Raw genomic sequence first — 72,089 nt, 5'->3', positions numbered from 1 at the left:
TCTGAAGTAATTGGTGCTGTCAGGAGTAGATGTGTCTCATTATTCATGAAAGTCTAAGTTTTTAAAACATTTTAAATGCCATATTCTGTAGGTATTTGAAGTGTTTGAAGATTACCTACCTAATTGAATTATATCTATGTATACCTAGAAAACTTAACGTGACTATAAGTTTGATTATCATAGATGACTAATTATTAAACTATATTTCTTATTTATCATTAAAATTTAAGTGACTTACATAAATATAATACCTTAAACAAGAGTAGAAATATATACATATATATATAACAAAATCAACTCTAATTTTTTTTTTTTTGAGACAGGGTTTCTCTGTGTAGCTTTGCGCCTTTTCTGGAACTCATTTGGTAGCCCAAGCTGGCCTCAAACTCACAGAGATCTGCCTGGCTCTGCCTCCCAAGTGCTGGGATTAAAGGCGTGCACCACCACCGCCCGGCCCAACTCTAAATTTGTATCAATAAACTGAAATCCATAGCAATGTGAAACATTTTTAAACAAGTTATTGCTCTTTAAAAGTAGGTTCATTAATCTACCCTTTCATTCTATCATATCTGTACAATGCCATTATCTTCTTTAGAAAGAAATTGCATTTATAATCAACCTGCTTTAAATAAAAATAAACATTCATAAACAATATTTTTGGATTTTGGGAGTAGCTTCTCATACCACTTCCTGCTGGATGATGGCACTGGCCATCTAATGGAGATTCTGAGAAAATTAAAATTATGGTCACATCCTGATTGGAGTAATCTGTGAGGCTTCATTGTCTGAGCCAGTAGCCTTGAAACCATTCTGGACGTTGGATGATCTGGGCCATGGTGTCATTGGAGACCTTTCAGGGGTATTGGCTGGTCAAACCTGATGTATCTTAATCTGAAACAAATCCATAGCCTCCTGTGGAAACAAAGCAGAGCCTCCTCTCCAAAGCAACCTATCCTTAGATCCAAATTTTGAAGTCAGGATACCTTTAAAATATATATATAGGCTTAATTTAGCAGCTTTTAAAATCAAATGTCTTTTTGCAGTTAAAAATATCAAAGACAACACAATCCAGATTCTCTGTGCAATATCCATCTTAATGTGGCTTATTTTTTTATTACCTTTACTGTCTCTTTAAAGACTTTATTTTTTAAAACTAGTTCTTTATATAACTGTCTATATTCATTTTCTTCTCTCTTCCAAGCCTATGTACATTTTACATACACTGTAAACCATTTAAAGTCTTGTCCCATCTGAATCTGCCTTATTGTGAGTCTATTGCTTTAAACTGCAGCATTACTAGGACTGAAATGGCAGCTTTGGCTGCTGACTCCACCAACCTCAGGTTCCCAACATGGCACAACTACATTTACCACCAGCTCTGGGAACCAGGCTCACAGCTGACTCTGAGAGGCAGTGGGTCTATGCTTCCATTCAGCAGCGTGTAGCCCAGAAACAGCTTTTTTTTCCTGTACTAGGAAAAGCTAAATCTGTCATGACACCATGCGCTGTGCATCTTGGAGACACCACTGTGTACCACGGTGGAAATCTGCCATGCTACCCTCAAGCCCCCACACTGCTGTGAACATGCCATACTGCAGGCCTGAGGGACACAACTAGGAAGCTGTTTTTAGCTCTGTTTTAGGATTTTTTTTAAGCTTTCTCAAGTTTCAGGTCCCACATTTTGGTGCCATTTGTAGCTGAAAGTTTTCCTGTGTCCTACCCAGTCCATAGCCACTCAGACCCAAGTATATACATAGAGGCTAACTACTGATTAGCTCTTGCACTTAAACTCAGCCAATTTCTTTTTTTTTTAAAGATTTATTTAGTTATTATGTATACAGTGTTCTGTCTGCATGTATGCCTGCCCACCAGAAGAGGGCACCAGACCTCATTATAGATGGTTGTGAACCACCATGTGGTTGCTGGGAATTGAACTCAGGTCCTCTGGAAGAACAGCCAGTGCTCTTAACCTCTGAGCCATCTCTCCAGCCCCATACTCAGCCAATTTCTGTTAATCTATATGTCGCCACTTGTTCCATGGCTTTACCTGTGTGCCACTACATGCTGCTTCCTGGATAGTGGGCTTGTGTCTCCTGATTCAGCCTTTCTATTCCCAGAATTCTCCTTGTCTGCTTGTCCCACCTATACTTCCTGCCTGGCTACTGGCCAGTCAGCAGTTTATTAAACCAGTGTACAAAAGCATTTTTCCACAGGAAGCTGGTTTTCTGTTTTACAGCATGTATCAATTACAAATGGCTTCTTAGTTAGTGGTTGAACTTTATGTCTAGTTTCCTTCTCAGTACTAGGACTCCATCTGCCTTGGATCTGTGCAGGTCTTGTTCATGCTGTCACAGTCTCTTTGAGTTCTTACCTGTATGAGTCCTGTTGTGTTTGGAAGACACTGGTCTTCGGTTTCATCCATCACCTCTGGCTCTTATAATCTTCTGCTTCTTCTTCTCTATAGATCCTGAGACTTGAGGGGATGAGTTTGATGAAGACATCCCATTTAGGGCTGAGTGCTCCAAGTGTGTTCTCTGCATACTGTCTAGCTGTGCATCATTTTTTTCTTTTGTTTTACATGCTAGTCTTCTTTGCAATCATTTGCAAACCTTGCTTGGGTGGAGTAAAGAGGCAAGAGGAAATTACTTCTAACAAATTAGGAATTTGTTTTGATTCATACTTGCTAAAAATGATAAAGATAGGAATGCCACTACATTTAGATTCCACATGAAGATGATAAGATGTTGATTGAATTACACCTGTGAACTCCCAGGCTCCCATCTGTAGCCTGATCTAATAATTCACAGAAGTTGATTACTCTGAGAATTGTAGGAAAATCCATGTGCTTCAGATTCACATGAACCTAAATGTTATTTGAACTCTACTAATCATTCCTACAGCTTTTGTGACCCATAAAGGGTTGTAGAATAAGTATGGTTTTGTCTGTGAATTTAATTGATTTAAAAACAACTTAAAAATACAGTATTATTCACTAGAAAGATGCTTTTTGATGTTAGATACATACTGAGCGTTTTAAATATATTCTCTTTGTTTCCATAGAGTTTAAATATTTGAGGCATAAACATTTCTCCGAATTTTTCATTTAGGGCTTTGTCCTCTGAAGTCCTTTGATGAATATTGTATTTATTGCCTCTGATGTCAGCCCATTTAAATACAGTTCCTTTAGTGGCTTCTTTCAGCTGTGGCATTAGGGGCATTCTGAGACAGGCTGCACTGATGGTGCATTTCACATCCTCTGCACAGTTTGTACAGTCAAACTTTCAAGTCCTAATGAAAAGTCATAAAATTGTACAGAACTGACCAAATAGATTTCCTAGAACATTAAATCCCCCATGAATCCTCCAGCATCACTTTAAATGCAAGTTAAAATTGCAAATCATAAATACTGAACAACGTTTTCTTCCTTAATGTACGCTCACAGCTGTAACCTTTCCTGGCAGGAACTATCACAAAAAGCCCTCCAACATTTCCATTATCCCCCCTTTCTCCAAGGAGTGGGCTGTGCAGAACTTTATGTTTTCTAGATGCTTGAAAGTGCTTGTTCTGATTTTCATTTAAGTTAGGTGCTGTTCTAGCTCTTTGGGATCCTGGATTACACATGTATATGTAAGTGGTCTTGCATATATCTACATGTGCACATGGAAAGTAGAGATCAATGTTGGATGTCTTCCTCAATTACTCAGACAGCATCCTTCCCTCATTGAACCTGGAGCTCACAAATTCAGCAGCCTGGCAGGGTAACAAGCTCCAGAGATCTGACTGTCTCTGTCTACCCAGATCTAGAATTTCAAACATGTACTGCCTCTCCAAACATTCATATTACATAACTTCTAGAGGACTGAACTCATGCTTGTGTGGCAAGCTCTTTATAGACTGAGTCATCCCCCAGGCCCACTAGTAATTTTTATGAATATGTTAATAGTGCAGCTTTAATCTGCCAATATACTTAGTTAGATCACTGTGTGTGTATCTATATATGTGTTTCTGCACATAGATGGATATTTATGTGGAAGAACAAATATTATTTCCTCAGAGCTTGATTTTCTTTGTGTAGCAAAAAAAGAGAAAAATATCCCATGTAAAATGCCTGGAAATACCTCTACAAATTTAACACCTTTGCTTGCCTTTGAAAAGGACTGTCCTCCTAGTATGGCAGGACTTGAAGTATACCCCAGGTTATATTGTTGTGTCCTAAATGCACTTGCTTCAATTGATGAGAATATATACAATATGTTTTAGGTGTGTTTAAAGTTAGTAGCAATCTACTTTACTCCAATGTCTTGTGCAAGTGTTCTTTAAAATGTGCCTGCTCTTTGCAGTGTGTTGATGTGTGGGGTCAGTTTATAGGAACTGTCTTTCACTATAGTTGACAGTAAGGAGTGACTCCCTATGTTGAAGCAGCAGAGGAGAAATGCACAATGGCTCCAGAAAGAACTTGCTGACTGCATGAGTTATTTCTAAGTTTATAGCAGTACTCAGAAACATCTTTTTCTAGAAAGCACGAGCTTGTCGCTTAGGTCTGCAGATGAGTAACAGGTACAGGGCAAGTACTGAAATCTCTGTCTTTGTTTTGCTATGATTGCTTTTGTCCTAAACCTTGGGACCAGATTCTTGTCCTACTCTACATGCATACATGCTTACTATTTAAGAGATGTCAGTTAAGATTTGAAGAGCCTCATGGGGAAATCTACAGAGACAACTTAACCAAATCATGAACTTTAGACCGACAGCTGTGGAAGCTGCATGGGAGACAGTTGTGTAGCTGGGTCTGTTAGAGTGGCCCCTGGCAGTATGATCAAGATCTGTCCCTGGTATATGAGCTGGCTTTCTGGATCGGACATTACCTATGGTCGGACTCCTTGCTCACACTTGAAACAGGAGGGAGGGGCTGGGTCCTGCCTCAACTGAATGTACCAGGCTTTGCTGTCTACCCACAGGAGAGCTTAACCTTTTGGAGGAGGGGATGAGGGGTTGGTTGGGGGAGTTAGGGGAGGATGGGAGGAATGGGAGGAATGATGAGAGGGGGATCTGTGGTTTGTATGTAAAATGAATAAAAAAAATATTAAAGAAAAAAAGATTTGCCAAGGCATTTAACTGCCAGGTTTTACAACTCCCTGCCATTTACTGCCCTAAACCAGCAGTCACCATGGGGTTCAGGAGACAGCAATCTTCATAGACGGATCTCTATGATTTAGCTGTTATGTCTTCGGTAGTCACTGACTCATATTGGAAATCTGAACTTTCCTCAAAACAGGAGCAGGCATCTCAAAGAATTCAATTTTCCCTTCAGACAACAAGAACTCTTCAGAGCCACTGGCCTACAGTCGGGTTAAGACTGCTTAGCTGCGCAACCCCTTGCCCTTTCCCCAAGTCTTCTTCTATTTATTTAAACCAACATCGCATGTCAGTCTCCTGAGATGGTCAAGATGCTTCATTCCCATCACCCAACCTCCTCATATTGGCCAAAGTCCTTTCTTGTCCTTTCACCACTATCCCATTCACTTTCTTTGGGGTGAGTGGCTAGACACGACTCACAATCTCCACAGTAGAGCTTCCGGCCTAGGCTTCTGATTACAGTTTCATCTCTGAAGCATTAAGTATTTAGTGGGAAATATTTGTTATCTACAATAAGAAACATAGCCCCTGTCCTTTGATCCTTCTGTTCTGTGAGTAGTTTACAAGAGGATGTAATACAATGTGGACCTAGTATGTTATCATATTTTTTTTCAAGTCACTTTCTATTCCATCAGTGTTTATCATACACACTAAATAGTTGGAAAAATTTCCCATGATGACATTTCCCAACACTGTCTTCTCCTTTTGAACTAAAAATTACATAATAGCCTCAAACTTGAGAAGGCTTATTACACCATGTATATTATATTTCATATTAAGTTGTTTTAATAATTATGGAACCTACAGACATAGGACACATTTTTTATAGCAACTATATCCACTTTAATGACCTACTTTGTTACCATCAATATTGATTTTGGAAAGCATTATTATTTTCAAAGACTTGACCATTCCATTATTTGCAACATTCTTAAGCACTTATTATACAATCCTGATTATAGTTTCCTCTTCTATTTTTCCCAGTTCCTCCCCACCTCCTCTCCTAACCAGATCCACTCCCTTTCTGTCTCTCATTAGAAAAGAACAGGTTTCTAAGAGATAAAAATGAAACATAGCAAAGTAAAATACAATAAGATAAAACAAAAAACATCACATTGAAGTTGGACAAGGCAAACCAATTGAAGGAGAAAAGCCCCAAGAGAAGGCACAAGAATCAGAGACCCACTCCTTTACACAACCAGGAGTTCCATAAAAAACACTAGACTGAAAGCTACAGTTTTCATTTACTCTGGTTAAATATTCTTAAGGTAAGTAGACATATGACCAGAGATTATTCAGGCATATAACTCAGTACTAGCATCCTGTATATAAAAGAAGACAAACTGCCAATTTTGAGAAAATTTTATTGGGCTCTTATCAGGGTTGAGCTGTATGATACCAAGTTTCCTGTCTACATAAATTTCCTTCAGTTGTGTGTGAAATATGCACTTATTTTGCTTAGACATTAAACGGAGTTGTGTGCTCATTGTGTGCAAAAGTTTCATGATATGACTTAAAAACTACAGAACCCTGGGGAATTTTTGAAAATATTCTGCAATAACCTGATACCAGTAAAACTTATCTGAAAAGTATTTGCCCACTCTTATCATGGAGATTTTCTCCTGTGTATTGTCTGAATAGTTTTGTATTAGAGGGCATCCTCTTAAAATCTATATTTAGTAAGCACATGTGTTCTTCCTCTTATGTAAAGTGAAACAAACCCAGTGGACTTGAAAAGCACATGATCTTATATAGATGTGAGATCTAAGAATAAACTTAGAACTGGGGGGTATTAGAGTAATGGCTGTTAGCAGGTCTGGGGTCTATAGAGGGGAGAGGAAGAGTTGATGGACAAGGGGTGAAGAATTGAAGAAAACCTTAGGAACATTTTCAAGAGATCTATTTGACAGCACACTGTCTATAGCCAGTGTCTATATACTGCATTATTCACAATCACTAACAGAACATATAAGGGCTATTTTCATATAAGTCTTTAATGAATACATGATAATTAGCTTGAATCAGCCATTTCACAATACATACAACTTCACACATGTTGAACATGAGAAGTATATATATTTTGTATATATATGATTTTCAGTGTATGAAAAAATGAATAAACACATAAATGATTTGCAAGATTCAAAATTGTAGCAGGAATCTTAGTGAGTCTTATTAATAAAATCAAACCCAGGGCCAGTTATTGGGGTGAAATGCCGGATGGTCAGAGAGACAGAACAAGCCACACCTAACCTCACCTGGCCAACTTCTCAGCTGAATTTGTTTCCTCAGACTGGAAGCTTCTGTGTCCTCATATCCGAATGGCTCTCAGCTGAAATATGCTGCTAGAAGCCTGAAAGCTTAACCAGCCAAATGCTTCTAGTTTCTGGTCTCCATGCCTTATATACCTTTCTGCTTTCTACCACCACTCCCTGGGATTAAAGGCTTGCTTTCTGGGATTAAAGGCATGTGTCACCATGCCTGGCCGTTTCCAGTGTGGCCTTGAACTCACAGAGATCCAGAGGGATTTCTACCTCTGGAATGCTAGGATTAAAGGTGTGAGTGCTACCATTTTCCAGCCTTTGTATCTAGTGGCTGTCTGTTCTTCTGACCCCAGATAAATTTATTAGGGTGCACAATATTTTGGGGAATACAATACCACCACACAAAATGTTTACCATAATCAACTTTGAAATCAAACAAGTTACTCAGAGAGTTAAAGGATTGTGTAGGTAAGTGAGTGACCCACTAAAGCAACTCATTCTTGGTCATGTTCCAGTCTAGAGCAAAGGTGGATCCTGAACAACTGAGCACTGCAGAGTAATAGTTGAGCTGTGTGCCAAGTGAGTAGATTGGAACAATTTCCAAGCATCAAGCATATCTGCATTTTTGAAAGTTCACCTTCAAGCATCTGCTAAAAATATGTTTGACGGATGGACTTTGACAACTGACAGTTGGCACACTGCATTCCATAGGTGACCTCTGAGTTTCTATGGTGTTTCCTCTATTAATCTCTGTCAATGAGAGAGTGCAGCTTATTAGGATATAGATTGCCATGGTCCCTCAGAGTTCATCAACCTAAAGTCTGAAGTAGGGCTTGAAAATTGGCTAACAGGTTCCTAACTAATGTTGCTGCTAGTAGCTCGACACACTATTTGACACAAGGGATTTTTAAATCATTCTTATGAAGGGATGGACAGAAAGCAAACACCCTCTCTCATAACAATGAAGTTATCTTCTGAGCTGTATACTTAATAGTAGACTCCGTTCTCCTCCTCCTATGAAAGCTGCTGACCAGACCACAGTCTTTCCTCAGATTCTACTGAGACCTTTTCTAGAAGCATGGCTATTACAGCTTCTGATATCACACAATTTAGTTCACTACATTTATTTAAAAGTATGCATCCTTGACTTTTAATAAATAGTACATATCTGTATATCTACCTATTTGACTATGTATCTATGATATGTTTTATCTGGTTTCTTAAATTTGGTAGTAACCCATGCTTGGAAATTATAAAATTTTGTATATTAGCAACTTATTGCCTAAACCAAGTTCTTTGTTCTTTATCTGAAATGAACACTTATTAATGGTAATTCCCCTTATTTTTTATGATATACATTACTAATATTTCAGAAAAAATGTTAATTATGTTTATTTTGTAATATTTTGTTAATTAGTTAAAAGTTATCTTTTTTAAATTTTACAAAATAAATTCTTGAATATCAACAGGTAAATTACAGAATTTCTTGTGATATAAATTCTTCCAGTTGTCTGATGTTTGCAACCCTATCAGTTTATAGATGTCAGAGAGGAGGCTAAATCACTAGACTAAACAAGCAAGAGGGACTTGGTGACATCAGTTGTGAACTTGGTAAAAAGTAAGTGCTCTTTTTCCCATCTTATATCTTACACTTAGACATATTTTTAGTTTAACTTCACTATGGGATGCAAACTAAGTATAAATCATGTAAATTGTTTGATTTTTTGCATGCTAGAGAACGGACAAAAATGTCCAGTGTTCTTAATATATAACAGGCACTTATATCCAGTACTACTTTCCAGTCCTGTGTAATACTCCACTGTGTTGTGAACTCACAAGCTGGCCATGGTGTAGGACCTGCCTACAGGCGCCTATTGGTAATGTCAGTGTTGGGCTCAGTGATGCTTATATTCTTTCCAATGATTATTGATTTTCTAATTTTGCTGAATCCAGCTTAAACAACTTTCTGATTTTCTAATTCTCCTGATTCTGAATTGTGACAATTCCTAGAAAATGTAGCCATTTTAACATGCCTTCCTAGGTGTTGCCCATTTAACATCTTGTTTTCTTTTACTGGACTACAAGTCCCAGGAAATTTCAGACTTTGTACTTCCAGTTTTACACTTATGGACTGTATCAGTTGGTTTTCTCATCAAAGTCTCACACACAAAAAATACCTGGCAGAAGCAGCCAAAGGGAAAAAGAACGTACTGTGGCTCACAATTGACAGGCAAAAGCACAATGAAAAGAGCTGGCCACTGTGTGATGGATGGTAACAGAAGACAAGGAACACAGAGCAGGATCATAAACCCACAGCACCAAGGATACACCCCAGCAACCTAGTTCCCCAACATGGTAGCACAGCCTTAACTTGTCCACTTCTTGATTAAATCACTGGATTCTGAATTTAGAAAGGACTCATCTATCATTAGGTCAGAAATGACCTCACTGAAACATTCAGATGGATTATAGAATCTTCTAGGCACTTATAAATCCAGTCATGTTAAAGGTCAAATTTAACTCTCACCTGTAGTAAGTCATTCCTAAAACATAACATCTTTTTAAAAAACATACAGAAAAAAAGAATGAAATCCAGAAGCAGAACTGACATCCTCTTATCTTTTTTTTCAAGCTTCTCTGTAAACTACAAGGTTGTTAGCAATGGTTAGCAATGTGTTTATGTATTGAAGTAAAAAATTCAGAAAGATATTAGAGGAACAATTAGAGGAAAACAGAAAAAAGTTAACATTAGGTATAAATTCATTAAAATGAATATTATATGAGATTTCTGTTAGCAAAGGAGATGCAATGAGAGCATAGTGTCCTTCGTACTACAGAGTTATATGTTTGTGCTATTTTGAGTAATTATTAAATAATTAACTCAATGAAGTCTATTTGTTGTAATGTTAAGACAAATATTTGGCAAATTAAATATATATTCTCCAATATAGTAGAATTCACAACAATATAACTAATATGTGGATATGTGAAACAGAGAGACTGAATAATGATTCTCTACTCCAAACTAAAAAGCTCGGACATGCGTAACTGGATTAATCAGGCTTAAAGAATGAGGAGCTGAAACCCACATTACCACATGGTTCCTATTCACCTTTAGTTTATGTGTAAGAGTAATGTTCTATAATTAGACTGTAAACTTCCTGCAGGCATATGCTCTTGATGTTGTTGCTCAGTTTTTTGTTTCTGTGTTTGAGTCATTCTGGAAAATCCATTCACAAATGAGGATGAAGTAGCTGAGTCACGATCTCTTTCCACCACCTCTTCTTGCTTTTTTGCCTTAACTGTATCATCCCACCTTTACTGTTTAGTTCAGATAAATTAACACTGTTCAACATCTCAAACCAGATTTCACAGTTCCTCCGGAGTCTTGTGAAATTTCCATGCTTCATCATTACAACAACTCACAAAAGTAAGTGTGAAATAACTGTGAAGGCAAGGCAGAGAACGTGAGATTCAGCATTCATCTATAAATAAAAAAAGACACCTGTATGCACGGTATAGAAACAGGATGGACTTGTTCCCTTGACATTCAATTCCAGCACTACAGACTTCTCTGTTTGTCTGAGAAACTGAGAAATGAATACTCCAGGGCTGCCAAAATGAGGTGACACTCTAATTATCAGTGCTTTCTAAAATTCCCCAGATTCCTCCACTTACTGACAATGGCATAAGCATAGTATAATCATGTCTTATCCGGCTGAATTATATGTTTCTCCCCTTAACTAAGCTTTTCAGCAATCCTTTGTTAAGCCTCAGCTTCAAAATAATTTTAAAATCTTATAATTTATTGCTTTCTACCTCCTTACACTTAACTTATTGACAAATCCCAGGTATGCAACCATAGACACAGCTTTCAGAAGCATAATTGGCACAGTTATTTATGCACCTTCATGCTATACAATTTACACTCCTGTGAATGGCACAAACATGCAGAGGGAGCCATCCCTCTTCCTTATGTGGCTTTTCAACCTCTTTGAGAATGCCATCATAATTCAAGCACGTTTATTGAATGCTACTCAGAAAGAAAACTGGAAGCTTGATTCTGACTATTAATAGAAATTTTCTCCATTCAATTTCTATTAAAGTAATTTTGATTCATCAAGAAATAATCATACTTCATTTTCTATTTTTGACTTTTCTTATGGTCAACACCTACGGAGCAGTTGAGGTGTATGATAATCAAAGACTTGTTCACGGCTGAATAAATTCAATACTCTTCTTTCATCAGTGCACTGCATTAAACAGTCCCTTGGCAAATGTAGCTTGATTGTTTAAGACATTACAGTGGATTTCCAATATTACAGTCCTCAAATACAACATGGGCAAAGTAAGAATCTGTCTTTATCCATCTCTTACATGTCATGAAAATTGGATCAAAATAATTCTCTTTTCAAAACAAGCAAATATATTAGTAAACCTGTAATCTAATCTTTGCATGACAAAGGGAGAGTAAACATTAATTTTCTTTCATGTAAAAAGAAGTACTATGATTATTTTTCTCTAAGTCTTAGACAGGTACAAATTCTACAATGATGGATAGAACTATTGCCATTGGGGAAAACCCCGCCATTGTTCAAATACCATCTATGCAGGGTGATTTTTTTATAAGTTTAACTACTACCAACATTTCACATATATTCAGGATGTATAAATATAATTCAGAAGTGCAATGTAAGAAGATGAGTATAGATTTCTCAGAAAGCTCATGTTAAATATGTATTAATTCTAAATGTTAGATGGACTATGCAGGTCTAATCTAACACATATTTCATTACATATTCTTTGCTTCTATACCCTTTATAGAGATATACATGCAATGTATATTTATTGTACTATGTTTCTTTACCTCAAATGGCTAAATTTCTTTCTTATTTAAGTTGATAGTGTACTGGATACTTAAGAAACTTGGGGAAAGCTAGAAAAAGTGAATAGAGATTTTCAAGACTAGGCATTTTTGGTGGAATGTACTTGGCATTCTAAACATATACTCTGATTACATTTCTTTTTAGGAATTTGTTTGGTGACACCATGTCTCCCAAAACCCATATTTAGGGATTTTATCTTGCTGACCTACTAATCATCTAGATGACTAATAGTCATCTGCTGTGGGATAATGCTCTTCTACACTCATTTAATAAAATGCTGATTGACCAGTAGCCAGGCAGGAAGTATAGGTGGGGCAAGTAGACTAGGAGAATGCTGGGAAGAGGAAGGGTGGAGGGAGGAGTCGCCAGCCAGACACAGAGGAAGCAAGATGACAAGGCAGAACTGAGAAAAGGTACTAAGTCACATGGCTAAATATAGATAAGGATTATGTGTTAATTTAAGTGTAAGAGCTAGTCAGTAATAAGCCTGAGCTAATGGCCAAGCAGTTATAAATAATAAGCCTCTGAGTGATTATTTTATAAGCAGCTATGGGGCTTAGGGGCCAAGTGGGACCAGAGAAAACATTCAACTACACTACAGTCATAAGATAGATATAAAGAAAATAAATAGCTTTTGACATGTTAGCCACCAAACAATATTAATATAGCATATTTGAATACATGATTAATACCTTAAGCCCAAAAGGTCAATCAGTGAAAAATTAGTTCAGTAATAAATAATTTGAGACCTTCATTGCATTGAGGATTTAGACATCCAGGACTTAAATGTGTGTGATGTCTGTCTGTCATCACAGAAATATTTAATGATACTTTACTGGGAAATTAAAAGGAGGGGCTCAAGAGCATGTCCCTAGCATGGATTCACATCTCATTTCATTAGAGTCTTGGCATTTAAATGTACTTAGAATGATGCAGAAAGACAACAGGGATGGTTGACTCATTTTTCTAATTAAATCTACCCAATATAGATCATTGATCTATGACACAGGGACAGGCTTATCCCTGGACACCTTGATTCTTGACTGTTTAATTGGTCTCCTGCATCCTGTTAATAGTACTGTTTTCCAGAAGTTCACAATTTCTTACTGTGTAAAAAATACTTCTGTTTTTATTTTGGCTGATTCTTTATGTATTACTTTTTCAACCAAAGCTCATCATTTCAGGGCTAAGAATTACTGAGGTTTAACCATTTGTGCACTTTCTGTCTAAAACACCAAAGGGACTGGCCCATTGCATCATAACTAGAGGCTCTACAAAACTCTGCATTCTCAAACTGAGCCATATATGGATGGAGACGGCACAAGGAGCGGGGTGTTTCGACTTTGCAATTAGGCCCCTTGTGACCGTATACCTGTCATCCTGTACTGGGTTCCTGATGAATCCCTAGTGTATCCCTTGGACTGAAGAGTTTGAAGGCAGCTCAAGTCACACAGGGAGATCTATTGGAAGGAATGGAAGGGAGTAGGAAGCAGAGGAGAGGGAAAGGAGGAGAAAAATAGAAAACTCTTTGAATTAGATTGAATAAAATCTGACCTTTGCCTACCAGATGATAAAATGTTTGCATTTTCACTAACTTAAATTTCTGGCTGCTTCTCATTCTTTTATCTAAAGTGGATATTTAGAGCCAATTCATGTTACATAGATTAGTAACATAAGTAAACCATATGGATCAATGTTCTAGTTGATGAGTATTATTGACATATTAATTTATAATTTGTTTGTCATTGATGATCACAACAAGAACTCACTTGTGGGCTCACACTTTAACTTAATGTTGGGGCTTTGATACTATAACCTTCACCACTGTTTTGCTCTTGAAGAAGTCTCTGAAGTCAGGACAAGATGTTGCCTATACTTTCTCAAGTGGTGGCTTTTCTCTATCTGCCAGGCTTCCCCTCTTCCCCATCCCAGGCTGGAAGGAGCTGTATAGCTTGGAGTCTCCTTTTCCTCTATAGACTGTTCCTCTTGTCTACATACCTTATCTCTGCCTCACCTGACCAAGTATATCCTTCACCTCCACCTTGAGAAACTAAGAGGTTTCTTAACCTGAGGCTCCTTTGCTACCTTTCCTCAGTATCTTTTTATTAAGTCACTTTTTCTGATATTACATATATCTGATCTTGTAACATCTCAGTCATCAAACCCTTGAGATGCTCCCATTAAGGATCTCATAGTCTCCCATTCTTAGGTGGGACTGCCATGCTTCCACAACCTCAACTTTACTCTTCCTTTTTCAGAGGATCATATCCTTCATGTCATCTCACTTCTCACAACCTGTAACACAATCTAAACCTGTACACTGCTTATTATACTACTGCTGCCCTTATTTTACTCACTCAGCAAAGTTGACCAAACATGCCCAGATATACCCATCCTTCTTATACCCCACTCTACACCTTCCCCACATTGAAATTCACAGTTAAACATTACATGTGCTTATATACATTGTCTCCATTATCTTCTGACCTTAACTTACTTTATTCACTCAATAACAATAATTCTTTAGCTTAGCTAAATTCAACTTTCTGCTGATCTACTATTCACCTTTGTATTATGTTTATAGCTTTAGTTTTATTGTATTTATAATTGAATTTATCCAACTATGGCTGTCTTAAGAAGTCAGCTTCAGTCTTCTCTCCCCAGAGTCTCTGCCATCCCCTAGTCTGTCTTGTCAAATTTTCTCAACTTTGAGACCACTGACTGAACTGGAAAATATTGGTTGTAGGAGGACAGGTGGCTTAGTACCCTCTCTGACCACTATCTACTAAATGCCAGTAGATACGTGTTTTAGCTGTAACAGCAAGTAAGCCACCAGTGACAGCAAATGCTCCCAGGTGAGGGTGACCTCTTTCTTGTGGAGAATGACTGGCCCAGAGGAATTCCCTTCATTCCTTAAAGAATCTGAATCTTGCCTCTGTCTGTTCAGACAGTTTTAAGGTTAACTAAGGAGGAGCTTCTGACATATAATTCTCCTTTTTTCTTTTATCACCTACTTAACTTCCACTTTTTTCTAATATTGAAGATTTTACTCAAGGACTTGCACATGCTAGTGAAGTCCTCTACCACTGAACCACACACAGTGTATATTTACTTTTATTTTTATAAGCATATATCTCACTCAAGTTGGAAAGGAGAAGGTTCTCTTAATTGTGGGTTATCTTCAAATATTTACTCAGTTTTTCTTTTGAAGATACCAAAAATAGTGAAGAAAATATGGAGGGCAGGAGTAACCCATAGACAATTATGTGCCAGTTTTAGTAATGTATATAGAGAAGAGATTCAAGGCATTAGCAGTTGCTTCACAGAAACTAATTAAACAAAGTGTTTTATTGTTTAAAATGGGAAAGTAATTCTGTTGGGGTAATATTTCGAGTCAGTGTTGACTTAAAAAACCAAATCTATTCTTAGTAAAAAACCATAGATTATTTCTCTTTTGCATGGCTCATCCCTGGGTGAAATATTTTCTTTTCTCTTCAAATGCAGGGTTTTAGGAATGGAAAACCTTGCCATAGTAATGAAGTTTGCTACCGTTGCTAAAAGTACTGATAAATTTCTTTTCCTTTGAAACAAAAGTTCTTGGAATAAATTTAATGCAAGCTGTTTGTCATGTCTACCCCTCCCCTTTCTCTGACTCCTTCTCGCCCTCACCAGTCCACAGAAGCTGCTTTCTCTTAGCATTAAGTGTGCTGTCTACTTTTCATCAGTCCTTCTCAGTCCCTGCTTACTATAGCCAGCAGCAACATTGAGAACCTGATTTTATGCACAGTGCTTTCTTCACGGAATCAGTTTCTAATAAGCCAACTCAGTAGGTTTTAATCTTATTTCCTCAGCTGTTCTCTGGCACTCTGCATTGTAGGCCAGTCTCATTTTCAGGGCCACTAAATATTATAGATTCTAGAACTTCTTGCTTGTTCTTATCCTTTTATCTGTAGCCCTGTTTTTGTTAGCATCAGTAAGTTAATGGCTCCCAAATGCCTTTCCCCAGAACAGCCTCTCCCTAATGTAAATAAGTCTAGGTATATTTGGCTTTCTGTCTGTTTGAATTATTACTTTTATTTGCTTGTTGTAGAGATGTGTTATGCTGCCTAGGCTGGCCTCACAGCTCTGGACTCAAGCTATCCTCTTTTTTTCCTTGGTCTCCAGCATAGCTGAGATTACAGTGTTCACCAGCACCTGGAGGTCGTCTGTTCTTGATGTCTCTACTTCAGCCTCTGACCAAAGTCCCGAACTTATCTTTAAAACTAAACCTACTGACACCTTTCTTCTCAGGGAAGAGGTTGAGGGAAAACTGAGTGTCAAGTGTAACCTCTCCTTTTCAACATGTCTAGCATTACCTTCAAACCACTGTAACATTTCTACCTCAATTGCTATCCATGGTTTGAGTTAGTAGCACCTACATGTTTTCAAACAATACCTATTTATTAAACTGTATTAGACCTCATTCTTCTTCATCACCCATGTATTACACACACACCCTTTTTTGAGAGATTTAGTCGTGTCTGCCTGTTTTCCCAGAACTTAGAGTGGGACCAGCTCCAACATTGTGCAGCCCCCATGAGGTTTAAATGATTCCTATCTTGCACTTTGATTTTGATCTAGGCTTCTCTGGTCATGTAGTCTGTCCTACTAGCACATCCTCTCTTTGTGGCAAAAGCCTTGCCTAAAGAAATGCAAGGGTATCAGGTGGCATTTCCCAGGTAGAGCATAAAAGGAAGGCTTGAGGTGGCTACATTTCTTCTTTTGCATGGGACTTGAGACTGTTTTATCCAGACACGGCCTACTCACTTATCCTGGAACTTACATGATGGAGATTCAGAGACAGAACTGTAGTCAATATCAGCCAACATATTACATAATTAGGAGAAATAGCCTTTTTATACAAATACTTAGATTGGGGTCTCACTGCCTCAGCCTCAGCCTCAGCTGGTGGGAATGACTTACAAAACTTTATGTTTTACTCTCATATTGCTGAGCATTTTACAGTATCTGCAATATGTTCAACTTTGGGGGTAAATTATAATATTCTGCACCTAAAACTACACTGATCTTTCCTTCAAATGAAATGCTGAAGTTCTCTCACTGCAAATTGAGCATCTTTATTCCTTAACCTCACCTCCTTCACACTTCCCATATCTCTTCTCAACACAGCACATGCATCCTCCTCCATGCTATTGCTTGAATACATAAGGCACACTTAAGACCTCAGACTTTGCTCTAGGGGATTCAGATCTGGAATATTTTCTCTAAATATGTTTCTCAATCACTCTATCTCCTTCAAGAAGCTCAAACCTTCTGTTCCCAGAGCTGAACTATACCCACCACGAATACACTCCACTGGAGAGTTGACTTTTAATTTTCAGCTTTTTTACAATGGCTTTACTCATTTTCAGTGAAGTTTTATTTTATTGTACATTTTATTCATATCCTGTTTTCCTCTGTTGGAATGTAAATGTCACATAGACACAGATCTGTGTTTCACTAAGACTTTGTGTGAGGCTCTGAAATACTATGAGGTCATCGGTTCTGTACAATTGTTTATCGAATAATTAGTGATGTATAGATTCATTTTATGAAGACACAATTGTAAACCTGGTACTCTGTGCCCTCATGCTTTCAAATCTCCTGCTCCCCCCTTTTTTTTAATCTCCCCTCTATCTAAGTTGACAACCTGTCTTAAGACTCGCCCTTTGGCTGTTCTTCGAGTATCCACAGTAGCTGAATTTTCTGGAGAAAAAAAAATAGGCACATTGAACTGTATTATCTGAAATTCAGTGTTGTGAAGTTCTGCAGGGCCCTTTGCTTGTCTGGGCAGGTGCTATCCATTTCTCTGTCCCATTCACTTTCCACTAAAGACAGGTTTGTTATTTGGCTTTTTTTTTCTTTTTCTAAGCATCTAAGCGCTCATTCTTTATCCCCAGGATCACAAAAATTCTGTTTTCCAATTCCATTAACAGCACAGAAATTCTTGTAGGAGTTCCACAGGCAACAGCAGTTAAATCACAAAAACTGTCATGTTTTTTTGGTCACATACTCTGCTTTTCCCCCTTGTTTTATTGAATAAAATTTCCAACACTTCCAATTAGCCAGTGTTCAGTGAATAACATCCTTCTTTGGCTCATCAAGAATATTATAACTCAGGCATCCCCCTATCCTCCTGCCTGGTACAATCACATTACCAGTCCTTAGAGGCTTCATTCATCAGCTTACAACAGTACTGCAATTCTTCCAAAGGATGATATATTTGTACACAACACCACCAATGAGTTACACATCTCAGCTCTCTGTTTTTCCTTATAATGAAGTCACTGAGGAAGGTGTGTGTCACTGAAGTCCTTCCATGGAAAAAGTCCTTTTATAATTCCAGTGTTCTGTATGAAATCTTAAGTACTTTGAGTATCTATGTGCATAATTGGCTCAATGAGTGGGGAGAAACTAATACTGTAAAAGAAGCAAGATGCTATTTAAATCAACAGATAAGGTACCATTTACTCAGAAAGTGACATAAAAACATATTCAAAATGAGAATGGTTCAGGGTCCAATTTCACACAAAAAAAAGCAAAACAAAGTAAAACGCAGCAGACAGATTAGAGTAACTTTACACGACTTTTGTGAACAAGTTAAATTTAAATCTGAAGCACCCAAATAAGTGAAAATGAGAATTCCTCTATTCAGAATATAACCTGGAGGTGGAGCATTTGGAGGCCCTGCCTCTTTGGAGGCCCTGCCTCTCTGGTTCATTGCAGTCTGTAGTCTGCTGACTCAGTGGCTCATTCCAAGGTCCTTCCTAGGAACCAGGAAGAGCAGAGCAGAGCTGAATCACAGCTCTCCTTCCTTCCAACTGACATCAGCTGGACTGATATACAGTCTCTGACTCACTTCACAACATAGCCAGGAAAGAACAGATCTCAGTCTAGGGGACACTCCTGAAAGCTCTAAGAAGACCACATATTGGAGGGAGTGGCCAGGGAACAAGAGAGATAAGTGGCCAGGAACACTGAGCCATCTTTCCTACCCTTTTCTACTTACTTTTTAAATTCAGTACCCATTATCCACCAAAACTCCTTTTTCATAGCACCCACTCTCCCTGATGGACTTGCATGTTACATCATTTATACTGCCCAGCAAGTATGGAACAGAAGGTCATATGATTCTTATAATGAATCCTTAAGCCTGTTACTTGGTCAAAACAACTCCTATACAGTGTCTGCCAGAAGGCCGAAGCTGTTGCCAGGTGAGATGGCGCCTCTCAGCCGCTCTCCTGCTCAGCTTGTGCTGCTTTCCTCTGATGTTCTGGAAACAGCTGCCTTACTGTAGAGTTGAAAGCAGCACCTGACTCCTTGTTTTGAGACATTGATCCACATCCACATTTCTCCAGGGTTAGGTAAAAGCATGTTCTTAATTCTTTTACCTTGCTATCCACTCTTTACGCTCAGAGTATTTTTTTTTTTATTTCTAGGAGATAATAGCAAATGAAATGTATTCATTATATCTCACTCTTTTTAGCTGTCAATAATCAGGTGTGAAAAAAAGAGGAGTCTACAAATCAAATATTCTGAATAAATGACAATAATGAGATGACTCTTCACTTATTATTACCAGATTAACTGAAGGGGCAGCATAAAATTGAAGTTCAGTACCCCAATCTATAGCTTATAGACTCTTCTGTTTTACTTTTTCTCTACAGCAAGATGTTTGCCCCCTACTGTAAAATAAGCTGTGTGTATCTCTGAAATATTTGGAGAAAATATTATGTTAGTATAGTAGGAGAAATAATTTTAAAAAATAGTACTTGAAATAAACTGTTTTGTTTTTCTTATCCCTCCAGGAAGCAATAACCCAAAATATTAAATGCATGTACTTGGATAGTCTCTCTCTTTGTCTGTGTGTTTTTGTCTATGTCTGTCTGTCTGTCTGTCTCTCTCTCTCTCTCTCTCTCTGTGTGTGTGTGTGTGTGTGTGTGTGTGTGTGTGTGTGTGTGTGTGTATGATTTTATGTGAGTATCAATACCCAGATGAAACTGTGAACACATTATTTTTGATAAAGAAGAAAAGGGAAAATGTTTTGTATGCAGCAAAATTCTTTACCCAGTTCTTCAGCCACATCTGAAGTTCCTGCACAGTCAGCTGTTAGCAGGGATGGGTGATAACTCTTAGAATTCTATGGATTTCAGTAGTTGATTTGATTTTGCAGCCATGTGGCTGACCCAGAAATGTTTGCTATGTGATTCCTCAAGAGGAATTGGAACTATACCAAGTAGTCTTGAAGAGTGTGGTCTTGTGATACCTTACTTAATGACTGGCTATAGATCATTACATAGATCATAAATTTGAATGGAAACAGATAAATCAGACTCGAAGATATCGTTTTATTTAGTGGTATCACAATCTAGGATTTGAGAGCTGAGGGCAGCCAGGAGATATTTCATAGAAAAATCATTATTTTACAGATTTATCCTCTAAAATATACTAAGGAGAAGTGTTTGGAATCAGGTTCCACAGTGAAATTTGAATGGTCTGTGCACTGTAATGTGATGCCTCGTCTATGTCCTGTGTGAGCAAGTGGGGTGCAGGTGATAGAAATGAGATGTCCATTCTGATTCTAACTCTTACTAGGTCTTTGCTCATCATCTTTTAAGCCTCAGTGTGTATTGGTGAAATTATTAAGGCCACTCAACTTAGTTAAAAGGGAGGTTTATTTTGTGGGGTAGCTTACAAGTGAATGGATAGTTTACAGAGTCTGGGAAAGGCGTGGCACAGTCCGGCGGTGTTCTCTGGAGAACTCTGCTCGGTCTACCTCCATTGTCCTGGGTCCAGGAACTAAGAGAGCTGGCACATCCAGATCTCGGGTCTTCAGGGCCCTCTCTTGGCCCCGCCTTGTAGGCTTGACAGTTACCAAAGCCTCAATGGGGTTTGGAACTTCCAGATGAAGTCTGGAATGGCTACCCACTACAAGTGTGTCCATCCACAGAATGTATGCCTAAAAATTTACCACCCTACCATAAAAAGAAGATGGCAGAGGCCATACAAGCAACAAGCACCAAAAGTAGAATGTTTGGGAGGTGTTTGTTAGGGTCCAGAACTCACTGGTTTTGTTTAAGAAATATTGTGTTCCTCCTTATCCTATATCAGTATCTACAACTCAGAAAAATTAAGAGCAGAGATGTGTTAATTTTAGAATATAAAAATATGGTTATTATTAGCTTAATCATAAGCATAGAATTTTCATACACTTACATACACATACTTTTCATTGAGAAATCTCCTTTTATAGCACCCAGCTCCCTATGCATCTTAGTCAGGTATAGAAATGTTTTCAAATCCTCATGCAGGAATTTGTAAGTAGTTACAAATGACAAATTATGAACAATAAAGAGATAGGTATAGCTTTTGAAGAGACAACGGTGATCTGGTTTTCAGTGAATTTTAGATAAGCCATTTTACAGTCTCAGGTTATCAGAAGGAATGGAAACTGCAATGTACTCTCTAGTGCCTGACCCTGATACCAATAATGAGCTAACTATTCCAAAGTGCAGCTTGAAGGGATGGGGGGACACAATGGCATTGAAATTGGGGCATCTGCTCTGATTTTCAGGCTTGTATTGCTTGAGCAAATATCAAGGGTCTAACAGTTTGATAGGCATGCTCAGCCCAAAGGCTTCAATTGGACCATGTGTCATGACACCCATGCGAATGTTACCCTTGACTGGATGAGGGAAATAAAAGTTTAAAAATATACCCATGTCAATGCATTAGCCTGCTCTTGGTGGCCCAGCAAGAGACAACCTGTGTGTCAGTCGTGACTGACTGAAACCTCTGCTTGTGTGCTGAAAGGCCTATTAGGTTAAACACAATGGTCCTAAGAAGTTATTTAATGTTAAGCCTGTTACTGTGCCATTACACTCAGGTAATGAATTCTGTTATTGTGCTATTGAAAAGGAGTGTAGAAACTGAGACTTTCCCACAGGACCTAGACTAGAGGGCGACAAATCAGACTGACTTCTCTGGGTATTCTCTGAATATTCTGGGTGTGTCCCTTATTAGGATATAGCGCTTCCTTGGCAAGACTCAGGAGTAGTAAAGACTCCCTCACAGTCCTAACCCAGACAAGGAAACTGCCCTCCTTTTTCTGCTTCTCATTGAACTCCTGTGGCAATCAGACTGCTTGAACTGCTTTTCTCTCAACTTCTGTGCTCCCCATCATGTTCATAAGAACCCTTTAATATATAAATTCTTGAAAATCAAAGAAACATTTCATAAAACAGCTGTGCCCTAATAGAAGGCTGATTAATTTCTGATTCTCTTTAACATAACTAAGTAGGGCATCTTGGCTCCATCTCAGCTGAAAATGCTTGTCTTCTATCACCAAACTGGCATTTGTCTAATGCTCATAATGAAGGCAAATGCTACTTGTTAATGTTTCTGTAAAACTGGAAAGAGCTTAGAAAAATCAAAGTAATTTGACTTAACTTGGAAGAAACAAGTTTCTGGAAGTTTCCTCAGAACTTCAAGGTAATTCAGATCTATTGTAAATGAGTTACTATCCTTGTGATTTCTGCAGATAGCATGCATTTTAAAAGAACCATGACAGAGTAGAATCACCATATTGTAAATGACCCTTGTTCCAGCTAGTCCTATGCTTTCCCTGTACTCAAAGGCTTTCCCTTTTCTTCCTTTCTTTTCTTTCCTTTCCTTTTTTAAAAAATTTTGTTTTATTTTTTTGAGACAGGGTTTCTTGTTTCTCTGTGTAACCTTAGCTGTCCTTGGCCTTGCTCTGTAGACCAGGCTGGCCTCGAACTCAAAGATCCACTTGCCTCTGCCTCCAGAGTGCTGGGATTAAAGGCATGTGCCACAGCCTGGCTCAGATGACATTTTTTTGCATCAAGCTTGTATTACAATAAAATTTGTCTTGTTAGGCTTGAAGGCCCAGTATCACAATTTCCTCACACAGGTTAATTCATTTCTTTTATTAGTCTATCTGATTCTAATTTGATACAAATTCATTGATGGCCCAGTCTCTGACAAGCTCCTGTCCATAGAGGAGTTTTGAACACTGCTCTGTGCAAATTGGATAAGGGCTTGCTCTCCTTATGCATCACTAAGTAAATTAGAAAACCTTGGTGTGCATATTTTGCATTTTCCCAATAGATTATGCCATGTCTCTAGGTGTCCATAGGTCTCTTGTAAATGCTCTTAGATGTGTCATCTTGGTGGATGATCACAGTTCTACACATATTTATGGTTTTACTTAAGCAAAGCCCACAACATCACCCAAGTGTGACGGGGTTCTCTTGTATAGACTAGACACTCATCAACCATGGAAGGATGCTTCCTACATTCATCCCATCTTGTATTCTGCCAGTTACAACAGCCAGGAACATACTCACTTCTCTGTGCTATGGTTTTGTAGCTCATGTTTCCTATCTGACTTGATGAATTTTTGTAGCTAGAGTTTTCCTGCCTGGCCCACCTCACGACAAATCTCTCTCACCTACCAGACCCACAGCTGCTCAGACCCGACCAAGTAAACACAGAGACTTATATTGGTTACAAACTGTATGGCCGTGGCAGGCTTCTTGCTAACTGTTCTTACAGCTTAAATTAATCCATTTCCATTAGTCTATACCTTGCCACATGGCTTGTGGCTTACTGGTACTTTACATCTTCCTTGTCCTGACAGCGGCTGGCAGTGTCTCTCTCACCCAGCTTCCTGATCTCTCAATTCTCCTCTCTGTTAGTCCCGCCTATACTTCCTGCCTGGCCACTGGCCAATCAGTGATTTATTTATTGACCAATCAGCAACACATTTGACATACAGACCATCCCACAGCAAATTTTAACCCCTGAAATCCTCATTTTCTCATCTAAAATGGGGTAAATATATCACACACGGTACAATATGAAATCAGATGGCATACATGAGTGGTTTTCTAGTTCCTAATGCATATTTATGTCTCAGTTCATAAGCATTCACAAGCTAGTATTTTTCACTACCAAGCACATATTTCTAATTTATTTTACCATATATGGGCTTTATTTCTTGGAAACCATGTCAACAAGGTGATGGACTCACTGATATAAGATTTAGAAACTGGTTCATTTCCATAAGTCTTCACTGAGGTACTTACTCAGGATGGATGTGGTTTTATAGATAAGTTAAGCTTTAATATTTTAATGTTTCAATTTACTTACTTGCTGTCTTAGTAAATATATTTTGATGAATAACTTATTTGTTTCTTACTCTATTCTGTTATTTAAAGATTCTCTGTCTGTCTCTGTCTCTGTCTCTCTGTCTCTGTCTCTGTCTCTCTGTCTCTGTCTCTCTGTCTGTCTCTGTCTCTCTGTCTCTCTGTCTCTCTCTCTCTTTCTCCCTGTGCATACTACTGTGGCTATTTACTACTAACATGATTCACAAAATGAAAACATCATGAAATTAAACTTTATTGACTCATTGGGCAGGGCTGACAGACCTGAAAAGGTGTTATCAGTCTACTTCGCTCTCCATGCATCCATTTATTTTTATTTGTTCCATCTTATTCTACAGGCAACAAAGTCAACATTTTCCCAGGCCTTGAACAATCTATAGCTTATCTTGGCTCTAACTGGCTTTTTTTCATTGGCTTGCCTCAAATTTGACCTCTGGGAACTATTTCTCTTCTATAACACACAAATGATTCCATCTTCCTTCCAATGTATAGTGTCTACAATATTCACATTTCTGCCTGGTAATTGTCTACATATTACATTTGATATCATTTAAATTACTTTTTATTCATTATAATTTCAGTTTGAAGGATTCATGTCCAAAATACTATATTTTGAAGTGACAGAACAAATACTTTAGCTTACGGGAAATAAATGACCATTTGTTTGTGGCTCATTGTAAAAAGTAAGGGCTAAACATGAAGATGTGTCTATTATTGTGCTAGCTAGAGGCTCTAATAATATATTTTGAAATTGAAATATAGGATTAATCTTTTCTTTAACTAGTTATCTATTGTCAGAGTTGGTCAATGAATATCAGATTCTACACTTTAATAGACTAGGGCAAGTGAAAATGTATGGGCTAAGCATAACTGGGAACCATTCATAATATACTTTAAGTCATTATTGAAACATGGGTGACTTTTCTTACAACATGTTTTTGGCCGTTATATCCTTCTCATTTCTCTCAGCCTGGATTCCACTTGGCAGACTGTACCTCATCTTTCTCTACCTGTACTTTTCTGCAGCTAATGAATTCTCCAAGGAATATCTCTCCATGGAGACCAAGCCAGACAGCCCAAGTATAGACTCTGTTCTTGAGATCCTGTTTTCAAGTAATGATTTGGATAAACTGGAGACTGGTTCCCTATCCCGTGTCTCTGGCAGCTGGGATAATTCTCCAAAGACTCTTCTTTGGAGCAAACAGATGGTCTGTAGACGCGTGCTTTCCTTTTGATTGTACCAGCTTTGAATAATTTAAACTTCCAAATCTCTATAAAACTCCTGTATTCCCATTTCCCAACACAATTTTTCCCTCTTTTTGCTTCAGAAATTCCTTCCTTCTATTTTGACATATGCTAAAACTTTGCTGTTTTGTGAGGGACTTCATTGTCATGTGCCTCCTGCTGCTCTTTGTTACAATATTAGATAAGTATGGCTTTAGAAAATTAAGATGCTCTGAGAAACTCCTATGCTGGTGATTTTCCTACTTACCATTTGCAAAACACTTTGTATACATAAACAGCACGTTAGCCAAGTGATGTTGTTATCACAGCTCCTGTTGGTCTGCACTTGGCTCTTGCTTTAGAATTACTCCAAATAGGTTCACAGAATTTTATTGTTGCATTATGAAGAACTCAATAATACGTATGAACTTTGGTGATGATTTCTCTTCCATTCCACTTGAGAAACAGCCAGTCCCGTCTCTGCTGAATGAAGACTCATTACTTTTCCTGGTGAAACACAACAATCAGGTCATATTCAGATTTTCTTAGAATTTAAACTTCTATTTCCAAATCTGAGGTTTTCCCAGCCTCAAATTAAGACTATCCAACAGCAGTCTGAAGGTTTCTACATGATCCAGTGATTTGAGAGCATGCCATAGTCTGCTTATACAGAGGCACAGACCACTTCAGCTTCTACTGCAAACAGAAAGTTCTAACATCAGAGATGCTAAAGCCATGGCTTACTTCTGGAGGATCTTCTGGGCTGTGCTCAGCTTTATTGGCATTCTCTTTCTCAGTAATAGCTGAGATACAAGAATAAAGAGAGCAGAGTTGTGTGTACACAAGCCATCAAGACCATAATCGATTTAGAATAAGATAGTCAACTCATCTGAGGAGATGAAAATGGTGTTCTCTACAGTGTGCAAGTAGCTTTCACCAAATGATTTTCACTTTTTTGCACTTCAGTCATCTCTTAAGAAGACAATATTAGCTTTGATCATATAATAAAAGCAGAAACTGAAGCCCCAGAGAGACTGTGTCTTAAATAGAGTCACCCAGATGTGGGAGCCAGAGCAAAGCTATGAGTATTATGGCACCAGAGTCTCTATTTTCTCACCTGGGAAGAAAAAATAAAGTAGATTATTTAGAGAACAACCAGAAATATTTCATCCAGGATACTACTTTTATATTATGTTCTTATTAAATTTAAGAAATAGTTATATATATATATGACTTTTATGCTTCAGCCTCAGAGTACTCTATTTGAGGCAGAGATGGCATTGCTTGCAAAGTTTGGATTGTTTAGGGTTTTCACAGATTTCTAACTACTATTCTAGGCTCTAAGGAGTCACTGAAAGATTTCATTGAAAGATAAAACACTGTCTTTCTACCATTTAGAAAGTTGGACAATAGAGCAGAGTGTGACTAAACTCACTCTGGCAGAAGATAAGTGTTTTGTGCTGTAGTTTCTAGATCTTTCCCTTTCTTTTTTGTTCATTCTTCAGCTAACCCTCCATTGTACTATAATGCCACCTGATATTCTGTCCTCTTTCCCAATATATCAACTGCTAAAATGTGAACCTTAAAAATAAAAATGAGAGAAATGTGTTAAATTTGAAAATGCCATTTCAGAAATTAATTCATAATTATGGTACACTGCCTGAAGAAGTATTCTGATTAGGCACATTTTAAATTATACTACATTTACTACTATATATTTATCATTGGTGTCCTGGACACACCAAGTTACAGAGCAACATTAGTCTATATAAAACACACAAAAATAGCCCAGACATTCTCAGATACCCTGCGACCTAATGGGTCTCAAGAATGCTGGGTAAAGAGAAATCACTAAATCATGTTGCTTCCTTCCATGTAGGATCTAGAATGCATCTATTCTGATTAGATCCCCTTTTAGCCTGAACTTTGAGGTGATTGCAGACAACCCCCATGTAGCTGGTGGGTCAGTTGGAGCCACCAGATCTTTTTTCTCCTGGAAACTGAGTTCATGTTTTGATATTTTCAACTCTTGCAAAACCTTCCTGATGAAATCAAGGTATCAGATTGCAATTGTCTCCTTTTTACATTCCCCCACTGTAGTCTGTTGACCTTTTCAGTATTCAAAGCAAGATTTCCAAAGAGCTGCCCACTCCTTTCTCCTCCTATTAAAATGTCCAGTGACTTGTTGCAGGGACTGAGATGACTGGCCAACTGAGATGGAGAATTTTAAAAAGGTCAGCATGGTTCAACGCTCCATGTATTTCTTGGGATTGGTAAAGTTTTATTTTTTATATGCACTTTAAATATTTAAAAAAAAATAAAACCCCAACAAATGATTCTAAAATACAACATACCCTGCCAATGCCCTTTCTAAACTGGATCTAACTTTTCTTTTTTCTTTCTTTTTTTTTTTTTTTTAAAATATCAGCTTTGCTTGTGTTCCTACTTAGAGAACTGGAATGTATGTAACCCATTTCAAAATGATAAAGTTTCAAGCAGTATAACAGCTATTTATAATCTTCATGAGCCCAGGCACATGTGTATCTCTGAATCCATTCAGCCACACCAAATTTAAGAACAGAAACATGAAACTCATTCAAATAAAAGACCCTGTTCTTTCTGCTTCTTCAGGGACATTGCAGGAATTTTCTTTTAGCAAGTCATCAGCATTGGTGGCATCACTATGCAGGGACATCCACTCTGCATCAAAATACAGCAATAGGAAGCATTATTATCATGGACACCCACTTTGCTTAACATACAGCAATAGGAAGTAAGTTTAAGGATGATTTGGCAAAGCCAAGGAGATAAATATGTTTCAGAGGTACATGAGTGTCCACAGTCTTTTGGGGTCAGAACTAAATTTCAAATTCCTTGCACATCCAGAGCCAAACACATTAGAATACAAGGTAGCACTACCATAGGGTTGTAACACACACTATCTGTGATATATATACATTACACAAATCCTTGAATATAACTATCATGCAAAACTAGTATTTTCTTCATTTTATTTACTACTGGGAACTTAGCTATTGCCTAGGTAGTCAATTGCACAAATACTGAATTGAACAAAGAATAGGAATTGGATACAAGTATATAATTTTTACACACAGATTGTGAAATTTTTTTCAAAGGTGTCATGGAAACTAAAAGAACTGTAAATAGAAAAATATATCAGCCCACAATAAATGTAGAAAAAATAAAGATAGTCCAGTTTGGTATTTAGAATTTCAGTAGGATCCTCACATTGGAACTTTAGGAAAATGAAGATAGACAGTGCTTATTTTCATATTAAAATAAGAGTTCAAAATAGCAGTTACAAAACCAGGCTTCTAATTTGAATATATGTTTATAATATCAGTGTGTGTGTGAACCTCTTTCTCTCACACACATATATATATATATATATAGTCCATATATATATATATGATAGATAGATAGATAGATAGATAGATAGATAGATAGATAGATAGATAACGATATATATCTACCCATCCCCTGGGAAGACTTTCTCTATAAAATTCTGTTAATAATAGCTGTTACATAGAAAAGAACTGTTGATGGGTACATTGAATTAATGACTTTATTTTTATACTTAATACTTGGAATTATCTCGAGACATAAAGGCATGAAAACCTACTCACTCACTAAAAAAAGACTACTTTTTAAATTATCTACTATGAAGTCCATGTACTAAGTTGAAAAGGAATAAAAACTATATAACAGATAATACCTGCCATGAAATTCTAGTCTCAAGGAGGGATTAGAACCAAATAAATATACCATTCTCTAAAGTAGCATCTTTCCAACATGGTATTCGATTACTCAGATCTGGCCATTTCTTCTTTTATTTTAGTTATGGGAAATATTCTGTGCTTATCCAGGAGACTGCAAAAGTGCTCTCATTTAGAACACATTAGCTAATTGGGAATGAGTTTTGTAACACACCCCACCCAGAGAAAGTGGCATAAAGTGATTAAAATGTGACCAGCTACAGGTTAGATAAACAAATTCACATGTAAAAATGAAATATGTTTTCAGTGTTTATTATTTGCGCTTAAAATTAGGAGGTAAAAGTTAGCATTAAAATAATCTTTCCAATCTAAAATTATTCCTTTGCCAGTTTTTAATTAACAAACTTTTTAAAGCAATATATCATCATAGCAAAGTAGAATAAAAGTACATACATGTTTCCCTATCCAGCATGTGGAACAAACACTAAAACATCAACATCTTATGCTAGCATGGGACTACTGTGGCACTCTGTGATCCTGTGTTGACACAGTGACACATAATCACCCACAGAACGGAAGGCCTGTCTCTCAGTGTAGATGCCATGGTTTGGTCAGATAGGCACTGGGATAAGCAGCCACTGAAATATCATGGAGACTAGTCTCACTGTCCTGTGAAGCCTTTGTTTCTTGGTGCTTGCTATTACGATCCCACCTCTGGTAGCAATTTGTCTTTATGGTTGTCACAGTTTTGTCATTTGAAGAACATCATATGGACGGATTCATCCAGTATTTTCTGCTTCTCCTTGTGGCTTTGCTCACTGTTTGGTATTCATCCGCAGTCCCTCCTTGTCTTTCTGGCTCACTCTCTGGATGCACTCCCCTGCTGAAGAACGTTTGTGTACTCCTATCCTTTGACAATCAAGTTTCAATAAAGTCATTTCATAATATGTGATGCTCAGGTAGGAAAGACCAAAGCTTTTCGGGTTTGCTGTTAGGATAGCGGGTTTTAAAAACTTATTTATTTTTATTTTATGTGCGTTGGTGTTTTGCCATGGGTGTTAGGTCCCCTGGAACTGGAATTACAGGCAGTTGTGAGCTGGTATGTGGTTGCTGGGAATTGAATCATGGTCCTCTGGAAGAGCAGTCAGTGCTCTTAAAAACTGAGCCATCTCTCCAGCCTGACAGTGTTTTTTAAAATTAATTAAATAATTAATCAATTGATTGGCAAATGTCAAGCTACATTTTGTGATAGAATCCCCCTGAACAACAAATGGGAAGAGCTGCCACTGGTATACAGTGGTGTTCTCTTCTGAGCTCATCTTTCCAGGAGGTGTACAGTACTGAGCTCCTGGAGTTTAAATTTGAAATTTCCTGAGATGTCTGACATCAAGCTTGCTCATGTTCACTGAGTTGCAGCCTGTGGATAATCTTTGCTGAACTGTCTGCTTGGATCTTTGGCCCATGTTTGAATTCATTTGTTCACTGCCTTCATACTGAGTTTTAAGGGGCAATTGTGTATTTTGGACAATAGCCTTTTTACTCTTGTAAGTTTTGCACATATTTTTTTTTTGCAATCTACAGCTTGTTGTTTGTTTTTAAAATTTATTTGACAATGTCATTTTAGGGCAGTTTTGTTTTTATAGGTGTTTACCTTATCTGGTTTATTTCATGGGTCTGTCTTTGGACATTGGATAAAACTCATCACCTTGTCACTTTGTGTAACTTACCATTCTTATATTCAGTTGCATTCTGAATTGTTAAATCTCAGTTGCCATTCACTTGTTTATAGTGCAAACAAATCAACAGATAAAGTTTGATTATTCAGAAAGTGACATAAAAAAGATTTAAAAATGAGTATGGTTCAGGGGCTAATTTCAACACAAAAAAAGTGAAGACTACAGACAGATTAGCATCACTTGATAGGACTTTTGGAAATAAATTTAGATCTGGACAAAGTAGAAAAGCTTCAACTGGCATTATAGTAGGAAAGTGATCGTAAGCATGGGACACACCATCACAAATGAGGCAAATGCATTCCCCACTTTGTTTTTCCGTGTGAATGTCCGGCTGCTTCATCTATGTTGGAAATCAGTTTTGCACCCAGCTATGACTTTTTTACTTTGCCCTCTATGCTGATCTTTTGGTTCTTATTTCCCAGTGTCACACATCTTTATTGCTGTCAGTTTGTAGTATGCTGAAGCCAAGTAGGATAAGAACACAGACTATTCCTCTGTCTAATATTGAGTCAACTGTTCTGATTCTGTTACATTTCCATACACATTGTCATACCAGTTTGCTTCGCTTGGGCATTTGGACTGTTGTGGAACTTTAAATCAAATTCAGAAAATGATGTCAGGATTAATTTTTCATGACGGTGGGTGCCTGTTTGTTATTATTTCAGTTCTTCTTTGATATATGTTATCATTTGTAATAGTTTTTCCCACAAATATATTTTGTGCATGAGCTATTTAATGCAGTTATGCTACATATCAGTTAAACAGTTAACCACATGAAACACTTGGCTCTGAAACACATAATAAACAGTCAAACAAATGTTCGTAATACTTTTAAACACTTGTTTTTTTTATGTAAGCTCAAATGATAAGATGTGATTTTGTTACACTTGTCTCTTTGATTGGCAATTATATATGTATACATACATGCTCATTTTACACATACTTTATTAGATTTATACTAAAGCATCTTAGTTGAGGCAGAGAGGAAGCTGGAATAATGACAATATGCTTCCACCATCTATTTCTCCATTGTTATTATAGAAGAGATGGATTTTATAAGAACAGTGCGTCCCACTCATTTGCCATGATTGCTTATTGACCCCAGTAACTTTATGACAATTCTTTCAAATTTTCTTCATGGCTAATCATATAATTTGTAAATTCAGATAGTTTTACTTCATGATTCAAGATCCCTGTACCTTTTCTTTTTGAACACGACTCCACAAGCTGTTGAGAAACACTGCTTAGTAGAGAAGTTCTTCCTGCTGACTGATCTTTGTGTCTAAACTTGTGATTGTCTCAGTCTTCAGCATTTTCTTCAGGATTACATAACTTCGTCCAACCATGCACAGCTTCTTAGACATTCCACCACCTCCCAGCAAAACCCTGGGATTTCTGACAGAGCTTTTTAATACGTAGTCCTGAAAGAACACTGTGATCCCATCTCCAGTGTTCTTCACCCCACCTGCACCACAGGCTCAGGTGAATCTTATCTTTGAGAGTCCTCACATGTTACCACTTCTAGTATTTATCAGATGTCTAAATTCAGTTTCCTGTTAAAAGACCATGAGCCTCTGTGGAAACCAATAATCCATCACATACCTTCAAGAAATGGTGACATGGTGTGGTGGTATTGTGTTCCCCAAAATATTGTGTACCTTAATAAACTTACCTGGGGTCAGAGAACAGGCAGCCACTAGATACAGAGGCTAGAAAATGGTGGCACTCACGCCTTTAATCCTAGCATTCCAGAGACAGAAATCTCTCTGGATCTCTGTGAGTTCAAGGCCAAATTGGAAATAGCCAGGCATGGTGACACATGCCTTTAATCCCAGAAAGTGAGGCTTTAATCCCAGGGAGTAGTGGCAGAAAGCAGAAAGGTATATAAGGCGTGAGGACCAGAAACTAGAAGCATTTAGCTGGTTAAGCATTTGGCTGGTTAAGCATTTGGCTGGTTAAGCTTTCAGGCTTCTAGCAGCACAGTTCAGCTGAGACCCATTCTGGATGAGGACTCAAAGGCTTCCAGTCTGAGGAAACAGGATCAGTTGAGAAGTTGGCCAGGTGAGATTAGCTGTGGCTTGTTCTGTCTCTCTGATCTTCCAGTGTTCACTCCGATAACTGGCTCTGGGTTTGATTTTATTAATAAGAACTTTTAAGATTCATGCTACATCATGGAGTCAACATTCTGTTTCTACAAGGGTATAGTCTGGGGACAATAGGGTGGAATTAATATCTCAGCAGAGGAACCATCAAGTCCTAATCCTGCAAGCCTGCCACCTAGAGCACAGGGTGCAGTCATGCCATGATTGCAACTTAAGTCCCAGAGGCTTTGAGCATGCCACACTGCAACCCTGCTGACTGCATTCCACATGTCATACCCTGGGTTGGTTCTGCTCCCTGCCTGTAGTTTCCTTCCACAGTTTTCTGTGCTTCTCACAGGTCTAACATCCTGGTTCTTCATTGCAGTTTGGCTTTAGTCTCATAGCCTTGCACACTGCCTTGTCATTGGAAGCTTATGGGAACTTGGTACTCAGACTATCCTTAAAATCTCAATGGAAACTTCTGTCCCTCTGTAACCACCACTTTTGAATGTCTGCAAAGCTAATCTCACATATGTAATATGTAATGCTGAGTCCAGTGACCTCGTTCTTCACGGCTGTGGTGCCTCTAAGTCCCTCCATGGTGCACCAGATCCAGATAACCAGAATGACTCAGGACTTTTTCATCACATTCTTCCCTTGAGAGCTTTTTAAGCAAATTTGTACCTTCAGACTTTTGAACCTATGATATGTAGTGTCTAGCTAATCTATGACACACCCTTGGGATTGTTTTCTATTATCATTTTGTAAAAATCACAGCTTCTTTTAGTGAGGCTAATATCTTTGCCAACTGCCTCTTCCTTGGTATCCATTTGACACACTTCTTTTCTGGCCAAACTACAAGTTTTCCAAACCTTTCCCTTCTACACTTTTTAAATCTTGTTTCTTCCTCTAAATCTGACTAAACGCAGACATTGAAGCATATGTTGAGTGTTCTATTTTGAAGTTTCATCCTCTAGATTAATCAGTATATCACCTCTAGACCCAGCTTTCTCAGTGTCTCAAACATTATAGTAATATAATTAAAATTTCTGTCACGGAATGAAAAGGAAGTCCCTTAGTCAAATCCCCAAGAGCCCCCATTCCCCATTGAAACCTGTCTGCATGTGTGCTAGCTCCAGTATCTCAGTGACAGCACAACTACACATTGTTTGCCTTTCCATGCTTTGAATTGCTTTTAGGCTACTCCTCCAAACTTCCCAAACACCTGCAGTTCCAGTACAAAGATTCTTCCACACCACATGGTGTAATAACTTCAGCAGCCTGATTTTCATTACCAGATCTTCCTGTGAGTCATCCTTCTGACACCGTAACTAAATGTGAGATACTTAATCATTAATTTACAGGGATGAATATCTTATTTGGGTTTATTTTAAAGGTTCAGTTCCATGCTTGCTTGATGATTCTCTTTGGTTATGGAGCAGTAAATAATGGTGTCAAGAGGTATCCATGGCAGCTCCTCATATAATGGTACCTGAGAACCAATAAGTAGAAAGAGTTGGGAACTGAGGTTCCAATAAGGTTTTAATGACCAACATCCTTCAACTGCATTCCACATTTTGATATGTCTCTTCTGTTCCAATAATGCTAAGGACAGAGGACCAGCCTTCATCAAGTGGGTCATTGGAAGATATTTAAGATATAAATAATAGCAATAGAGCACTCAAAATTATTAGTTATGATATGTGATATAGGAAAACGCCAATATTGTCTGAAGAAAGATTTTTCTCTTTCTTTTGGCTCATCTCTTTATTACTTATCTTCTATCTATCTTTGACTATATTTGTCTATCTCTACTTAATTATTTATTTATCCTCTATAACCTATATATCATCTGTTTATCTACCTATCTATCTATCTATGCTCCTCTCTCATAGAAAGATAGTCACTTTATTTTCACAAAGAAATTAGATTTTTCTTATAATTTATAAAATGTTTATTCTCTGAATTTACTATACATTCAAAAGGTTCTGTCATTAAATTACATTTAATATGATATTGGCCTACATAAACAATGCACTATTTTGAAAATTTAGCTGTGTAATATGGATGGAAACAGTGTTAAAAATTAAATATAATGCTAGTATTCAATCTAAAACATGAAGCAATGGAAAACTTGTCAGGGAGTTTATTACTTAGTCTAGTGTAATTAATAAATTTGTTTGTTTCAGATAACAGTGGCTTCCTCCAGGGATATCAGCTAATTAGGACTTCATATGCCATATTTGAAATAAAAGTGTGAGCTGCTTTCAAGCTGTTTGAATGAATGTTACTGCAATTTAATATTAACCTAAAATTTTCATGAATTCTTAGATTATTTTTTGAAAACTAATAAATTACTCAATATTGACTTAGTATCTTAATTAACAGTACAATAAATAATGTAAATGACCTAAAGTAATTAGTTTGCAGAGTTTATACAATTGATTATAATTTATAGAAAATACTCACTGAGTTTTTATGAAAAGCTGATCCATTTAGTAGAAGTAAGGAGAATGAGCTAAAGCTTATCATATCATTAGTCAGAAGAAGCAGCCAGTGATGTTCAGGAGAAATGTTCTTCCCTCCAGTCCACAGGGGAACTATTTAATAAACCGCCACTTGGATGTGCTAAATGATGTCCCAATAGACAGAGGAGATGTCTCTCAAACTCTAATTCGCACTATGGGAGCAGTTTGCTCACAGGCAAGTTTAGGCCTGATGTATCAGACTCAAAAATACCAGCAAACTCTTGTAAATATAATTGACAACATATGAATGTAGTGGGTAGCCATTCCAGCTTTGACCTGGAAGTTCCAACCCCCATTGAGGCTTCGGTAACTGTCACACCTACAAGGCGGGGCTGAGAGAGGACGATGAAGACCCCAGAGATCCGGATGTGCGGGCTCTCTTGGTTCCTGGACCCTGGACGCTGGAGGTAGACTGAGCAGAGTTCTTCAGAGAACACCGCTGGACTGTGCTACACTTTTCCCAGACCCTGTAAACTACCCCTACACTTGTAAGTTACCCCACAAAATAAACCTCCCTTTTAACTACGTGGAGTGGCCATAATAACTTCACCAATATATGAACCTTGCAAAAACTTACCTCCCCATTTTTTTTTCTCTTCCAAATGTGAGATCCATAATTCACCAGGGTGTGGCTTAAAGAAGCCAGTTTCTTGTTGATGGGTAGGGATCACATCTGATGTTTTAACTCAGCAAAATGTTCCCAGGGTTTCCTGTATAGTAAGACTCAAATGTTTTCAAAATATGCTCAGGCATTTGCACTGGATATGAATGAAGTTTCTGGAAGGGATCTTCCCCTTTTGATTAATATAACTTTGATATTAAATCAGTTTCCTCAGTTTATATGATTTTTGGATACTTTGCAAAATATTGGGAATATAAGAAGCTATAAAAAGTAATGCAGGGTTTTGTAAAAAAAATGTTCTTGGCAAACATTTTTAAAGAAGCTATTTTTGATTTTTCAGTGAAAGTGCTGAACCATGAACATGACCACAGTTTTCTGGAGAAGACAAGCTCTCAATGTCACTTCCCCAAGTACACAGCACTGTTCTCTACTTGCTTTATTAAAGTTGCCTTTTGGTGTGTTCTTTCAAGGACATCCTACAAAGTGTAAATGAGAACATCCAAAAAGAGGTAAAGTAAAAAAAAAAAAATCTTCAGATGTGAGTACATATCCTGGATTAACTGTAGAAATCAGATAAATAAAAAAGACCATTGCTACCCCATAGGGTAGGGGTAAGAGAACAATAGAGAGGGGAATAACATTGTACAAGTGGCTTGATGGGATTACATTTATATATACATATATACACATACTTATATGAATGTAAAAATAACTAATTAAAAAAGAGGTAATAATTTAAAAGAGAGCAAGAAAGGCCATATGAGTGGATTTGGAATGAGAAAAAGGAAGGAAGAAATAATCTATTATATTTTAATCTCAAAAATGAAAGCAAGAAAAAATATAGTCAAGGTACTTCAAAGGTCTGTTCTGGTTGAAGGGGACATTTTAGTAGGGCAGTAATGAAAAAAAAATCAGTTAGAAAGGTAAAATAGCAGAGTCACTGTGTATTCATTTTACCTTGATCTAAATCCTGGGGTTTTTATTTGTCTTTTTTTTTTTTTTTTTGGTTTTTCGAGACAGGGTTTCTCTGTGTAGCTTTGTGCCTTTTCTGGGACTCACTTGGTAGTCCAGGCTGGCCTTGAACTCACAAAGATCTGCCTGGCTCTGCCTCCCGAGTGCTGGGATTAAAGGCGTGCGCCACCACCGCCCGGCTTTGGGGTTTTTAATATCACCTTTCAAAACCTTATAGTCTATATGCCATGAAATTTCTAGTGAATGAATGAATTGCGGAATTTTAAAGTTAGAAATGAATTTGTAAGCTGTCTAGTCACAATCCCTTCTAATAACAACCAAAGAAAGCAAATCAAAAGGAGGAACGTAGCTAAATATTATACAGTTAGATAATGGGAGAAGCAGATTAGAGCCATGAGCCCTTTTCCCTGCTAAGACAATCCATTTTATAAAATAATCAAAATAATTTGAACCTTTACATGAGGTTTCAAAGCACAAAGAAAAATGAAGAGAGAAATATTTATCTTTTAATTGAGAAGACCTGTTGTTTTTGTTTGATAAGTTTGCAAAACCCATTCAGAGGACACAGAGAGACAATATTATCAAGCTGCTTCTGCTTCCTCAGTGATCCGTTGTGAATAACGAACTTGTGAATATTCTGGGGTTTTATTAAAGACTCCTTAAATGTTTAGATAACAGAATGAAAATCATATTTTAGAATGAAGGACTAATACTTACATCTTGTAAAACATTCACTCTCTAATTTCTTTTTTCAAAATTAAGGATAATTTTGCTGTTCAATAACAAAACCTGTCAACTCTAAAATATGCGCAGAATAAGATGTAGGAGGATTACCATCAATTTGGGTTATGATAAAAAATACAATCTTTCAGCGCTCTGGGGTATGAAAGATAAGGATAAATTAAATGAAGGGAGAAAGAATCAATATTCTGAACTCTATGCTCTGATTTGTGCATATGAGATCCCAGGGTCGAGAAGTGTATTATATCATTTGAGGAAAAGCTAACAGCTGGAAATCTTTGTGATCTGCAAGACAACAGATGTATGTACAAGGGTAGGTACCTATGTGAGCATGCATGTATCATCCATCTGTTTTCTATCATTCAATATGTACCTCTATAATCCAACTAACATCTATCATTTATCTATCTAGCATCCATTAATGTATCTATATATGTATCCATGTATCTATCATTTATGTATCTATCATCTATGTATGTATGTATTTATGTATCTGTCTGTCTGCCTGCCTATCTTTCTTTCTATCTATCTATCTATCTATCTATCTATCTATCTATCTATCTATCATTTATCTATCTAGCCTCTATCTATGTATCTATCTATGTATCTATGTAATTATCATGTATGTATATATGTAGGTAGGTATCTGTCTAATCTATCTATCTATCCATCTATATCTATCATTTGCTTTTCATCATCTGTCATCTATCAGCTATCTTCTATCATGTATCATCTATGTATCTATCATGTATCTATCCATTATGTATCTATTTGTCTTCTATCTATAGTGATTTTGTCACATATTTATCACTGGCGAATCACTCTGCCTGCCACACTGTTGCCTGGTAACTTAGGGAGAGATTCTGATTGAGAATTGCCACAGACTGGCAAGGATGTGACTACCGCAGCATTGGCAAGAGGGAGAAGGGTGTGTAGATGAATGTCAGGCCTGTCTCTTTTCAAATGATTGAGAGGTTATCAACACACTCATGGAAGGAAGGAACGGCAAAAGCAAGTCACATGGAACCCCAGCATGGGATCACAGACAATCGCAATCCTAGCAAACACCAAACTAGTCATTGACAACTGCACATAAATACTGAGGGTGGCAGTCCTGATGTACATAGCAGCAGGGCATTGCCAAAGGCCAGTGAAGTAATGCTGCATGGACCTGTTTCCAGTCAAGACGCTGCAGACGTGAGTTTGGGGATGTGGCAGTGTGAGCAGTCAGCCTGCTTTTCTACAGCTACACAGGACACGCCTGCTTTTCTTAATACATCAACCAGAAATGTAGTAGGGAGCAGATATTATCATACTAAAAAATACCCTGAAGTTAAATGTCTAGGCTGAAAAGGAAGTTGTTTGTATGTAAGCTATCATTTCATTTTAATCATCTTTTCTCCATAAAAACAATCCACTCTTTCAAAGTGGAAAGCAAACACATAAAAAGATGAAACCAATATAACCCAGTCTTGAGAAAAGGCATTTTAATAAAAAGAATAAGAAATGAGGAAAGAAATATTTAAATAGTAGTAAGAAAATGAGTCAACTCAAGAGAAATGTACATGTCTACTTTAATGAGTTAAATAATAAAATGTGAAAGCTCCAACTTTAAGACTTCTAAAAGGGAATGTAGGAAATAAATGTTTTTTTATTGGAGGATAGTAAATGGTTTGTTAATCAAAAAGAAATACTAACCCTAAAAGAATTTATCAAAGGAACTGGATTAAAATTATAACCCAGTTTATCAAACTGCTTCAAAAATTAAAGTTGGAAAAGGAGGTAGTGGATGTATGTAGCACAGTTCAACCAATTGATTATTAGTATATCGCATGCATTAAGTATTCATAGCAGTCTGTAATGAGGAGGCAAGCAGCCTCACAGGAGTTTGGCTGAAGCTGTATACAGGTATTTGCTCTGATATGGAAATGGATTAACATTTGAAAGTGAGGGAAGATGTTATCCTTGTCAATAATATAAGAAGTCAAATTAACTGCATAATGGGATATTGTTTTCATAAGCTATGTTGAAAGAAATTAATGAATTTTGGTTTGATAAATGAAAACACTAGATACTAAATTTGGAAGTATACAAATATTTTCAGGAACTATTCGAGTCTTGCTTATAAAATCATCTATGTGTTATGTACTGTTAGTGCTCCTGTTCAGTCTTACACTCCTACGCATTGGACTTCTGCATTGTTCTTTTTTCACCTAGTAGCAGATTCTGAAGTAATGATAAAAGTGTGAAGCTATCAGTGTGAGACTGAATGAAAGAAGCAGCATTAGATGATGGAAAAAGGAATATGAAGGGTGACAGGGAAAGAAAGTACTTTATACTCAGCACACCCTCAGCAGTTGAACATAACCATACTGAGTAAATCTGGAGGCAGAGAGTGTCCAACCAGATGTGCAATGAGTGTGAGCCAGCACACATAATGTGTGTATCACCTTCTATCAGCCACTGGGATTCTGACCAGCAGAGAGTCTTCAAAACCTGAGGAACCCCTCAAGCCAAGATCTGTCTCAGATTTATAATAGTTGCATCCTACCTATTCATCTCTACTTCTATCTATATCTATGTCTATATCTATATCTATCTATCCATCATCTATCTCTCTATCTCTCTATCTATCTCTCTATCTATCTATCTATCTATCTATCTATCTATCTATCTATCTATCATTTGTCCATCTATAGAGGGAATGGGAAAACATTCACTTATTCATTGATGTCAGTCCTTCTAGGAATTAATGCTAAGACTTGGATTAAAAGTGTAAGGCTATGAATTTTGTTATCATTTCATTATACCTTGGAGAAAGATGTATTTTATCTTTTATACAAGGAAAAACATTAACTAAACATATCTTTAAAAGTGGTCCTGTAATTTGCATAATGTGAAGTGAAAGCAAGACTCTTTTAGAAGATTTCTTGGGGTTTTTCCTATCCAGAAAGCAGCCCTGTTTCTGTCTGATTTTTTTTTCAAGTGTGCTGTACTTTGGGCAACTCTTCTCACCACAGCCTCAGTTGCTTCCTGTTTTTGACATGGAACAGGAGAGTTGTCTACTCTAGTGATGGACTTTGACCAATGTTGTTATTAGAATGAATCACATACAGAAGACAACAGTAGCCAAGCCACCCAGCAAGTCCTAGAGAGGCCCATGCTAGTGCCGGGAACATCATATTTCAACCTCTCAATGAGGTGGTTTGAGAGAAACTTGCCTGGAGATGACCAACCTCTTCCTTACATGTTATCAGAAAACTGGTGTCTCCTGGCCCTTCCTCTTCTCTGGCTATGTGGTGTCAGGTGACATTTTTTCCTTGTAGAATGTTCTGTTAACTTAGGACATGTAAAGAGCCATTTTCACCTTCCTGTGTGCACATGACAAATATCCACGTTTTATTCATGGAAAGCTTCAGATGATTCTTTTTCTTCATACAGTTATACTATGATACATGAAGCAACACTTTAAATTTACATTGCCCTCCATGTCATCAACCAAACTTTCTATGTAACTAAAATATTTTTTTACATTTATTTATTTATTTATTTTTATTTTGCAATACAATTCAGTTCTATATATCAGCCATGAATTCCCTTGTTCTCCCCCCTCCCGCCTCCTCACCTTCCCCCCAGCCCATCCCCTATTCCCACCTCCTCCAGGGCAAAGCCTCCCCCGCGGACTGAGATCAACCTGGTAGACTCAGTCCAGGCACGTCCAGTCCCCTCCTCCCAGGCAGAGCCAAGTGACCCTGCATAGGCCCCAGGTTACAAACAGCCAACTCATGCAATGAGCACAGGACCCGGTCCCACTGCCTGGATGCCTCCCAAACAGATCAAGCCAATCAACTGTCTCACCCATTCAGAGGGCCTGATCCAGTTGGTGACCCCTCAGCCATTGGTTCATAGTTCATGTGTTTCCATTCGTTTGGCTATTTGTCCCTGTTCTTTATCCAACCTTGGTCTCAACAATTCTCGCTCATATAAACCCTCCTCTTTCTCGCTAATTGGACTCCCAGAGATCTACCCGGGGCCTATATTTTAATGAATTAATTTAGATAAAAGAATTTTCATTTCTAATGTCTTGTGAAAATTTGCTTTTTACATTTTTATCTAGTGTTTGTGTGTGTTAATATGGATACATGAGTATATACTCACTTGCAATGGCATTTGTGTGGATCATAGGACAACTTACAGGAGTCAGCTTTCTCCTTTCATGGTGTGGGTTTCAGGGATGGAGTTCAGGTCCTTGGGTTGACAGGATGCATCAACCCACTGGGCCACCCTGCAGATCCTATTTCTAGTGTCTTCAGAGTAAGTTTTAATTCTTCATCATCTCTGTCCTGCTTCATAAGCAGCAACAGACTTCCACTTGTCAGTTGTTTTTAGTTATTTTCCATCCTGTATGTTAAGAGCATATTAAAGTTATTGATTCCAATACCTATTATTCCCATATCAGAACGTATAAAAACACTCATAAGCCAGTGCAACCAGAAAGGCAGTAGTTAGTCCCAGAAACCCTTTTTATGGCTTTGGGGGGTGGCCCAGTGGGTAATAATGCCTACAATCCAATCAAGAGGATCTAAATTTGAATTCTAAGCACCAAAAAATAAAGGAAAAGGCCAGATATAGCTGCACATGCCTAGACCCCCATTGTTGGTAGTTAAAGACAAGTGGATCTGTGAAGCTTTCTGTCCACCTAGCTGAGCCCTAATCACAATGGCCAGCTTTTTACTGATAGCCCCAGGTTCGAATAGTAATATGAAGAACAACAGGGCAAGATACTTGACATTATCCTGTGGCCTCCACATGAGCACACATGGGAGTGGGCACACTACATGTGCACATACACCACACACAAACACTTTCATGCACACCCAAGCATGTGCACATGCATGCACACAGATAAATACACATATACATAAACATACACCACACACAAACATGCTTGCATACACATGTGGATGCACACACACATAATTATTTACATTTTTGTAAGCATTTTACAGATCAGAGCATGGCATTCTTCAACTGCATTGTAATGTGTGATACTGATTCTTAAATGGATTTAGTATTAATTCACATTTTCTTTGATAACTGAATCTGTGGCAAGTTTTATAGTCAAAGCTCAGAAACATAAAGTGGAGTAACCTATTTCTTCCTGTATATTTCCAATTATAACTCAGAATATTCTTTGGAATCATTTTCTTCCATCATCCTGCCAATTTGCATTATTTACAGCTTGACTTTCCCTTTGGAAGACACAATTCTTTACAAATTCACACTTCATTTTTTGTTTGTAGAAAACAACCATACTGCCAGCAGTATTTTCTGAACTCCTTCTGTAAACTGCAACTTAAACATTGGCATGGCCAAATGTGCATGGCTCGGGCAAAGGCAAGAAGCACAATATACACCCTACAGTAAGTTATGTTTAATTGTTATATTCCTTTGTATTTACTTATAAGGTAGTAATGGGATGGGTTTTGATTTAAAAAAAACCTTACAACTATTTTTTGTATTAATTCAATATTTTCTGTACATACAAAGCAATTTGTAAGATAAGGATGTGATAAAAAATAGTGGATTAGCTTATTGTGAAGAATTCAAGTAATAAAAATATCAGCATCATTACTATGATTTAGATAATTCATATCACGATTATATGAATATTGTATTTTTGTCAACATTATATATAAATTAAAACAAATCTTCAATTTTCATTACAAATGCTTTTGTTTCGGACACATTGAACTAATGACTCAAATTATGTTCTTAATTTAGTATTGTTATATGTATAGTATACTCAAATAAATATGTATTTACACATATATGTATGTAAATTAAATCAAATATTATATATAATTTTGTCAAAGCTGTTTACAAGGAATGCAACACAACATCTTCATAAAAGTTGTCTGTTATCTTTTAACATATTTTAAGTCATTTCCCAGACATAATGATGTAGGAGTAGTTTATTTAAGCTGATGTTATTACACTTAAATTTTATTGCTATTATTTATTTTCACATATGTATAATTGAGGAGTGGTGGAGGTCACAGCTTTCATCTGGAAGTCAGGGGATCAGATGTAGAAGTTTTTCTTTTTCTAGTTTGTGGATCCCAGGGTTGGAACTCAGGTTGCCAGTCACTGAGGCAGATATCCTCACCTGCTGGGCAACTCACTGGAATGCTGGAACTCTTGGAATGTGGAGCTTTTGAAAATTAGGGTAATCATTTTCCCATGTATAATATTTATCAGCCATGGGCCTTTTAATACTACAACTTCTATGAGTGTGTATGATTTTAAAGCAATATTAGTATACATGTTTGCACATATATATGTATATAAATGTTTTAAAGAAGTAATGGTGCATTGTTACTTGAGAAGATAGGATACTGTAAGGACAGAGTAGTAATTAAATTTACAACTATGTGTCTTAAGATACAGAGGGTGTATCACCATGGTAATAAAACAGGCTGCCTCACCATCAAGTTGGATTTATTGGCAAGGACAGGTGTTAATTCAGTTGTTTTTATAGCTTTGATTTTATAAAACAACATGGATTCTTGCCACCTAAAGCATTTCAAATAATTACTTCATGGTGTCGAAAGTTAAAATACTATGGTGGCTCATTTAAGATAAGACAGGTAAAGTACTGACCAGCAGAAAGTGCTTTGCCCATGCCTGGGTAACAGGGAGCCAGAGGTTGGGAACCCACCTGTGGTTAGCTGTGCTTTCCAATCTGAAACTGGTAAGTTACTGCAGAAAGCCAGATTCTGATACAAGTTTAGAAAAATACACTTATATTTTTTTTTAAGAATTTGGATTTAAGCAAGGTTGATCACTTAGCTCTTTTTTTATATTATAACATTATTCCATTCTGTTATCTATTGATATTAAAGAATACCAGAGACATAATAATTGTGCAAAAACTTATTCTCATAGTTTTGGAGGGTAAGAAAGTGAAAATGAAGTGCCAACATCTGTCATTAGTGTTGATATGTCCTGCCAGTATTCCCAGCATTCATGAGTCTGAGTAAGAAGGATTATCATGAGCTAGAGGCAAACCTGGCCTTTATAGTGAATTCCAGGCTCTCCTGAGCTATAGAGTGAGACTGTGTATAAAAACAAAGTAATCAAAAAACTGTTCTCTCCTGATGGCCTCCTTACTGTGTTCTCATAGACCTGAGGAAAGTACATGGAAGCATTGGGGTCAGACTCCCTCACCTCTCCTGACTGTTCTTCTAACATCCCATCACAGCACCTGTCCTTCATGGCCTCTCTCCATCCTAATTACCCTCTGACAACCTCACCTTAAAATAACATGGATGTGTAAATCTGAGAATTAGACTTCCAAACATCTGGAATTTGCAGGTCACATTCAAACCGTCGCCGTTTGGCTTGAGTCCTTAGACCTTGACCAAGGTAAATTTGAGAGTGTAAATATGGCTTACACCCAAGAGAGAAGCTAGAGTTAGCCAGTCTGCAGAGAAAACAGCAAGTAAAATGGAGGGGTAGGAAGAACAGAACATCATAGGCCAAAGGGACATGTGATGAGCAACTATTGACAGAAGCTTTGCTAATCTAGTTTCTTGGAAGCTTTTAGACTTACATACAAACACTCATGAATCCTGGTAATTTGTTCAGTCCTTTTAATACTTTAAGGCAGCAATCTCTTTCCAACATAATCCATAGCTTTAGTAAAATACTATGTTGTAAGTGATTATAAATAATGTGAAAAACTGGATTCAATGGGAAAAAAAGGTCAGGTATGTATACTCATTTTTTTTAGGTGAAATCATATAAAACAAGATTCTACAGACTATAATTTTAAGAATATAATGAATCTAATTGAATGTATTCATACATAAAATAACTGCTGATATGTACTGAGCACTTGATATACACCAGATTTTATTCTTATGATATATTTAATGTTGTCATTTTTCCCTGCATCAGGATGATCAACTCCAAGTGGTTTTGAGTAGATTTTAATATCATCATCACCATCATTTTAAAGATGAAGACAACAGTGATATATGGTTAACAATCTAGCAATTGTAGCATGAATCTTAAAAGTTCTGATTAATAAAATCAAACCTGAGGCCAGTTATTGGGGTCAATGCTGGTAGATCAGAGACAAAACAAGCCACAGCTATCTCACCTTGCCAATTCCTCAGCTGCTCCTGTTTCCTCAGACTGGAAGCCTCTGAGTCCTCATCCAGAATGAATCTCAGCTGAACTGTGTTGCTCCAAAGCCTAAAAGCTTAACCAGCCAAATGCTTAACCAGCCTAATGCTCCTAGTTTCTGGTCCTCATGCCTTATAAACCTTTCTGCATTCTACCACCACTCCCTGGGATTAAAGGTTTGCTTTTGGGATTAAAGGTGTGATGAGTCACCATGCCTGTCTGTATCCTTGAACTCATGGATTTCTGCCTCTGGAGTGCTAGGATTAAAGGCGTGTGCTATCACTGCCTAACTCGTGGCTTTTCTGTTCTCTGACCCCAGATAAGTTTATTAAGATACACAATATTTTGGGAAACACAGTATCACAAGCAATTCTAGCAATTTAATCTACAACACCAAATGCCATTCTCAGAGCTCCTATTCTTGACTATATATTGTTGTACATATAAGTTTCTTGCCAAGTGTGTTCTAGGAGAGTTGTACAGGGAAAAACATGGTGCTGTGGGATATTTGTACACTGTATGAAGATGTATTGCTGTGATTGGTGTAATAAAAAGTTGAATGGCCAATAGCTATGCAGGAGAGAATAGGCAGGACTTCAGGCAGAGAGAGAGAATTCTGGGAAAAAGAAAGGAGCAGTCACCAGCCAGATATGGAGGAAGCAGAATGGGCAGTATGGAGATGAGGTGATGAACCACACAGAAGAGCATAGATTAAAGAATATGGGTTAATTTCAGTTATAAGAACTAGTTAGGAGCAAGCCTAAGCTAAACCAAGCTTTCATAATTAATAATAAGTCTCTACATTGTTATTTGTGAGCTGGCAATCACACACACACAAAAAAATCCGACATGTGGCATCCAACATGTGGCACTACCACATGGATGGAAGAGTCATGCAAGCCGGCATTGCTGGGCCCTCACAGCAAGCACTCAGAGCAGTTGGCTGCCCCTTGCAGGTACTCCAGAAAGTGGGCTCAGCAACTTCCCAGAGTTAAGGTGGTAAATACAGCTCCCACAGGTCCCTGCTGGCATGAGACTAGGCTCTCAGGGAACCAAGGAGGGAATGCAGATGAGGCAACCAGAGTCACCAAAGGATCTAGGCCTTGTCTAGCAGTTTAAGGTTTGGCTCATGAAGACAGAGAAGGCTGCAGACATGCAGAAAGCCAGGAAGAGGCTGAAAATACTCTGAATAGATACAATATGTTTAACAGTGTGCTTAGGTCCTGAAAAAAAGAAAGGAAAATGAGTACAGACAGTCATAGAAAAAATAGCTTAAAAATAATGTAAAGTCTTTAGAGAGTAAAGTAATATAAAAAAAATAAGCCATATAAAGATGGGAAATACACAACTTGTCTGGGATCCTGTATGGTGCTTTGTTGACTTTGAATTTTTTAAATGTTAACAAACAAAAACAATAGCTGCTGAGAGGCATTGGATTGTGGAAACTGCTAAATTAAACCAACCTATATGCTTTAAGGATGTCTTAACTTCAAAATGGAAGTCAGAAATCATGTTATGTTGGGGGAAAGTTTATGTCTTTGTTTCCACAGGAAACAAAAAGCTATAGATTTCTTCAAAATTAATAAATATCAGATTTGATTAGGGGAGACCTGAAAATCTTGGCTACACACAAGAAAAAACAGAAGACTACAAGACAGATGATGTATATTCTGATCTCTCAACATGGAAGCAGCTCTGAGACTGTATGAGATATAATAAATCACAATTGTTACAGAGTCTTCATGACTTATTATATTACACTTTGGATATGCAGTCCAAATGTATTTACAGAGTTAACATATGCCTTTTGCTTATTCAAACACAGAAAAACAAAACAAAAAAAAAACATCTTTAGCTGACTTGTACACACAACATATCCCATGCTTGTGTTAATGAAGATATATATGTTGCCTTCAAAAGTTTATATGTTTTCAGAAAAAAAAAGACCAGATGCTAATAAAGACAAGTAGCCCAGGTGAATCAGCCTCTCAGAATGATTCTGTTGCAGTTTCCTCAAAATTCTACATCCAGAACAACTTCAAAGCTGGTAGGTGAGATGGTCCAGTCTCACAGACTACTCCAGCCAGAACATCAAACAAGAGACTGGACAACAATTGTTACATGGCTAGTTTTCCTAAGACTTGATCATTATCTCAGTTTTTCTGCATCCCCTAAAGATGCCACCATCCCCCATATAGGAGAGGGTAATTTTAAGAACATGATGCCTACATTCCCAAGAGGTGGGGTAAGAGGGTGGTTTTTGGTCATTTGGTGAGTTATGGATGTTTGTCATAATTTAGGGTGGTTGCAAATTGTTACTAATCATGGTAAGGGAGAAAACTAAGCAAGGGAGATTAGATTCAAGGATCTCTTTCTGAAAAGAAAAAGGGGGTATAGGAATGACAGAATAAAAGAGTAGATTATTGAATCTACTTTAAACAAAAAGCAACTATTAATCTCAAATATTTTTTTATATTGGTATAGATTTTGTATATTGAAACAAATTTAAGATTATTTTTGTTATAACATACTTTATGTATGTTTCTACTCTTGTTTAAAATATTTTTGTATATTGATAAAAATTTAAGATTATTTTTGTTATAATGTATATATGTTTCTTCTCTTGTTTAAGAAATTGTGTGCAATTAAGAAATACAGGTTAGAAGTTAGTCATCTGTAAAAATCATGTTAGGTATGTATTTAAGGTTAAACAGATATATTTTAGATAGACAATTGGTCTTTAAACACTTCAGAGACCTACAGAATATGACATTTAAGATTTTCTAATAACATAAGGATTCTCATGATAGTGAGACACATCTGTTCCTGAGAACACCAATATGCTTCAGAGAAAATGATGGGAATTGAAGAACCTCTGTATGGAGTTTGGTTTCATTGTGGTAAAGTTAGCCACCAGGAAGAAACTGTCCTTGCTTCAACTGCTGGCAGTGTGCTGTCCAAATTGGATTAGAAGGACACAAAAGAAGGTGGTTGATGAACTTTTCCAAGACAAGGTATGACAGTCCTTCAAAATTCCTGTTTCACAGAAAAGTCTGTCAGATATTCTAGGCCTGTAGGCCAAAGACAGATGCCCCAACATTTCAGAGGAACCTTGGTAACTGTCCAGGCATCAAGCTTTCTTTGTTATTTCTATAATTTTGGAAGTTGTTTCCTCTGCACTTCCTTTTTACTCAGGTAATATTATATCCTCCTCAGGTCTCTGATGGAGTTGAAGAATAAAAAGTTATAGTTTTTTTTTTTTGTTTTTTTTTTTTTTTTTGAGACAGGGTTTCTCTGTGTAGCTTTGCGCCTTTTCCTGGATCTCGCTCTGTAGACCAGGCTGGCCTCGAACTCACAAAGATCCACCTGCCTCTGCCTCCTGAGTGCTGGGATTAAAGGCGTGCGCCACCACCACCTGGCAAAAGTTATAGTTTTATAATTTTCCTTGCTACCAAATCCAGGAAAGAAACTTACATAAGAGTTGTAAAGTTTATAAAGTTGAGAAACATAAAAGCTTATGTTGTTTACCTAAGAAGATGTTCTAGGATGCAAAAGGTATTTTTAGGGTGGTAATACAAGTTATTATAGAACAATGGTTAAGATAGGATAGATAATATAGTACTTTCTTCTAATTTGCCAAATACATATGGACTGGACATTGTGAACATACTTCTTACTTAATAATTGTTACTATTGTATACATTTTTACTGTTTTAGAATTAAAGTCTTTCCTTTTTATTTAGATAATACCCAATAATTATTCTTATCACATATAGTTTTACTGTGTTAGAGTTAAACCCTTTTCTTTTTATTGAGACAAAAATGGAAGACCGTTGTAGAATATTTGTGTACACTGTAAAGATGTGTCTCTGCCTAAAACACCTTCTAATTGGTTTAATAATGACCTGAATGGCCAATAGCTAGGCAGGAGAGAATAGGTTGGACTTCCAGGGAGAGAGAGAACTCTGGGAAGAAGGGAAGTAGAAAGACATCAGTGAGACTGGAAACAAGTTGGACATAACATACAGAGGAAAGTTACTGGACCACATAGCAGAACATAGATTAAAGAAGCAGTTTAAGTGTAAGAGATATTGGGACAATCCTAAACTAAAGGCCAAGCTTTTATAACTAATAAGAAGTTTCCTTTTCATTATATGTGGGCTGGCAGTCCCACAAAAAATTGCTACTACAGCATGGCTCAGACATAAGAGAATAACACCCTAATATCAGTGACAGGCAATTGCAAGCAACAGAAACTAACATTCTCAACCTAAATATTATTTTATTATTAAAAAAAAACATTATAAATCTTTCAGCAATTAAATGTTCTGACAGAACCAGACAAGTCAGATTTGGATCAAAAGTCTATGGCTGTGGTGGTGTACCCCTTTGTTGGAGTGTTTGTCTACCTTGTGCAAGGCCACAATTTTGATTGTCCATACTGTCCTAAACCCCATACTAATCTAGGAATGATTTTAAAATTGTAACAAAGACACTGAGTTCAGTTGGAAAGATTGAGTGATTATATTTTCAGCATAATTGCATTTCTGGCAGTTTCTGTTTACTAGTATGTGTATTTCGTCTACTCAAAGATGCCTAAAGTACAGAAAGGGATCAATCAGTTGTTAGGCAAGAAAGACAAAGCCACCTCCCTTGATGTTTAAAATAATTACCCATAATGTTTGTGAAGCCAGTGTAGTCGATGCCCTGTGTCATTTTATTTCTTCTGATTAAAGAGAGGACCTTGTCCTCAGCACACAAATCAATACACACCACAGGACTGAGTGCAGCAGCATGGCCTGCTGGGTCCAGGTGTTGGAGGCAGTGGTGGTAATTCTCTAACAGATGTGAGGGGGAGATACCCTTTCTTCTTTGATCCTGATGTTTCCAGGACACTGTGAATCTGGGAAATCTCAAGGAGAAAGGTAGCTGATACCTGGGCAGGAGGAGAAGAAGAGAGAGTCACAGAGCCCCAAGTAAGGAGCTTCATTCAGAATTACATGAGGGTGCAAGGGTTCTGATTATACACCATAAAATGTTGATGGTAGTGGGGTGATAGGTTTTTGTTTTTCTATCAGACAATATGGAACTATGACTAAATTTTCCCTTCTTGGTATCAGTCAAAACTGTCATTGAAGAATGCTTCACAGTCTTCTTGAGTGGATATGAAATATATAGGATATTTTCTGTCCCACAGAAATAATCAAAAATACTTATTTAATTTGAAATAAAATTTGACTTTGAATTTTACATGGATTTTAAGTTGGCTTATCTACATGGCTAGGATATAGCTTTTTTTTCTCTTGGTTAATTTTTCTTAATGGTTATGCTCAGTTATCGCTGTAACATTTGTTTTAAAGTTCACTTTCTCCTTGAGTGAAATATTGAAGGATTGAAGAATAGCAGCGTGAGGATATCTTTGTTTCTAAATAGTCCTACCCCTGCTGCACTTTCTCTGGTTTGTTCTATTCGCTTCTGTTCTATTACACTCTACTCATTATACTCTACTCAATTTGACCCAACCCAACTGTACCCTTTCCAAAGTTATCCTATCCTCTTGTCTATCAATACCACATATCATACTAATTATTTCAGGCTTAAAGTAAAGCCTTGGAACCTGTAACTATTTTGTTTGTAAAATGAATCCTTGACTGATGCATGAGCTAACTTGGAATCATGATTCTTATCTCATAATCCTTGGTGATATTCACTCATTACAAGTTTCTTTGGTTTGATAAATTTAATTTGATTTTTATAATTTTATATAATTGAAGCATTTATATCTATGAATTATCTGTGCTTTTTTTCTTTTTACAAATGATTTGAGGCTTCTTGATGTTTAAATTTAGTAACAATTATGATAGCTTGGTATTTTCTCTGTATTGACTGGCTTTTGTTCACTACCATTAATACATAATACATTAATACACAATATCTTTGAAATTCTTGATTTTTTAAATTTTGTTATGACTCATAGTTGCAGAATTTATATATCTTCATGGAACTTTATGCTGTTTCCTGAAATATCATGACCACCATACACACTTCAAAAATAGTGAATGATATACAGGAATCTTGACTTTTACATACTTTCAGAAATCAGAATATGGCATGCAATGGCCAAAGGATAATCAACATTAACAGTTTAGACAAGGAAATTGTCTACTACATGCCATAATCAGAAATGCAAGTACTTTGTAATAATTTGTGTTTAAATTAGTAAGAATGAATTTCACCCTGCTTGTATGTCAGCTTAAGCAAATTCCAATATGCCCTAGGGCAATAAATCAGTTAAAGGGAAGATACCATGATCTTGGGGTTACAGGAGAGATTTATGACCCTCTGTTTTTGCTCCTTACAGAGAATTATCTCATCTAAGAGTACAATTTCATTCCTGCCTGCAGTAGGGGATATTTAATTAGAAAAAGTCATAGTTCTGATTGAAGGATATTTATGTTTACCATTTATTAGAGCCTCATTTCACAGCCCCTTACACTTTTTCTGTATCAGTTGTGTTTAAGTACCTCTGAAATAACTCATGGAGGAAACAGCTCAGGACATCTGTTGTTTCAGCCTATGTCATCAGCCTATACCATTGTTGAGGAAGGGAAGACTTGGTGCCTATATTTTTATAAAAATTTATAAAAAAATTTATAAGAAAATTATACTTTGCCCTATATTTGTCTCATGTTCCTTTGAGGTTCTCGACCTTGACCCATACTCATGTCATTGGGTTTGGACTTAGATTTAAAAATCTACCTCCAACTGAATCTCTCCCATTCTACCTCATGGTTCTAACCTTGGCTTTGTGTGATGAAGCTCTTTGTCATTCTGCCTGTGGACTTGCACTTTGCAGCATCTGATTCTGGTTCCGTTGTCCAGGACAAGGCTTTATATTCTCAAATGCACACTGACCTCCATTATATTTCCCTGAGTAGATGACTGCTGTGGGATGTTCTGTATGGCAAATGTGTTGCTAATTAGTCAATAAATAAAACACTGATTGGCCATTGGATAAGCAGGAAGTGTAGGCGGGACAAGGAGGAGAATAAAGCTGGGAAGTGGAAGGCTGAGTCAGAGAGACACTGCCAGCCGCCATGATGACAAGCAGCGTGTGAAGATGCCAGTAAGCCATGAGCCACGTGGCAAGGTATAGATGAATGGAAATGGATTAATTTAAGCTGTAAGAACAGTTAGCAAGAAGCCTGCCATGGCCATACAGTTTGTAACCAATATAAGTCTCTGTGTTTACTTGGTCAGATCTGAGGCTGTGGGACTGGCAGGTGATAGAGAATTGTCCTGACTGTGGGCCAGGCAGGAAAACTCCAGCTACAAATGGTGTCCAACATGGTGGCAAGAGTTTCCACCTAAAAACTGAGAAAAAAGATTCTAAAATGGAGCTAAAAACAGCTTCCTAATTGTCTCTCTCAAATGAGCGGCAGCTGCCGGTTTGAGCTACTTGTGGGTTTCTGGCATGCGCACTTGACCTGCAGTATGGCAGGAATGAGGCCTCTGCAAGTGGCACATTAAGCTGTATGGTGGATTTAGACTTTGCTAGTACAAAACAAAAGAAAAGAGGTTTCTGGGCTACATGCTGCTTGGATAAAAGCATAGACCCACGATAGCTCCCAGAGCTGGTGGTAAACGCAGCCATGTTGGGAAGCTGAGGTGGGCAGACCCAGCAGCCACAGCTGCTGCAGTTTAAAGCAATAGATTCACAATAAGACAGATTCAGATGTAATAGTTTACAATGTGTGTAAAATATACGTAGGCTTGAAAGAGACAAAAAAGGTGATATATACAGTTATATAAACCAATACATAGTTTTAAAAAATAAAGTCTTTAAAGAGACAATAAAATTAATATAAAAAATAAGCCACGTAAAGATGAATATTACACAGAGAATCTGGATTGTGTTGTCTTTGGGATTTTTAACTGAAGGGAGATATTTGATTGTAAAGGAAGCTGAGTTAAACCAATATGCATATTTTAAAGATATCTTGACTTCAAAATTTGAATATAAGGATATGTTGCTTTGGAAAAGAGTCTCTGCTTTTGTTTCCACAGAAAGCCAGAGGCTATGGATTTGTTCCAGATTAAGATACATCAGGTTTGACCAGCCAAGACCCCCTGAAAGGTCTCTGATGACACCATGACCCAGATGATCCAACATGAAGGCATCTGGCTCAGACGATACAGCCTCATGGACTATTCCATAATCCTAAAATTTTCTTTTTTTCCCCATAAGATACAGCGCCCCCCTCCAGCAGGAAGTAGTAAGAGAAGCTACGCCCAAATTCCCAAATTATATGTAATTTTACTTTGTTAAGGTTAAAACCTTCCTTTTAAAAAAAAAAAAAAAAAAAGGAGGGAAGTGCTGTGGGATGTTCTGTATGGCAAATGTGTTGCTAATTAGTCAATAAATAAAACACTGATTGGCCATTGGCTAAGCAGGAAGTGTAGGCGGGACAAGGAGGAGAATAAAGCTGGGAAGTGGAAGGCTGAGTCAGAGAGACACTGCCAGCCGCCACGATGACAAGCAGCACGTGAAGATGCCGGTAAGCCACGAGCCATGTGGCAAGGTATAGATTTATAGATATGGATTAATTTAAGCTGTAAGAACAGTTAGCAAGAAGCCTGCCATGGCCATACAGTTTGTAACCAATATAAGTCTCTGTGTTTACTTGGTCAGATCTGAGGCTGTGGGACTGGCAGGTGAGAGAGATTTGTCCTGACTGTGGGCCAGGCAGGAAAACTTAAGCTACAGATGACTGATTTGCTAGAGCTGTAAAAGACAATCTAGGGTTACAGACTCTTCCAATCTTGTAGTTACATATGTATGTGTGATTGTCAGCGTTCATCAAAATCTGTACTTCAAAGTCAACAATTCATTTTATCTAAATTAGAATTTACTTTATCAAGGACTAGGAAAAGTAATGCCCAAATCAACAAAGACAGACTATATTTCCTATATGAATTGAGTTTGCTTTAAATGACATTTAAACAGAATATATACATCTTATTGAATAATTTTATGTTTGATACATGTATACATTATTTATTGCTTAAAAATTTACTATATTTACTTTTTAGGACTTTATTATTCCTATATGGAAAACATTTTGAAAAATCCTCTCTTTTAGCTTTGTGTAATGTGTAGTAAATTGTTGCTTTCTCTGAATTCACCCCGCTGACAGTTGTTCTCTGATTAAAAAAAATAGATCAGGAGAAACTGATAAGTACTATAAATTTTATCACTGACATATACCAGGATTAAGGAAGCATCCATTCTTTGAATGGATGGAATTGATATATCCATGTCCTGTTCCTGGTGTATCATTCAAAGAAAGAGAAATGATGTCTGAGGAGAAAAAAAATGGTATAGTTATGCTGGGTGGAGTTCTCAGTGAGGGACAGATGGCTCACCGGGGCTCATACCACCACATAATTACAGTCTCTCTGTTTCATCTGCTTGCCAGTAGCCATCTTAAGGTAGATGAGAAGCAACTAGAATAATTATGACTTCCTCAAAATTATTCTTTTGTTACATATATTATAGTTAAAATCAAATTTATTGGAAGAATGTGTTCATGGATTTTTTTTTTCAGCTTTTGGTGTAGTACAAAGTGAGAACTGAGAAAGATTTTAAATAACAATACAAATTGTAATTCATAAAATCACATGCATTTCAAAGGCTAAAAGGAGCAGAATTTTAAAACGTGCTTTTCTGAAAGATTACAAGCTCTTTGTTCTGAAGCCTAGTGAGATCAGTTTCTTTGCAGGCTTCTCATGGTCCTCCTTTCCCATGTAGGATAACATCTTCTGTTGTCTGTGCTTTATAGTGAGAAATACAAGGGAGTCTGCTTCAGGTGTAAAATGATTTTATTAGGACATAAATTGGAAAAGACAACTCACTGAACAGAATAGGTGAATCGTTGCAGGGTCCTGGAAGGCTGAGGTCCTGTCCCACACTTCTCCTGCCACCTGAGTCAGTCTGCACTGTGTAAGCCCATGAGGGAGAAAAGAGAGAGAGTATATGTGCCTCTCAGGTTTTAAAGGTAGCCCCAAAGCCATGCCCTAGGGACTGATACTTCAAGGTCATAGTTACAACAGGTACTTACTATATGTCCCCCTTTTGCCTAAATAAGAAAATTCTAACCTAATACAAAACTATATACAGTAGGAATGATTATCAAGTATTGTCCAGGAGAAGGGAAAGGTAATAACATATAACATAAACAAAATAGAAATACAACCAACAAGAACAACATCAAACAAGAGATACATACTAAATATGCAGAAATGTCCAGACCATAGGTAAATGGCATGTTACAGATATTACTCCAATAGCTGTCCTATCCTGAAGAATCTAACCTTATTATCTGAAGTGTTCATAGCTAAAATATGAGAGAATTATAACTGTAACTATCTAGTCTTCAACCCCAAAAAATCTTTCAAAAGGTTCTAGATGCACAAAAATGGACCCAAGAGCACCTTCATAGTTCATGTCTCTCATTGTGGTCTTTTGGTACAGAATTGCATAGCCTGGCCACAGCAGACTTGAGCTGCAGCATAGTAGACTCCTGTGGTTTCCCACCAGCTTCAGTACCAAGAGGCTCCTCCTAGCCACTGCATATGGTTTTGAGAGCACAGCTATGTGCTACGTGGAGAGTTCCCACAGCCTCTTACATGGGCCTTGTTAAAGAGGCCTCTCCCAGCCACGGTCTATGGGCTTGAGGGCATGGCTGCACGCTACTTGGTGGTAACATGGACCCCACAGCTTCCTAGAGTTGGGGAGGTATGTGTAACTCTCCCCAGTGCCTCTGCCATGTTGGAAAACCAAGTGGGGCAGAGCCAGAAATCAAAGCTACCAGGCTTTGGTCTTAGCCATGCCCACGTAGCAGTTTAAAGACTCATGGTCAGGAAAGGATTACAGATATGCAATAAAGACAAATTCAGACAAAAGAAACCTCTAAATGGGTCACAGTGCATTAAAAAATGTATGTAGGCTTGGAAGAGAGAAGAAAAAGGATAGAGACAGTCACAGATTAAAAGAGTAATTTAAAGAATATAAAGGGATGTTCTTGAAAAAGGAATAGAATAATAAAAATTATAGTAAGACACATAAAGATGGAAAATACACAGAGTTTGGATTATGTATATTATTTTGTTTACTTTGGATTTTTTGACTGTTAATGAGCTAATTGCTGAGAGACATTTGATTGTGGAGGCTTCTAAATTAAATCAACCTACATATTTAAAAGGTATCTTGACTTCAAAATTTGGGTCTAAGGATACATTGCTTTGAAAAAGAGGTGCTGCTTTTGTTTCCACAGAAGATGAGAAGCTGTGGATTCCTTCCAGATTTATATGGTTTGATCAAGGAAGACTCCTTAAAAGATCTCTGATGGGAATGATGGCCCATGCCAAACCTTGCCAAGACAAGGTAGGATAGTCCTTCAAAATTTCCTGCTTCTTGAAAATGGTCTGTCAGATATTCTAGGCCTATATACCAAAACTGGATGCCTCAATGTTACCGAAAAACCTTGAGTCCAAACAGCCAGCTGTTTCTGTCATCATTTCTTGCATTTTTTGGAAGTCGCTTGCCTGCAATTCCTGTTTACTCAGGTAATACTATTTTCCTTCTCAGATCTTTGATGGAGTTGAAGACTAGATAATTATAGTTATAGTTTTTCTTAGTTATGATAAAAGATAAATTACATATAAAACTTTTAACTCACCAAGATAGGATAGATAATTAAATATTTTCTCTAATTTTACCAAATACAAATAGACTAGATATTGTAACTGTAATTCTTACTTGATAACTGTTTTGTTGTATGTAATATTACTATGTTAAAGATAAAACTTTCCTTTTTGATTAGACAGAAAAGGGAAAATGTTGGGGAAATGATCTTTCTGTACACTGTGAATATGTATTCCTCTCACTGGTTAATAAAAAAAAAGCTGTTTGACCAAGAGCGAGGCAAGGTAATGTTAGCAGAATAATCAAACTGAAGACTCAGATGAGGAGGGGCAGAGTCAGGGAGATGCTAGTCAGCCACCAGAGGAGCAATATGTATTAGATAGAAAATAGGTAAAGCCGCAAGACACATGGCAAAACATGGATTAATAGAAATGGGTTAATTTAGAAGTAAAATCTAGTTAGTAACAAGCTTGAGGTGTTTGGACAAGCATTTTGGAATTAATATTAAGTCTCTAAGTGATTATTTGGAAGTGGCTATGGGACAGGAAGGGACAGAGAAACATCTATTTTCAGTCATCCATGGTGACTTGAAAATCCCTGTAACTCTCATCATACTGGAAATTGATCTTTTTTCATATAACCAAGTCATAAGAGAAATATTATAGCACAATTTCATTCCCACAGTAGCTGAAGGGAGGGCATGAGGCAGAGGGAACAGTGAAGCTCCTGGTCGTCAATAGAGTCCTCTGCTACAAACACATTCAATTGTCACACTACCAGTGGACTAGATGTATCTTACTTCAAAAATATGTTCACTCAAAATGAACCAAGTTTAGTACACAAATGGAAAAACAAAAGCAAAAGTAATTTATTTTCTTAATATCAGTGACCTCGGTGCTGCACTAAGAACCTATATATGATAGAATGATATAGTCATGATGGAAACATAGTTTTTAATAAATGATATTAAACATTCAGAGAGTGACACATGTTGGTACTAACACATATAAAACACTAATGCTAGATATAAATTCAAAATGCTGTTAGACACTGGGAATCCAAATATTTTTTGTATTTTCAAGCATATGTTTATGGTCTAAAATTGAGGCAAAAAGCATCAAAGGAGACAAGTACCTCCCATTTCAGGTGGCATTACAGAAATAACAGTGTTTTATATTCAAAGCCACTATACTTTCAGCAAAATTTGACCAGAGAGAATTGTCTAAATAAGAGTCTCTTTTCTCTCCATCCAAGCACTGAAAACCTTAGAGATTGGCTTCTCTGAGAAGTGGGTAAACATTGAAGGATGTCACAAAATTATAACGGAGAGTAGAGTCACACAATATTCAGAAAATTACCAAAGTATAATGGAGAAGGCTTTGCATGTGAAAATGTATGTTGTTTCTAGACGATGCACATAACTGTTGATTCTTATTTGTAAATTTCACTAACCACATAACTTGTAATTTTAAAAAGAAATCATTGTAATAAGAAACACTGAAATGTGGCATGATGTATATTTATACACATACATATAAAATGTCTCTACAAAGAAGAGATGGTGGTGTATTAATAAGCTTTTTGCTCTCCTGAAAATTATCCTCTAATTTTACACCATAAATTAGATAAATTTCTAGCTAAACAATTTCAGTGAACAATAGGCATGAATCTTTAGACTATGCTGTATTTTAAGTAAAGCTGGATCTTAGCTGTAATCTTCCTAAAGATTTAACCTAAAAATATGTTTATAAAATTGGTCTTTAATGACATATAATCTTGCACTTATAATCTGTGTAAAGAGAGCTATTGTGTACATATGGTACAATGCCATCTTACAAAACAAAACACTGAGCATCAAGCTTTGTAAAACCTACGACAGTCACTGTCATTCTTCCTGAAGTAAGCAGCTTGTTGCCATGGTGAGAATCTGACTGAGATACAAGTTGCTAGTATTTCAAAATCCTCTATGTGCCCAGAACAACTCAACACTCTCAAAGGATTTACCAGCTGCATAAATACATTCTCTGCATGGAATAACCATGCAGTATTTAACAGATGATTCCGTATTCAAAGGTGCCTATTAAAGTTTCATTGTAATTGTGATAATGTAACAGGCCACTTCAGAAGTACAGAATAGAGCAAGACTGCAAGGACCATGCATTCAAGAGGGCTAGATGGCATGCAACACATTAGAATTGAGATTCAGTATTAAAGGAAAATATGATGCATGATTCAAGAGAGGTCACAAAATACAACTTGTTCAAAGACTAATAAGATGGTTTGTGTGGAGAGATATGGAAATAAATATAGATCAGATCAGGGAAGAAAAATGTTCAGGATGTGGGGATTGAAGGATCTGGATGACCTTCGTAAATCAGAATGTGATCCTTTGAGAAGAACTTGGGGATCCAAAAGCTTGAGGCCCTCACTGTGCAATCAGCTGAATGTACTCAGAGCAAGATAAGACCATAGGGAGTGGAGCCTTTGGACAAAAATGGAGCCTCATTTTCACAGTCTTGTAGACGCCCAAATATCTGAGCAAATATTGAAAATAGATTAGTTGAGCTGTAGGTTTGTTCTGAATTTCTTGGACATTATCATTCATAGGTCCTATTTAAGCTGTTTAAGCTGTTTAAGCTGAGTGAAATCTACTGACTCAGGTGCTAAAGGCTGAGAAAAGAACTTGCTTCCTTGAACATATTATAGGTGCTTTACAAAGACTGACAAATTGTGTTTCCTCAGAGCCTGTTCAAAGCCCCCTAATGGTGATGATATGGTGGAGAGGCTGGATCCTTCCAGACGGGGCACGTGTTCCTTTGACAGCTTCTTGTCCATGCTTGACTGTCAAAAATAGCCCACGTACCCCTCATCACAAAGCACCTAGCATGCAGTTACTACTCTCGTCGTGTTTTCTGAATGTGTCCTGTTCACCTTAAGAGTGGATCTCTGTTCTTTCTAACTCCCTTCTGTGAGATTCACCCAAGAAAACGTAAATATGTCATCAAAATTTCCATAGTCTCTCCTTTCAGCCCTATTTCTACACAGTGCAAAGTTTTGTCCACTGTGCTCAGCAGCGATTTCTTTCTTAACCGGGCCAACACACATTTCTCCAGTATGGGATCCGAGTGACATCGCGGCCCTGTGCTTTGTTCACACAGCCCTGCTCAGGTCCCTTCCACCAGTTTAGAAGATCATCTCTGCTTCTTAAGTGTTTTCTTCTGATCTTGCCCAATTAATGTTTGTAGTTTCTTGCTTTTCTATTTGAACTCTCATCATGCACCTTTCCATGGATGACCTTCTCTATTGAAGGTTTTGAACTACTGACATGTCTTAGTACTTGAAATTGTATATTTGCCTGTAATTTCTGTTTCCATCACATCGATAGCTCCAAACCAATTATAAAAATTACAAGGTATTTCTTCCATGGTTTGGTCAACAGCCTGCCTCAAGTTCCATTTTGTAAATTTGAGAATTTCACAATGCCTGTGCTTTTCTTTTGAACCCAATGAATCCATTTAATGCTGCCTGTATGTGTGTGGCTGTAGATCTATCTACCAGGGGTCCCATCTGTGAAAACTGGGATGTTCTCCCTCTGACAGCAACCAGCACCTTCCAAAGCTCCTCGGCTTGGGGTGAGACTTTGTGAGAATATCCCTATGACTCGTATTGGCCTGATACTGTGCATGTCATGTGTACATAATCACCAATACTCCAAACAGGTCTTGTAATGTTCACTCTCTATTTTGTATGTGTGGCCACATAACTCTCATTGTTTTAGTTCTGAATATTTGCTAGAACATTTCTCCCTGACACAAGGTAGTAACCACCCTGTGGTCACTTGTCCGCACACAGAGGCTTTACTGTGACATATTCAAATGTTTATGAGATGTTGAAATTCTCTTCATCTCAGCACAGTCTGTATTGTTCCCTCTCCATGTGTCTTCCTAATAAAAACAGTCTCAATTTCCTGTTTAATTAATGACTATTCCCATGCTTTTTCAGCATTTGGACAAATGACTGCCCAAATAATTTCATGATGAACAATATTCTACTGTTTCAAAAATAAAATTAAAAACATGTAGACTCCTGCTTTTATGAGAAGAGAAAATCAAAATATCAAATATGGTGGAAAATTGATCAATGTTTAATGAATAGTGTAAACACACACTACTGGTAAAATCCCATTTGTATTGCAGAGAAGCTTGTATCTGTACTTTACAAAGCATTGCCATATTTGGAAAATTAAACATTGTACACAGCTTCCAAATTCTATTGTTGGCATTCATATTGTCACTCATTTACACATATCAAAGCATGCCAAGAGAGAAAAGCAGAGTGCGGGGAAAACAAAAGTGACACAGATTTTTTACCTAAGAGAAATATACTTTTAAAACAGTTTATTTGCCAATTAACAAAGTTTTATTTTTTCTCTATTTTTAATATAAGATGTGCATTTATTCTTCTTGAATTTAATGCATGTATTCAATCCATTTTGATAATATCCACCCCTACTCCTTTTCTCCAATACACCTCCACTCCTCCCAATATATTCCTCTACCAATTTTATGTCTTCTTATTTTTTGTTCTTTTCCCTTGCTTCTATAACCTACTGAGCCCGACTAGTGCTCCCATTATACCCATAGGCGTGGATCATCCACTGGAACAATAGCAAACTACTAGTGTCCACAGATCCGCAGAAAATCAACTCACCTTCCTCCAGTAGTTATCAGTTATACAATAGTTATCCTCCAATAGCTCTTCAGCTATGGGTGGGACCTCATGACTCCCTCCCCAGTCCATGCTGTAGTTTTTGCTGACAATTTGAAGCAGGTCTTTTGAAAATCATGGCAGCTGCTGTTTGTTCATGACTGCAATGGACATAAATAACCCTTATGTTATTTCTGCCCACTCTTCCATGACATTGCCGTTCTCTGAGCTTTGGGAATGGGGATATATATATATATATATATATATATATATATATATATATATATCCCATTTAAAGCTGATAATTGTGAATCATCGTAGAAATAAACAACAAAACAAGGCAATTAATAGGCTATGCATGGAAATTTGTGTTAGCTTATAGAATTTTCATACAAATTTTAAACATATAAAAACATTGATAGGAACTATATGTAAGAAAAATAAGCAAAATTTAGGCATTAACAGATAGACTTTATTGCAGAGGGGAACAAGAAATCAGTTATAGGATGAGTTGTGAGTGGGTTATTGCATACTATGCATGAAGAAGTACATAGACTAGAAGAAACAGAAGAAAAGAGAACTGTGCATGAAATCTATTAGATAAAATCTTTGAACACATGAACTATCATTCTGCTAGGAGATGAGGAAGATTTCTGCACTTTGAGAAGATGGCATAAGAGCTCTTCATAAGCCAGGTGGCAGCACTGAACGCCTTTAATCCCAGCACTCAGGAGACAGAGCCAGGCAGATCTCTATGAGTTTGAGACCAGCCTGGTCTACAGAGCCAGATCTACAACAGGCACCAAAACTGCAAAAAAAGAGCTCTTTACAAAGAAAACCTGCAAGAATGGATTCAAAGTTCTCGATAACTCTGAAGCAGTGCAACCTCCATGAAAACTGCTGGAGAAACTTTATTATCAGAGCACAAAAAAACAAAGTAAGGACATGATTAAGAGCTTCTCGGGATTGGTTTGTTTAGGAGTAAATGATCAGTCAGAATGTAGACATAGGCACAAGCATGAAAGAGTGCAGAAAATGCCATGTCTCTACAGAGTGGAAAGGAAGCAAGTACTGATGGAATTATACTTTAAGCAAAGGATCATGTCCTTTGAAAGCTAAGAGCAACTAGATTTGTGCAGACTAGCAGAGAGGAGGGTTGGGCATTGATATCCAGCATACCTGTTCTAGTATAAACACTAGGGCTCTAGAGGCAAAAGAATGTATCCTCAAGAACAGAATGACGTAAGGACAGAGAACTGAAAATGGTGACAGCAAAGGGCTCTTGTGTTCTGGAGCTAAAAATATACATAAGATCAAATGCCTATAACTGCACAGCTATGCCAGCCTGAGTAGAGTTAAACAACACTAGAGTTGCATATGCAATATTCATTTTTAAATCATACATGACCCATGGAATCTGATCATCTCTTGTGCCATGAAGCAAGTCTAATTTTATCAACTCACATGGGCTTTAGACAGAGGCTGGTCTCTGAGAGATGGAGATACACTCTCTAGATGAGTGACAGATTGAAAAGATTTGTAAGAAGGAAAGTAAGCATTCTTTAGCCTTCACCCACACACTGGGGTGGAAGATGAGCTCATGCATTTCTGTTTCTACTGGTTATGTGCCCCCCTCTGCCACAACACTGTCTGCTGTGTGTGTCTTGGGTTTATGTCTGCAGAGCTACAGATTCTGGCTAGACTATTTGTTCTAATCTAGAGAGCATTATTCTTGAGGGAGGCAGAATTCTACATTCTAGATACTTCAGTGTTTATAACACTTAGGGTATCATAAAGGGGTCCTTTAGCATCAATCAAGGCAAGAAAATGTTCCATTAAAATATCTAGTCTGCAAATTTTTGATAGAATTTCACTGAATTATATCTGAGAACATACTAATTAGGATCTGCAGTGTTTTGAGGGAAACACTGCATTTATTGTATAGTTACAGTCACTAGTCAATTTATATCCTTCACTCTTCAAAAGCTGTTAGGAGAAAGGTAAAAAAAAATTACACAAGCAAATAATGAAGGTACCAAGTCATCAACAGAGAGTGAAGAGGGGATGTCTTTTCTATAGTAGTTGCCTCTTTTTTACTTTGTTTTTCTACTTTCATTAATACTCAGGATTGATTAATATGACTTTGTATGCTCACTACATATCCTCCCACCCAGCTACAACCCCAACTGCTATGTATCTTCCTTTAGTGTTTTGCTGTCATAGTTACAAAATTAAAAAAAAATGAGTTATATTTGAATTGGACCAAATGCCATGCAAACAAAGAGCCTGTAACTAGCTACACTTACTTTGCTTGTACTAGAAAATTTTTCTCTATAGAGATGAACTTGATATGATATACTGGCACTGAATTCTTAGTGAACACATTTGGTCATTTTGACTTTCTGTGCTAGCCACCAGATTTCAAGTTTATAGACTGTCCTCAAAATAAGGGAAGTTTGGAGACAGAAAGAACTTGATTGGACAGTGACTATGCCCTTCTTTTTTCTGGACTGAAAATTTTTAAAATGCATAGGCATGCATTTGCTTTAAAAGACCTGTCAAAACCACTTTGAAAATAAAGGGCAATTAGACTATGACACATCATTATCAGAAAATGCATGAGTGTGTCTATAATGTATTACATGAATATAATAGAAATAGAATACATGCTGAATATATTCTAATTTAAAACATCCACTAGTAGCTGGAGTTATGGCTTAGTAATTAAGAGCACCATATTTTCTTCCATTGGACCTGTGTTTAGTTCCCAGCACCTACATGATGGCAAACAATGGTCTGTAAATTCAGTCCTAGGGGATCTGATGCTGCCTTCTGGCCTGCAAAAGCAACAAGCACATGTATGTTGCACAGACATCCACACAGGCAAAACACTCATATGCATAAAAATAAATAAATGTTTTAATAAAGCATCCACTGTATGAAGCATACACATTTTAATTTATGAAAATCGATCATGAAAAAATGTTAACTGGCTTTACGTTTGTTATTATTGTTCTTGGGATAACCAATATTAATTTTTCTCTTACTAAATAAACCCCCAAATTCTCTCATAATTAACAGCAAATCTCATAGATTTTTAAAGCATTAGTATATACTTGACTAAAATGCATTTAAATTTTTTTAAAACTTCCCAGGGAACAATGGCCAAATGATTTCATACTTTCACAAATTAAGGTCAGCTACACAGATTCCCTTCTCATTATTCTCAATCCTCACTGAGCCTGCAGGTTTGAGGGAGAAGGTGCCCTAATGAACATGATTTGGTGGTGTTTGATCCCCTCAGTAGAATGCCAACACAGGGGTGTCCTTTGCTCGCCTCAAAGCTTTCAACTCAGAATAAAGGACTCAGAACCTCCAGCCTTACCCTTCACACAGGGTCCTTCCTCATCCAGCCTTGGGTTGTGCTGCAGAAAGGCAGCTCTGTGTGCTATGGGTTTCATTTGGAGAGAATGTGTGCATAGCTGTAAGAAGGGAACTGCATCCCTCTATTCCAGTCCCTTTTCTTTCCCATTTGATTAGGAAAACTTTTTCTTCCACAGCTTACCGATCCAAAATGGTAAATGAAAGAAATGAGTTTACAGCAGATGTCAGTGACGTTATCACATAAATGTGGACTTACATATGAAATGTTTTGGACTACGCAAGTGTTCCATTGAGGAAATACCTAGTAACTACCTACCAATACAGAACGGTAGAGTGGGAACAGAGCCCATAAATTACATGCATTTCTCTGCATTTTCCATCCCTGGGACCAGAAACAATAACATTTCCTGTGATAGGCACAGTCTCAGAAAACATGATTAGTGTACTCTAAGGCCAAAGCAAACATATACGTCATATGATATGTTGATACCATCATAAAGCTTTACATCTGTCAGATGATGGGTGGGAGATAATTAGAGAGGTCCGAGTGAATTACAGAGGTGAGACATCAAGGTATCCTGGCTGTCTGCCTCAAGGTGCTTGACCCTGGGAATGGACAACAGGAACAGTCAAGCAATTATTTCAGAGGGAATAAAATGAAATGAAATGAGTGATACTTATAACTGGGGTTCTGTCAAAGGAGGAATTGCATCCTTTTCATACGTCCAAACAGAGTTGAAATTTAAGCCTCATGACACTTCAGACTGAGTCTGTAATTGAATACAAAGGAACTACAAGTGCACATAAATACACACAAATATGATCACAGAGATGTCTATGTTACACATATCTCACACAGAAATATTTTCCCTCCATTTTAAAAGTGATGGCTAACAGAAAGCAGGCATAATTATGTGACAGTATCTCAATAAACTTAAGGAATGATCTCTGACACATAATCAGTCCTCAATGTGTCTGTGGATGTTCTAATTAAATTTTATACAATGGGAAATCAGAAGAAAAGCCTGTGCAATGTTAGGGAACAATGACTCATTCCTGAATGAGAAAGTGATGTGTGGAGGAAATCACTTGTCTCTAATGGTCACTGACATTAGTCCTTAGTTTATGAAAAGAGACTGGGGCCAGCAGAACATTCTGTAGAGCAGGAAGCTGTAGTGTTTCTTGTCTTCGCAATGAATTGCATAAATAATTATCACACTGATGGGAGAGAAAGAATCCTATATTGTAATCAGAGGAATATTTTTTAAGAATTCAACAGTGAACAACTAAAAAAGACACAAGAGTGTATTTTCAGATAATAACATTCTTTGTATTTTTAGTAAGGACATTGTTTATCATAAGACATATTAAACATACATATATTTAGAAAATTGGCTTCCAAACTATTCCAGAACAATAGAAAAATTAGAGTTTGAAGAAAAATATTGTCATTGATACTTAGTTTCACTGCTCAGAATAAATGTGTAGTCTCCACGGCTCACTTTATTTTAAACTGTTGAATTTTTTAAAGTTTGCTTTTACAGTTTTTTGTGTGTATATATAAGTGTAAGTGTATGTTACATGCGTGCAAGTGCCAACAAGGGTGGAAAGAAAGTAAGATTTCTCTGAAGCTGGAATTAGAGGTGGTTGTGATGTGCAGTGTGTATACTAGAAACAGAACTTGGTCCTCTTGAAGAAAAGCAAATGCTCTTAACTGGTGAGTCGTCTTTCCAGTGCATCACATCTGCCTTGTAACCATCTATCTATTTAATACTACATCCACTTAGCAGAAAAAAATCATAGTGTTTGTTCCCTGGGGCTGTGACCTCTTTAGCCGCAGGTTCATGGCTAGAATAACATTGCCAGATATGGGTTTCCTTTCATGCAGTGGATTTTAAATACAATCAGGTGATTTGTGCCACTATTGTGCCAGAACCTGCCAGGCCAGTTGTTATTGTATCTCTTGGGCTTCTCATATAAGTCAAACTGATGGTCACTTTTTTCCTCTGCCGTGTGCACAGCACCTCCCAGCAGTATGGAATGAAGTCTTTGGGCCAGTACCAGGCCAGTACCAGCTTGTCTTTTCCATGTTCAGTGGCTCAGGTATGTGAGGTCTTTAGTCAAAAGGGTCTTAATACCAAGTTCTGGGTTTTTTGTTTCTTAGTCTGTGGTGTCTACTAGAAGCCTTGTAACATGCATATATGTATATATGTGTATATATGTATAGACATGTATAGCTTCAATATACATACACATTCCACATATATATTCTACACACACACACACACATATGTATAATATATATATATATATATATATATATATATATCTTTCATACATATCTTCCATATACATATATGTGTCTATCTTTTATATATACATGGAAGCCATTTATTATAGGAAGCCTATACTTCCCTGTCTTTTTTAGTATATCTTTGTCTGGTTTTGATATCAGGGCAATATTGGTTTGGGGAAGGAAATTTAAAATGTTCCTTCATTTTCTGTTTCAAGGAACAATTTGATGAGTATTGGTGTTAGTTTTTTCAAAGTCTGGTAGAATTCTTCACTGAATCCATCAGACTCTGGGCCTTTTGTAGACAGGAGGTTTGAATTACCTTGTCTATCTCACTGGATGTCATGAGCCTATTTGAATCTTTTTTTTTTTTGGTTTTTCAAGACAAGGTTTCTCTGTGTAGCTTTGGCACTTGTCCCAGACTCACTCTGTAGACCAGGCTGGCCTCAAACTCACTGAGATCCTCCTGGCTCTGCCACCCAAGTGCTGGGATTAAAGGCGTGCACCACCACTGCCCAGCGTTATTTTAATCATTTATTTCATCTTGATTTAGCATTGGTGAGCTTTCTTTTAGATTTTTCCAGTTTGGTGGAATATAGTTTTTTTTTTAAAAAGTATGGATTTATGATTCTCTGAATTTTCTATGCTTGTATGTCCCTTTTTGTGTGCAGTTTTATTAATTGAATTATCTCTCATTTTCTTTTTTTCAGTTTGGTTCAATATTTTTGTCAGTTCATTCAGCAGAGGTTTCTTTAGTCTCCATGGGTTGGTAAACTTTCTCTAGTGTCTATTGCTGCTGATACCTAGCTTTATTCCATGATGGTTAGATAGAATACAAAATGTAGCTTCACCAGAGTAGACCAGTCCAGGCATCTTGTTGATCATTGCCAGTAGTCCAACATGGGGTCAACCTCATGGATTCTTGAAAACTTCCCCAGCACCCTGCTTCTTCCTATTCCCGTAATGTCTTCATTTATCACGGTATCTCTTTCCTTGCTCTCCCACTCTGTCCCTGTTCCAGCTCGACCCTCCCATTTCCTTATGTTCTCATTCCCCATTCTTTGCCCTCCACCCTTCCCTCATTCTCAGTTTTCTCATATAAATCTCATTTATTTCTCTTTTGCTGGGCTGTCTATGTGTCCCTCTTAGGGTCCTCCTTGTTAGCTAGTTTCCCTGGAGCTGTGGGTTGTAGTCTGGTTATCCTTTGCCTTACATCTAGTATCCACTTATGAGTGAATATTCTAATACTGTCATCATAGAGCCTTCATCCAATGACTGATGGAAGCAGATGCAGAGATCCACAGCCTGGAAGCAGATGCAGAGATCCACAGCCTAGAAGCAGATGCAGAGATCCATGGCTGGGGGCCAGGCTGAACTCCAGGAATCCAATCGATGAGAGAGAGGAGAGATTCTGTGGACAGGGGACGTTGAGATCATGATGGGAAAATGTGCAGAGATGACCAGCCACACTAGTGGAAACCCATGAACTGTGGACTAAAAGCTGTGGAGCCCTCATAGGACTAGACTAGGCCCTCTGGAATGGGAGACAGTTGTTTAGCTTGAACTGTTTGGGGGGCTCCCAGGCAGGGGGATTGGGATATGTCCGTGGTGCATGGGTGGGCTTTTTGGAGCCCAGTGTCTTGGGTTTGACACCGTGCACAGACTTGATACAGGGGGGCGGGGCTTGGACCTGCCTCAGCTGAGTGTGCCAGGCTTTGCTGACACCCTATGGGAGACCTTGACTTGGGAAATGTGGGGATGGGGGGTGGGTTGGGGGGAAAGGCTGGGGGGTGGGAAGAGGGAAGAGGGGGGAGCTGTGGTTAGTATGTAAAGTGAATAGAAAATTTCTTAATAATAATAAAAAACTGAAAAGAAAAAAAAAACAACAAAATGTGGCTTCAATGTTTCTATAACTATTATGTGGTGATATTTTATTTGTGCTGAAATGTGATGATATATTATTTGTGCATTAATAAATAAAGCTTGCCTGGAGATCGGGGAAAAGGCCAGCTATAGCATGAGTCTTAAAAGTTCTTATTAATAAAATCAAACCTGAGCCAGGTATTGGGGTGAACACTGGAAGATCAGAGAGACAGAACAAGCCACAGAGCACCTCACCTGGCCAACTTCTCAGCTGGTCTTGTTTCCTCAGACTGGAAGCTTCTGTGTCCTCATCCCAATGGCTCTCAGGTGAACTGCTGCTCGAAAGCCAGAAGCTTAACCAGCTCAAAGCTTAACCAGCCAAATTCTTAACTAGCCAAATGCTTCTAGTTTCTGGTCCTCACACCTTATAAACCTTTCTGCTTTCTACCACCACTCCCTGGGATTAAAGGCTACTTTCTGAGATTAAAGGCGTGAGTCACCATGCCTGGCTGTTTCCAATGCGGCCTTGAACTCACAGAGATCCAGAGGGATTTCTGTCTCTGGAATGCTAGGATTAAAGGCGTGTGCTAACATTTTCTAGCCTAAGTATCTTGTGGCTTTTCTGTTCTCTGACCCCAGATAAGTTTATTAAGGTACACAATATTTTGGGGAACACAATACCACCACATTTCCTCTCTTTTTGTCTAAAATTAAAAAAGGCTTATAACTAATACAAGAAAAACTATCTAATAAGTATATACAATATATACAGCCAAAAATTACATTAATGATGTCTAGTCCATTAACATTTGACAGATTCAGATAAAAACTCCATTTTATATATATATATTAACAATGTCCAGTCCAGTACCATCTGATAAACTCAGACCAAAATTTTTTCATTACTTATCTTATTTAAAACAAGTAGATCCTTTTTAAAAGTAGATTCCATAATCTCCCTTTTTATCTTATCATAACCATATTCTCTCTTTTTCCTTTTCATAATGGATTTTGTCATTTTTATATCTTCCCCCTTTTCTTTTCAGTGTAGATTCAGTGATCTACCTATTTATTCTATTATTTCTTTATCTTTTTTCTCAGAGTAGATTCGATGATCTATCTCATATCTATATTATCTTTTTTTTTTTGCTTTCTAGGGGTGAAGATATCTTTAGGGAATCTTGGAAAGAAAATTTTTGGGTTACTTGTCAAGTCCTGTATCATTTGTCCAGTCTCTGCATAAAAGGAAAGTTCAGGGCTTGTCATAAGGCCTTGCTCGAGTAGTCTGTCAGGCTGGATCATCTCAGCTACTCATCTCGAAATTGTCCTAACCAGTTTGTAGTCCAAAGTCGATTTTTCCATGGTGTTAATCAGCTTAACGGCTTTATCATAGCCCATGTGGAATCATCTTTGTGGGTCCTGTCATCCTTTTGAAGATTTCAAAGTCGCTGTTAGGTGTGGTCATGGTTCCCTGAAGACTTTTTTTTTTTTTTTTTTTTTTTTTTTTTTGTGGTTTGGAGCAATCAGTCTGATAAATGTCTGTCTCTCGGAACCATGAACATTCTTCCCTAGAACAGAAAATCTTCACAGCAATTTTTCCCCACCATTTGTCTTGCCAAACTTTTTCAAACTGACCTTTTCAATGCTTTCTTGTAACACGATGGTCCTGGCAATTCTTCTCTGGACCAGCAGCAGTAAACCCTTTGTCCCAGGTAGCAGCATCACCACAGTCACCAAAACGATGAGAAGGAGCCAGCAACTTGGAGCAGCAGCCGCTGCCTCCATGGTCCC

The 72,089-nt window shown here is 37.4% G+C and overlaps 1 long non-coding RNA gene across 1 annotated transcript; it reads left to right on the top strand.

Annotated features, from left to right (window-relative positions):
- Window positions 1–34,465: 34,465 nt before the first annotated feature.
- On the top strand, window positions 34,466–49,465 carry LOC131912769 (uncharacterized). Its single transcript, XR_009379711.1, has 4 exons — window positions 34,466–34,625; window positions 36,779–36,947; window positions 43,455–43,574; window positions 49,155–49,465. It is a non-coding gene; the product is annotated as an uncharacterized LOC131912769 (long non-coding RNA).
- The last annotated feature ends 22,624 nt before the right edge of the window (window positions 49,466–72,089 follow it).

The sequence above is a fragment of the Peromyscus eremicus genome, chromosome 6, assembly GCF_949786415.1.
Source record: "Peromyscus eremicus chromosome 6, PerEre_H2_v1, whole genome shotgun sequence".
Lineage (NCBI taxonomy): Eukaryota > Metazoa > Chordata > Mammalia > Rodentia > Cricetidae > Peromyscus > Peromyscus eremicus.
This window is presented reverse-complemented; position numbering and strand designations above follow the sequence as displayed.